This window comes from Labrus mixtus, chromosome 4 (assembly GCF_963584025.1).
Source record: "Labrus mixtus chromosome 4, fLabMix1.1, whole genome shotgun sequence".
Taxonomy (NCBI): domain Eukaryota; kingdom Metazoa; phylum Chordata; class Actinopteri; order Labriformes; family Labridae; genus Labrus; species Labrus mixtus.
Genome location: NC_083615.1, coordinates 11442361 through 11514449, shown reverse-complemented (window position 1 = coordinate 11514449; position 72089 = coordinate 11442361). Strand labels below are relative to the sequence as shown.

The window sequence follows — 72089 nt, the reverse complement described above, 5'->3', positions numbered from 1 at the left end:
GTCATTACAATGATTGGGGTCATTTTTTTTTTTTTTACCTCTAAGGATGGGGCCAGTCGGGGAGTGGGGGGGGGGGGCAACAGGCTCAGCTCATTCTGCCTAATCCAGCCGGCTTCACCTGGCATGTTTATGGTTCTGCAGGGGGATGAATGGGGGTTGGGGGGGGGGTCAGTGGGGCCTGTTCATCTCATAGGCAGACAGGCAGAAGCACATTTTATGCACGTAGGCGATAGTACATACACACTCCATCATGCATGAATCATTTTGTACACATACACAAATGTATACAGTATGCATGCACTACCTGTGGCGCCGCATGCTTTGGCCCATATAGGTATATTCTGTACTTACATTCAAACACTCTTCTGCACGAGGTCTGCGAGCTCGGTATCTGCCTCCTGCAGAGGTGACGGCGAGGTCAGCCTGTCTGACTTTGAGCAGAATCCCCCAGCGGCTTGCCCCAGCCGTCCCCCCTGGCATGTGTAACAGGACCTGCCCATGCTGCACCCCCCCCCCCCACCTCCCCCCATCCCTCTGCTCCTGTACACTCCCCCCCTTTTCTCTCGCCGCCGCCTCTCCCCTGGCCCTGGTATAAATAGATGGGTCATGCCTGCTGTGTTGCTGTCAGGGGGGCACAGAAGCCATGCTTCTCTTTATAAATGCTTCACCATGTCTATCTGGATTCCTTCTGTCTGCACCCAGACAACACTGTACTTATAGCAGGCAGATATGTAGAGGTATATAGACGAGGGAGGATAACACAGAACTGTCTATTTCTATAACTAAAGTCATAATATAAGTGAATCCACACATGGGATCCAACAGGAGGACAAATGAGAAGATACTGTGCATACAACTAAGCATGAATACTGATGTATTTATGTAGATTTATATAGCATCAACAGGTCTCAGCCAACAGAAAGACAAATTCATCAACTCTCCAGGTTAAGTGCTTTTATAAAGTGTGAGCGTAAGTGGGCACATCCTTTGCATTGGTACATACATTTTTCTTTATCAGTGCTGATTTTAAAACAGGGGGTTGGTACCAGTACCTTCCAGTCCATTCGGGAATATCAATGTGCGGTTCCATCAAGTGAACAAGAAACTTCACAAAACCTTTTGTAATATAGTCAAAAATGAACGGCCAATTTGGCAAAATTAGGAAACATATCAGAAACTGAATAAGTGAACCAACGTAAACATCTAAGTGGGCATTTGATGCAAACGTCCTGTTCTTGAAATTTTAAAATAGCCTGACCTGTGTTACAGCCACATGTCTGATTACAAAGGTTTGCACTGTAAATATAAAACCTTACATATTGGTTGGGTCATTAATTCGACCAGACAGTCAGTGGATGTGCTTAATTACTTTAGTTGTGAATAATGAGCTTTGTTTCATTTTCTGATGTTCTCATCCAGCCTTTTTTTAAAACATATTCATTGATATAGATATTAAATCTGTTCAACTCAAAACACCAAATATAAAAGTGTGATAGAAGTGTACTTCCGTTTTACAAGTTTATACTTCCTTCCGCTTCTATTTTGGCATGTAAATTGAGTTAACTAAAAGTTTCTTTTGCATTAGGTTTGTCACTATGCTTGCTTGTAGTTCTTTTTTCTTTTTTTTTTTCTTTCCTGCGTTCAAAGTACAAATCAAAAGACATTGGGGATGCATACTCTTTGAACAGTGCCTGCTTCTTTTTTCTCTGATATTTTCCGCTGCTCTGAGTGACCACAGACAACCACAATCCTAAAGATCCTGTTACAAGGTTACAGCACTCCACTCCATCTTACTATCAGTGAAAGTCAGCTTCAGTATTGATTGATGCCTCTGTAGCACTTAGGCTGAAGTGTGATTGAATTAAAGTGGCTCTTTAAGCAGTGTGTGCCTTCAAGCGTGAACGCTGTGTGAAAAAGTGATGTGGCAAATGAATTTCATGTTTTGCCTTCTCCCCCCCCCTCCCCCCCCATGAAGAGTATTTCTTCCATGTTTGTGTGTGAATGTGTGTGCATGTGGGCATGCCATTGAAACATATTCTTGTGTGTGTGCTTTTGTGTGTTGTGTATACATGTGTTTGTTTGTGCATGTCCTACTGTGTGAGTGTGACATTATGAGATGATGAGGTGCAGAAAGAAGGACTTTGCACCTCGAGACCTTCTGAACAGCTAATGGAGGTGCAAGGCTGAGCAGTGTATCAGTTACAGACGCTGTGCTTTCAAGTGTGTGCTGAGTCTGCACAATTGTAAGAAGGCTGAATTCTTTTAGACGGACGATCTGTTAGTAAATGAGGGTTTAAAATGGCATTGCATAACTGTCTAAAGAGGCCTTAACGTGCACAAGAGTTCATGTCTGTGTGGATGTGTTCGCTTGCGATGCATACAGTACTGCTTCTCTGCTGTACGTGTGTGTGGGCGTGTGTGTGTGGGCGTGTGTGTGTGTGTGGGTGTGTGTGTGTGTGTGGGTGTGAGTGTGAATACTTCCCTGTCACTGGATGATAGCAGTTGGCTTCACTTGAAAGCAATATCTGTCCTGGCCATGCAGTCTGCTGGTCAGGACCCCAGAGCCATCTACTATATTAGATTGAAGTATGTCCAGTCAGCAGCATGAGAGGACACTGCGCCTGACCTTACCTTATGAAGTCTGGAACCCACATTGCTGAGCTCTTGTGCAGGGCCGCTCAGCGGGAATAGAGACTGTGATGTGAACTGTGCAGAGCAGAAAGTCGTGTCCATGTAGTTACTGTACCTTATGAGCTAGTTATGAGCTCTTTTTCAGACATACACTGCTGAGAATTTCTGGACAGCCTGTCCCTGAAATGTTCCATGTTGTTATTCACACTTGTCCCTTACAGCGTGAAGAGGGGGCTGTTTTTAAGGTGTCAAAGATGGCGGAAAAAAAAGCGAAGTCCGACTACTATCGACTAAAGAGTGTAAAATAACACACGGGCTGACAAAACATAGTATGAAGCCGCTTTCATTATGTGCACAACAATCACACCAGTCGCTCCCCTGGTGACGTGAAATAAATGTCAACAACCCCACATGCTCACTCGCGGGGAAGTCTCCTGAATATTTCCTGCTGAGTTCACACATCAGCTCACCCAGGCGTCGCATGGACATTTTACTAGAGGGCTGGCGGGAGAAAGGTCCGGGTATAAAGTCGGGATGTAAAAAAACAGTTATCCAAAGCATTTTTCTCATTTGAAAATGCCATTAGTACGTTTGTTCTTGGCACTGATGAGCGTTAAATGAAAGCTATTAGAAAGTCATGGAGTCCCTGTACAGTTTGCACACCATGTGGTGCTTAGTGTTTCTTTCTCTACCTACAGTATGTGTATGCACGGGTATGTGGTTGCCTTACACCTTCTGTCCGTGTGTCTCTGTCTGCAGTGCCTGTATTTCTCCCTGTGTGTCTATTTACCAGTAAGGGTGTGTGTGTGCTTGGGCATACTTACAATCCACTCATCCACTGCTGTGGTGTAAGTACGGCAGTGTTGAATAATGCAAAGAGCCTCAGACTCACCGCTGAGTAGACACAATGGGGCCTCTCTGCTCAAGGCATACCATTCTGTACATGTGCTGTGCTGTGCTCTGCTGTACATTTGTGTCCTCACAGATGGAATAATATTACTGTAGAGCTACGTACGTGCGTGCTGCCAAAGATCACCCTGATATGACTTTGTGCTGAAGATTGTGAAACAGTTTAACATGCAGGATGGTGTGACACGAGTATGAGCTGAACAGAACTACTTCAAAGTGTAGTTAATACACATAACCACATGCATTGATTGTAAGCCAACCTGGGTTACATGTTTTCATCCAAGAATTAAAAAAAAAAAAATCTTACATGTATTTGTTTGTTTTTTGCAGACGTGACAGATTTTCCTTCTTGGAGATTTCCAGGCAAGGCCACCTGACGGGCATCTGAGACCCTAATGGAGGAAGGAAGGAAAATGATGTGTGTGCCCCCCCCTCCTCCTCCTTTGCTGTGTGTTTCAGAGCAGGTGAGAAACATTAACATCAGCAGCGGCTGCAGCACCTCTGCTCCACACATGGGGACCAGGATATGAGCTAGCTTTAGCTCGCTCTCCGTCAACACTCGGTCACTTACGTTAACACTCTCCTCTCCAACCCACGCAAACTGGACAGAAAAAGAAAGGAGAGCAGAGGGGAAGCTTGGGGGCGGGGGTATTTTCAATCTTTTTTTTTATTGTCAAAGTAATGCTTAGATGTAAGAAACAAAGTTGTATTCCACAAGCAGCTCCTCCACAGTGTACCACTGAAGAAATATTTATTTGATCCAATATTGTAATATTCATAACATTTTGAGAGGTCAAAAGAGTCAAAGTTACAAGCAAATATTGTACGTAATGGGGAAATAAATAAGTAATCATAATGAACTGGAAAACAGAATGAAGAGCAGAAAAAAAGTGATCCTTTTAATTCATGTTTGTCTGCTTTTGACAACCAATGCTGAATTGTAACAGCTTCATTTGCCATCGTCATATTGAGCCTATTTTAAACGGTATATAGCATACAAAACATTGCATTTTAATAGTTCTCAGAATTTGATTAGGATGTCACAGTACCCTTCATGTTATGTACAGCTCAGATTTGAATATGAAAATAGAATGGCTGTGACATTTGTTTGGGGCATATGCACCTTGGAATCAAGCAATCATTTGAAACCTCCCTCCTCAGCCTGAGCCATGAACCGGCTGACCTGGCTGTGTCATTGTGTTCAGAACACAAAATGTCCTGTCACACCGGTGTCCCAGAGGAGAGATTGGCATGTGTGTGTGTTTGTGTTTCTGAGAATCATAACCGCTGTTTTGTGTTCACTGAGGTGTGTCAAAGCGGATTACCTGCCAGAACGGGGACCAGAGACGACTTTGTTATTCAAACTGACTGTCCTTTGGGGTGAGGTAGTAGGTTGTATAGTTTTAGGGTCACACCCTTCCTGTCAGATAACTATACAACTTACTGTCTTTCCTGAAGTGGCTGTAATGTCTTCAGACGCCATTGTCAAAGCGTTTAGATCTGGATCAACTCTGGAATCTGTTTGTTTGTCTACAGACAGCTAAGAACTAGTCTGCAACATTTGACTGACGTAAGTATTTGCAATAAAAGACGACAGGCTCAATAGGTTCATCTTTTTTTTTCATGTTTTTTTTACGTTTTGATGATCTATTTCAAAGACAGGTACGTCTAAGAGAAATTAGTTCATCAGAAAGTTGCATGCAAACTCCTGCACATGGTCTAACCTGCCAAAATAAATGTATTGTACGGTTGTGGAAATGTTCGACTTTGATTCTGTTTGCCACCAAGTGTTGTTAAACGATACAATCTCTGTTGTTTTTATTGTCATTAGTATAAAAAGGGACCAAAGCTTTAAAAAAAAAAAAAAAGTAAAGATCTTCAGTCACAGAGCACCGTCTAAATACTTCTGCAATTTCTGTACCGAAGCGTTGCCAAAGTGTTTGCTCAATTTAGACTGTGCAGGAGTTTGCTTGCAGTTTTGTGTATTTGAAAAAAAAGACATTACCCAGTATTGAGTGTCGAGGGCTTCTATTTTTGTTGCCATGGTAACGAAAGAGGTATCTAAATAGTTTTTTTTTTTCTAGTATTATGTCTAAGGTTAAAATTCAGGTATTTTAACAACCCTTATTTATTGGCAAAGTTCCGATTCCAGTCACCTGTTTACCGTCATCAGGTAAACAGCTTGTCCTTTAACAGGAAGTGGCTACAAGCCTTCAACCAATCATCATCATCATATCAGGTCTAAGAAATAATAATGAAACAACAAACATGAGCTTCTTGACATATATGTAAGAGGTATTTTTAATCTGTCAGGAAGCGGATGCATGCCAATAAATGTAATTTACAGTTCTGACTGTAATGTCATCTGTCATTGGAAGTAAGAGATATTAAGAGTATTGATCTTTTGAAAGTGTAAAATGTATGACGACATGTTTATTTAGAATAAGAAAAATGAGAATGTGTTGGTATGTAACTACCAGAATTGGTGGACCAAAGTGCGTTGACCTATGGGTCCTTTCTGATGTTCGAACGGGGTGAGGTAGTAGGTTGTGTGGTTTCAGGGTAGTGATTTTGCCCAATCAGGAGATAACTATACAACCTACTGCCTTCCCTGAAGGGCAGCAATACATCAACAAACGGACAACAGGAAGCAGCATCATTCATAGAAAAGAAATCAACAAACCACGTCAACTTTCAGGACCAGGCTGCTTTTTGCTGCTTGAAATGTATTAAGATTTGTGGGGCTTCTATGCCTTTATGTGGATAGGACAGTGGAGAGAGATCATGTTGGAAAGCAGCTGAGGGTCAGAGTTGAACCTGAGCGACCTGCTTCGAGGACAACAACCTCTGTATGTGGTGTGCAATCTAACCGCTAGGCCAACAGGCACCCCACCAACTGAAGTGTAAAGAGCAGAGGATGAGCAGGTAAAGTCTTTTCAGTATCGTACTGATTGATTTGACTCTTTTGCTTTGAAATTAATAAAAATAAAAAAAATACAATGATGCATCAGTTTGTCTCTGGTGTTTTTTTTCATGCTCTTGAATGAATGTTCCTGTCAATTTAAATGTTTCAGTTTTTGCAACTGAGTGACTGCATGTACACAAAATACCACAAACATCCAAATTCCAGTAAATCTTCAGCTGGTATTGAACAGTTTATCCAGTCTACTAACCTAAAACAAACATCTCCTTGTCTGTTGAATGTTGGAGAAATTTGTGGTGAAACATGACTGAGAAACCCCCTGACGTGACTTCCTTCATCCTCTGCTTTGATCAGTCCTGCAGCACTGACACGATCAGAACCCCAGATGAAAAGATGGCACGGTCTCACCTCCTGAGCTACGGCAATGATTTATACTGTATGGCAGCACATGGTGGTTCAAGTGTGAGAGTTTCTCTCTCTCTCTCTCTCTCTCTCTCTCGCTCTCTCTGGGCAACAGTGCATATAAATACACACACACACACACACACATATGTAGCTACATGCAGAGATGAGTGCCAACCGATATCAGGCCAGCTTGGGCGTCAGAAATGCTTCACTGTCTGAGACCGCAGGACCTGTATCTCATATCAAGGTCAGAGTTGGGGGCTGTCAATCACAGTGAGAGGCCTCGATTACACCCGCTAAGCAGCCACAGGACCAAAATTCAACTTGAAACCTTAAGTTCACTTTTTATTAGTTTTATAGATGTTCCAATTCCAGTATCTGTGTCTGACTCAGACACTGCCTTAACAGTGTTTTGGGTGTCTGCCAGTCAATTCACCTATCTAATATCTTGATTTTTTTTAGCACCCCAAAAACTCAAATGGTTTAAGGTAGATTAGTGTGAGTCCACAATGTGCTGTTAGCAGTTAAGCTAGCAACATTTCAATAAAAATTGCTTTTCAACCAGTAATGGAAATGTCAAAGGGCTTCTTGGTATAAACCAGTTCTTAAGTATTGTTATGGAGAAGGACAGAGTCCGTTCTGTCCAAACATCTGTAATGAAAAATAAATTTACCAAAAATGAGCACGTACAAACGTATTTAAACTCTGCTGTTCAGATGTAAACCACCTTAGTTTGCACACATCTTGTACTTCCCTTTGCAGGTCATGGTTTCACATATCCGTCATACCGACTTGTTAAACATTAACCAAATGTTTTCCCCACAATAACGAGGAGTATGTGACAGTCCAACAAAATTGAAGCGTGGGAAAAAAAAAAATCACTACCTCTCTACTGTATCCCGGTGTCCGGCGGCCCAGTGGTGGATGTGTTTGTATCGTGCTGCACCCACTGCATAGCCGTCCCCCTCCAGCCACCATATTGAATTGATTTGAGCCTTGGCCCTTGTGATAGAGCAAACTGAGCTGAATACTAAGCCTGATGAGACAATGGCTCAGTGTGCATCATGTCTCTGGGGCTGCATCTCTAAAGGCCATCCTTCATCTTCTCCTGCCTCAACCAAAATCGTTGCAAAAAGCTTCGACATGCACCCTGGGATATTCTGTTCCCGTGCAATAACGAACTAATGAAAAGCTTCTGAGACTCACTCAGCAACATATGAGTCAGAATTCAATAATATGCTGTTGTGTTATACAAAGTTGCCAGGAATTTGACAAGAATAACCCTCGCAGCGTTGCTTTTCTAAGCTTTCGTGTGATGTCATGGTTGCATAAATGGAATAGTGTTATTGATTGGATGTAAGTGGATAGGATTGAGGGCTCTGTGTGGGCAGGCCCCTCAAATAAACCACTGAGTAGAGTGCATTTGCTGAAATGAAGCAAAGCTAAGCCTGTGTCTAAATAGATTCAGCTGCATTAATATTTGCCACGCTGATTATGAAATATTATATGCAGCCTTATATGTAGGGCACGGAATTGAAATGAGTCGCTCCTGCAGCAAGTGTATTCTCTCCATCTTCATGTTAAGATGTTGTGCATACAGAAAGAAATGGTTTTCATCTTAATTCATCAGTGATATAACTTCGACTGCAGCAGCAGGGCCCATCATCTCTATTCATTTAACATAAGCGCCACCTAGTGGATGCTCACTCAAAATCATTCATACAGCCTGAGCCTTACTTTAACCGCACTGTTAAAAAAAACACAAACACTTGTTTCTGCCCATTCTAAGGTCATCAGCTAACAATAGTTTTTATAGTCAATCAGTTGTGTGTTTTTAAGTCATCGTTTTATTTGTGTTGTCTATAAAACACCAGAAAAACAGTTGGATAAAGTTCCTTCACAATTACCTAAAAACTAAGGGGATCAAAAGTCTTTGTAAATAAAGACTCAACCATCAAAATGAACCATTTATTTATAGATTTATAGATTCAATTTATAGACAAGGAGAGTTGGAAAATTCTTACTTTTGCAGATTTGATTAAAAAAATGAAATTGCAAAATACAAAACACATTGCTGGAGATTAATTTCCTGCTGAAACTGACTTAACTGAATAAACATATTAATCTATCTCTGCAAAATTAATTGCTTTTTATTATTCCCCTTCTTTCCTACAGAGAGCGGGTGTTAGAGACCATCTGGGGCTCATTTGTTATTCCGTACATTTACATGACACGGTAGAAGAACTTCAATTTGAATGACTTGATCAAGCATCAATTCTCCCTGTAGGAGTTTGACAGCATTGATAGTCTGCTCCCTGAATGATGAAATCAGATAGTAACATGCTGAAGTCCTAGACTGCAGGTGAAGGAGACTTCATCTTCAGTATCTGAACACCAGGGGGCAGCAGAGCTCTGGCTGCCGGAAGGTGTCACTATTGACCCACATATTGAGCCTCAGTGGGTCATCGTATTAACCCTCCACTAACCAAGTATACACGTGTTCCAGGTTCTTGAAGCATAATGTATCAAATGGAACACATGTATTAGTGAATGGAAAGATTAAGAACAATTTTCCTGAAACCATTGTAAGGCACACAGATTCAAGCATACAATAAACTCTGACAACCATATTTGAAATGTTTTTTGTAATGACTCAGTGAAAGGAGTGAAAAAAAACAAACAGATAATGCATAAGCAGTAAAGCTGAAAGTCTTGTCCTAAACTGTGATTCTAAACATGGATTATTTTTTCCAAACTATGATTTACTTCATCAGCTTTTTCTTGGTGGTATGTTTTTTTTTTTTATCACAGTTTGGTTCCGTTCAGGGACAGACATGCTGTAAGCAAATGGGTCATTTGTCATGAAATTATCTGGATGTGGAAAGCTGTCTAGTCTCCTCTTGATTGGGAAAGCAGCTGTCGTCCAGACAGAAAGTCTTGACCGAAGCCCATTACTGTTCGACTGTCGTGTTGCAACGAGCCGTATAGCTCCTCGGTCTAAAGTCTCTCCATGTCTCTAACCCAATCACCACAGGCTGTGAGAAGCTCTGCAGCTGACATTTGTGTGCATGTATGTTTGAAAGTCATCTGTTTGATCTAGACTTTGCATTGATGGGTTCTGGATAGGATTGGACTTCTCTCTCTCTGATCCTCTGGTGGCATTTACTGCTTTTTCTTAGAGGTGTAGTGGTGGCCGAAGAAGATACTCTTAATTCCCCCCCAAAATGTCTTGTAGGTGACCTGTCCAGCAGAGGAAAAACGGCCTTTGTTGTAAACAGTGACTTGTGAGACTATTCATGCACATTCAGTTAGTACGTACTAGTTGTTTAGAGGCAGAGTAGGGAGGGTCATCCCTTCACCATTCTAGGAAAAAAAAATTGCAGAATATTGTCAATCAATCACTGGTGTGAAGCAGAGGAGATTTAGAAGTGAGTATACCCTATGGAGACTGAAAAATAAGTGGGTATACTCTGTATACCTGCGTATACCCTGCACTACAACACTACTTTTTCTGCTTCAGTGGTTCTATATAACTCTGATCCTTTGCTCAAATATTAGATTTAAGTCTAGTTTTCTAAGTCTAAAAAATATGATCAGCCAGTTCAAAGTGTAATCAAAGTATATCAGTTTGACAAACCAACCCCAGGAATATACTTGCCAGACTTTTCTTGAGCAATATAAGTCAGCCGTGTGTCTTAAATTGCATTATTTTGTTTTACAACTGTGCAATCAAAAGATTAAAAAAAAACAACTTTGAATTGTGAGGGCCAGAGAAAGCTGAAAAAGCAGTCCTTGACTCAGGAGTGTTTTGTCATACTGCTCCTCTGCTGTGAATTCTAAACGTTTATGTCAGTGCATAGGGTTTCATGACCAGTAGTATCACAACATCACTGTCAGTCTCACTAGTGGCATCAATATTTTTGCTTGTGCATATACTTCCACTACTCTACCGCTAATCTGCATCCTTTTAAATATGTTTGTAACATTGAAAAGTGCTTATAGATCCAACTGCATACTAAAGAGAGGCCCAGAGAACTGAATATCAGACGTATAGTGTTATACAAGGAATGGATAATGACCATGATTTAACATTAAGAAACACGAGTTGAGAGCATACACTTTTCATAGGATGGGGAAATGTCTTTTTTATTTGAATGACTTCTAATTACAGCTACAGAAGATTGCTGCTGAATTAAGTGTGATATTTAAAAGCACTTAAGGTGGGTACACAATAATTAAAATGAGCCTATAGGATGCTGATTTTCAAGTTGCATTCATTACACCACATCCTTTTTATTTGCAATTCTGAGCGGGTCCTTCAATTATTGTTAAACTAGTGCAGATTCCATATACAAACATAAGTTGTGTGTGAGGTCAATATGTAGTTTATACATAAGCAGCCTATTGTGTGCGTTTACTTGTAGGTGAGTACTATTACAGCCGATTTGATATTGAAAACGTAATTAAAAAATATTGCATTTCTACTCAACTATTTTTTTAAAAATATATTTAGGGGTTACTTTGCAAATTCAATTTGTAATTCAAAAACATGCAAAAAGATGCAGAACTTATATAAAAAGGCAAAGCAAAGGTCGCCTGTAGGGTTAGTGGGAAAACCCCATGTACAGAGGCTGTAGTCCTCCAAGCGGGCAGCCCGGGTTTGAATCCGACTTGTGGCTCCTTTCCAATGCAAGTAAGGATAGTTCATATAACACATTCCAGCAACAAGGAAATTCAAAGTGCCTCACACAAGACACCACAAGCACCATGACAAAGGGGGAAAAAGGTTATTAAAAATACATATATTTGGTTATGCACAAGTACTTGGTTTGAAGCACTGCTTACTTTATAAGGCTTAAACAATGCCAAATATAATTTTTTTCAAATTGTGTCTTTTATGCTACTTTTATTGAAGTGAAAACTTCTTCCAGCACTATAAATGTGAGTGCTGAGTGTGCAGTGAGGTCATGAGGGGTCCACTGTGGTCCCAGGGCTCACACAGAACAGCCAGTATCTGCTTCCAGGCCCTGAGCCAAGCAGTGGAGTGACGCCCACAGAGCTCTGCCAGAGACGTGGACAGCATGTGATGTGGAGCAGGGATGAGGAACGGGATGAGGAAACACGAGAGCGGAGAGATGCAATCGCACACTCAGCATCTGGCTGGAGCAGAGCAAACAGAGCTGCTTCATTAATGTGCACTTTATTGCAACAGTCTGGAAACCTTCACATCTTGGCCTGGTGTCAGAGAGGAACAGAATGGTGTCTCATACTGAAAAGTGTTTAAAGGGTTTTTTTTTTTTTGTGCACAACTAGCTGTCCATACATCAGTCAACATCTTGTAAACTATAACATGATGCAAAAGCATCTGCAAATTTGAGGATTTTGGTCATTTTACTGAGATTTGAGTGAATATCTGTGATATATAAAAAAAAGTCCTTTTTATAGACTGCTGCAGCTCTAAAGTTTTCAAACATGTTTCTCTTGTTTCTTTATTTGCATGTTTGGGCCCCACAGTACAATTTGATTTATGTGCCAAGGATGACATAAGAAGGCTCTTTGCATATTCCTCTCCTTAAGGGGAAGTCTCTCAAGGTTCCTGAGATATTTGTTTAAAATGTACTAACATGACGTTGTGATGTCACTACCAATAAGGATAAGCCATTGTTGAGCTTATATGAGAAATGGACATATCAGAGACGTGGGATATATCTTATACTTTTTTTTTTTTAACGATTTATTTTTGGGCTTTTTGTGCCTTTAATGGAGAGACAGGACAGTGGATAGAGCTGGAAATCAGGGAGAGAGAGTAGGGAAGGACATGCTGGAAAGGAGCCACAGGCGGGATTTGAGCCCGGGCCGCCCGCCCCGGAGGACCACGGCCTCCACACATGGGCCTCGCGCACTAACCACTGCACCACCAGCGCCACCAGCGCCCCACTGTTGTACTTTTAAAACAATGTATTCTTTCTTAAAACCTAAAGTGTCAATAGTTGTTCATTTGAGGCAATGGGGCAGCAGTTGCTCAGTCTGTTTGGACGTGGGGTCACTGGAGGGTCACCGCCAGTTCAAGTCCAGGTCCAACTCCGACCAAAGTATAGAATCGGGTTTGGCTGCTGAAGAGGTGCCAGCTCACTTCTTGACCACTTCCGACGTGCCCTTGAGCAAGTCCCAGTATCCCAAAGCTTCTCAGACACTCATTCTATGCAGCCCTTTACTCTGTCACCTCACCATCAGTACATGTCCCTATTGTTTCCTCTGTGTGTGTGTGTGTGTGTGTGTGTGTGTGTGTGTGTGTGTGTGTGTGTGTGTGTGTGTTATCCGCACCTATGTGTGTGAAGCATTTTTGAAACTGAATTTCCCCTCTGGGATTAATGAAGTAGGCTATGTCTTCCTTTTCTTTTTCTTCATTCTGTTATGCACAAGATATTGGTTTCTAGAAAAACATTAACTACAAATTAATTTTTTACCCAAATAATAAACATGTCCTTCCTTCTGAAGACAAAGGCTCACTGATTCACTGCTGGGTTACATACTGCATGTGGAAGACAATTAAAGACACACGAACATGTGAATGAAAGTTACTGAAGTCTGGAGTCATACTCCTTAAATGCCACTCTCATAAAATTATTTTAAAAAAAATTCACAGAATTGTCCTTTATTTTCTGATTTGCATGCTTATCTCATTTAGAAGAAGCTAACCTGTTTTTTTTTTTCCTGCCCATCTCTCCTTTAATTTTTTCTCTTTGCTTTTTTGCATTGGGAAACTGTCGTACTTTGTTCTCTCAAAGCTTCGCTGGATGGAATAAGACTGCATTGAATTGAGAGAAAGGGTGGGAAACAACTTGGATGACCGGAGGAGGGGGTCATGTGAGGACAGAGACAGCGGGGTATGCACATTTTACCAGCTTATATTCCTTCAGTTCTGCATCCTAGTAGTTGATCATCACAACGAAATCGAATATAATTTCTACAGTGTGGCGCTCTGTTTGTACAGTCAATCTGAACCTCTGTGTTTCTTATTCCTCTGTGTGTTTGCACTGCCGGGAAAAGCGCGTGGAGCTCGCTTCCCCCTTCGCTGTCACCATGGTTAGGGGGCGTCCTCCTCAAGGAAACGACGGCTGCACTCTTTCTATTCGCTGAAACCATAGGTGTGTCAGGGGGGGGGGTGTGCGCTTTCCCTCCGTCAGCTGTCCGTCATGACGTCACTTCCCGCGGGTGTGCGCTCCACGGCTCTGCTTTGTATGGACATGGTGGGGGATTTTTGACAGCGGCAGCGCTGTTAGGAAACAAACAGGGACGTGGTCGGGGGGTCGGGGACTGTTTTTCTTTTTTGCCCCCTCCTCGTTCATATCTCGGTCTTTCCCTGGGCTTCTCTCAACTCAGCGTGATTTCCGAGGATATGGCGGCATCGCACTGGGCTGTCTTTTCTAAGGTAGATATCTTCATTTTTGCCTTTTTTTTTTTTTTTTATCAAAGAAAGAAACCCTTCTGCTGCAGCTTAGAGATCCTCTGTGAGGGAATGTTGTTTGGTGCATGGAGACGGTTGCAGCCTGTGTTAGAGTGTTAGAAATGGTATTTTTTTGTTTTTGTTTAACATGCAACTTGTTCAATTTATCATCAATTAATTATCATGATAGTTTCTACTTATACAACCATTGTTATTGTAGCCAGGCAGGGGACTCTGTTTTCACTTTGCACGCCTGCGCAGCTGAAGTGGCGATTTCTCATCAATCGACAACATCTCCATTCACAATAAACCATGCATATAACTCAAAGGCTATTTGTAGGCTAGTGTGTACGATCAAACACTCGAATAGATCTTAATAATAAGGTGTGGTTTGTTATGACGGTCTGTGCCATGCATCGATGACTGACAATAATACAGCCAAAGCTGTGTGATGAACTGAGGACAACAAACGTCAAGATTCGATACAAACACTGTTTTCAGTCAGGTTTTAAGTGCTAAACAATGCTTCTATTGCTAGAAACACCTGCCTAACACCTGCATTTGGCATCTTGAGTGTGTATGGCGTTCACAAAGGAGCTCTAATTTAAAGCAATTAGTTCAAGTTCCTTTCCGGTGCAGTTTTGAACATTGTTTACCAATATTTTGCATATGACTTTAGGGGACACAAATGCATGGGGATGATATTCTACAATGGTCTGGACTTGAATCTGTGAAGATGAAGTTGCCCCCCCCGACGGTCTCCAAATCTTGCCTGGAGATCCTGGCTGTATTTGAATGATTTCTTATCATGTCTTTCCTGCAGCGGACATGCTTTGTGTGAAGTGTTTGATGGACTACGTGAATATTTCAAGCTGTGGTTAATGTGCAGCTGCAGGTGCTGTGAAGTAACTGCTTAAATAACCCCTCACCCCTGAAGCACTCACTCTGTGTGTGTCTCAGTGACTCCTTCTTTCCTTGTGTGTTCATAGCTGTTCATTAGCCTAGTCACTAGTGTGTCAGAACAGCTCTGTTCATCTATTGTAATATCAACTTTTAAACTGTTTAGTTGTCTGTAATATGATGATCTATGACTGAGGCTCAGATAGGACCTGAGTACTTGTATCCGGTTGCTTGGAGGTTGAGTTCATCAAGTCAGACACATGTGGTTACTTAAATATGACATTCTGCAGCTTAACCACAGATTCAGTCTCTCTCAGTCTATAAGCCATCTCATTTCTTGCTCTGTCAAAGTGAAATTTGACCCAAATCCTGCTGTACCAGTTCCATTAGCCTAAACAGTATAGAATAGGAATGCAGCCTTTCTCTTTCCCGAAGTTGTTTACTCATACAACTGTCGCTTGCTTATTTGTTTTAAAAACTAAAAGGCCAATGGTCAGCACCCTGGGGCTCAAAGAGTTGCTTAAATTGTACTTCTTGATGGTGACTTTTTAGATGTCATTTTTTTATTGCAATATAAACAAAATACATTTATTTAGTTTTCTTAAATCAAAATTGCGTTCATTTTTCATGCCATTAGTTGAATTTTCATACCCGTATCAGTATCTGCCTCTACCTGAAAGACGGTATCAGTTTGCCAATACATCGATCTGTTACCGTAACCAGTTAGCTCCAAAAATCTGCTGGATCCAGGTGAATTGTAGCGTGCGAAAGCAAGAACAGTGTGGTGCTAGCACAGAGTGTAGTGTTAGGCAAAGTTCCAGAAATGTCAGCACACAGTGTTTTTCACTGATATTATCTTTATTAAGGGGTGGGCCACTGGGCTCTGCCAATTAGAAGTCTAGTTATGACAGTGAGTGTGGAAAGGATATCAGAGGTGACAAGACAGCTCAATGACTTCTGTCTGTTATGTGGTGATTGAGGCTTTCTTTATATATTTAATAAGGCCAAACCCATATGAGATTTTTGGGGCCAATATACTGATATTAGGAAGAGTGAAAATCCGACACTGATAAATCAGTCGATATCTTTCTTATGGTCTATGTTCAATCTTAAGAGATAGATAGATACAGATTTACACACATTTATTATGTTAATCCTTCAAATGCAGTTATCAAATATAATATTTAAATTTAGTTATTTAATACAATAAAACTCAATTGAAATGCTAAAATTGATTGGTGAATAAATCTAGAAATATCGGCGCATATCTGCGATAGAATTAGCTGATACCGATAGTCTGCCTCTAATATTTCTAGGAACATGTTAAGGAGAGGATTATTTGCAGCCGGGGGTTTTACTCTTTGTTGATATTTTCTCCTCCAAAGCGACATTTTGAAGGTGATCCGACTACAGATGTTCTATTCTGCGGCCATGTGTAAACACGCCGAAGGCACAACTCAGCCCTCTGTTTAACCAGGCTTCTACACCAGTTCCCCCCTTTCTGTTTGCCAACCCCTTAAAGCCAGTCTCGTCATGGACGTGGCATTTACCCAGGGATCAAAGGTCTTCACTTTTACACACCTGATCAGTCTGGTGAGTGTGGTTAAACAATCTGTGAATAATCGTGTGGTGTTTGATGCAGTCTCAGAGTGACAGTGTCTTTTCTTATTCGTGAAGCTAACGCTCTCGTAAGACTGAAAAATAAATCGCTGCATAAGCTCATATTGTTACAAGAGTTGATATCACAGCCTGCATAACAAACCCTGATCAAATAATCATCACAAATCACTTCCTTTAGCTTAGTGTTGAATTCCAAGTGGGTGTGGTTCATCGTCACAGTTACTTAAAGATGGAAAGAAGCACATTTAAAACTTCACTTGTGGATTTGCAAGTAGTGTTTTTCACCATTACACTTGTGTTTTTTTTTTATTCCACGCATACAGTGACTCCATGCACCTTTTGCAGAAGTTAAAACAGAAGTTGTTATGTCATATAAAGGTGTGGTTTGTCTGTCTGTGCTTTTAGACTTCACTATTGTAATCACAGGGACACACTCCATTTAAGATAACATTATCTGTCATGCACCAAGAATGAAAAATGTCTCCGGACAAACCGTCTGAACCTAAATGTTTGTGCTTCTTTGAATTCACCCTAAAGGAACTGGCACAGCCGTTTTTTCCCCCCCCCTCTTAGCTAGTTTCTGTCCAGCTGTGCTGCTGCACTCCTGTCAGTTTTGGGTTTTTTTTGTTTTCTGCAGGAACCTGAGACCAGTAATCAGCTAGTGGCAGGCTGCATTCAGAGCCAGAGTCTTCCCCTCTCTGCTTCTCAAACAGGACTTTCAGGTTCTGCTGAGTCTCGAGATGTGATCATTTGTCGGCGTCTGGAACAGTTAGGGGGTGAATCGTAGCTGCGCTCAGCAACAAGAGCTTAGATCCCTCTGACCTATGTTCTCAGGTTGCTGCGTCATTGATGGCGGTTCATGAAGAAAATGTGCAGTTTGGAGTGCATGTGCAAGGCAGATCAAAAACCCAATAACAAAAAATTGTCTCTGGGAAATGGATTCCAGAAGACTCACGGGCTAGCTTTAGTGGTAACACCTTGTTATCGACTCTTCAGGGTCAAGGGCACCTCTGGAATTTCTCATCTGTCAGGTCAACCCCAAAAGAAACACAAAGTGGATCTCGTGCTAGAGCATCTAAGCTGACGTGCTTGAAACAAACTAATGCACACCAAGTGGATCCTAACTCTTGAAGGTAAATGTGTTTATAGACGTTTCAGATGGCTTTTTTTTACAACTCAGCAAGGAAAGCTATGAGAGACTTTAATTGAGAATAAGTGGGTTGTCTCTCCTTGAAGAAACTCACAATGTTGTACTTATTAATACCAGGAAAGTGACCCAAAAAAAATCCAGTCATCAGAAATGTGTGGTTACAGGGTTTGAGGCTTGATTTTACTGCCTTAAGAAGCAACTCATTGGAAGCTTTTAGGCAGCATTCATACCAGAACAGTGTTCACATAACACCAGCACCTCCTCATTCACAACGTTGAGGCCTTTGAATTGGCACAACGGGGGTTCCTTGGATGGCTCCAGCGGAAGAGTTCAACTTGGCTTCACTTATGCTGCATTGACACCAGGCAGAGTTGTAAAAGAAAAGAAGCGTTCTCTACTGGAAATACTTAATTCTGTTTTTACCTCAAGTCAACAAGAAGTAAGATAAAATAATGTAACTTTCTAGAGTTTTAAAATCCGTCATACACAGCTGCCCTGTGTTTTGATATATTTTTTTAAAGATTCATTTTTTGCCTTTATTTTAGAGATGGGACAGTGTATGGAGTCTGTAATCAGGGAAAGAGAAAGTGTGGGATGACATGCAGGCAAGAAGCCACTGGTCTGATTTGAACCCGGTCCACTCGTCAGCCTAAGTACACCGGGCGTGGGCACCAACCGCGCCCCGTGTGTTTTCATATTTTGATAAGCTCTCTGCATATTAGATATGTTCTCTAAAACAGTCTTCCCAGATCAAATTTCACAGCCTTGTTGCTCACCTGCAGTGACGCACCAACACCAACCCATTTCTTTTGTTTTTGCACACAGTGCTGTTTTCATTGCAAAGCGTGGTCTTTCTCGCTCACTTCTGTTGTCTGTGTGTTGTGCAACGTGTGTCCTTGGTTGCCCAGGTTTGTCCTTGAGTTGGAGTCAGTTCCCTTCAGAGCCTTTCTTACGGTAAAGTCCTTCTGGGTTGAATAGGATTGAGGTCCTCCAGCCAGACTTACCGTAAGCAGCTCTGGAGAGGAGATTGTCTGTGCTAATGATCGAGGAGGGATGCAGTATGTAAGCGGAGCTTGTGTGTGTTTTAAACCATGAGGCGACTTGACAGGACGACTTGACTCATCGCTTCGTGGGGAAAAATGTAATTCCTCCTTCTCAAACCTCTTCATCTCTCCTAATGTTATTTATCTGCTCTTCTTAAATAAGAAAAGAAACATCCCTTAAATCCCTGTTTGTTTATGATGCAATAGGTCTGATGTACATCCACATGAGCCAATGCCTGTAGAAATCCTCATCAATGACCTAGTCCTGGTCTTATACTATCACACTGTAATTCCATTAGTGACGAGGCCCACTCTCTTTCAGCTCCGCTCACCAGCTCAGACAGAAAATCGTCACCAGATTAACCTCATTATACTATATTATGAAGTAGCACAAGAATCAAGCGCTTAAGATTTCATCTGGAGAGAGTTTTGCTTGTTATGGTAACAGTGCAATTTGATAGTATTGGAAACTGATGATGAATATTAACAAAACAAATGACATGGCTGGACCCAGCTCATAATTATGTCCTCCTATTCCAATTTGGCAGCTCCATAAGAAGCTGTTCTTGCAATTCATTACTGTTTAACTCCTATTTCAGCACTCGTGCGCCTCATGTTTTACCCATAAGATACGCCTTTTGAACTGAATAATTTAATTCACCTAGTAGCGCTGTAGCTCCACTGAAGAGCATCACACGGTCGCAGGTTTTGAAGGGGCATCTGCCTCAATCATAACTTTACTGGTTTTTGGTCCGTTTTGTTTTGGAGAGGACACCTTAGAAAAAACCTTAGAAAGGATGCATCACTGAAGGTTGTCCTGACCCAAAAAGTGCAGATGAGGATGTCGGCGGCAGCTCATCTTGCAAGGTCTACTTTTTGTAGTGTTCTTTACCTGTTTAGATCAAAGGGTCGGTTTGGTTTGGGGGAGGATCAGAGCTCTGGGGAGAATTTCTGCACCCAAATGCATTTTGAGACATTTTGTAAAACTTCACAGCCCACCGTGCTGTATCATTGATATTTCTCTGTGTACAATGGTGCATTAAAGGAAGATTAATCAAGACACTTGAAAAATGTGAATGAGTCAGCTGGGGGTCTTCTCCTAATGATTCAGATCTTGTGTGTGCCAGCCATGTAGCTGGGTGTTTTACTTAGATATTGGATATAGATATAAGATGATGGTCGAGAGTGTGTGTATATAAAATGAAGTAGACTTCGGAAAGCAATCCAATTATTTTAAGACTGACTGCAGCTCCTGCTTGCTTAGTGCTTATATGGAAACCGAAAGTACATCTCTTTTTTTTTTTTCTGTCGTACTCAGCGATCCCTCTATAGTAGCAAATTAGCTTTGCTCTGTCTGCAGGCCTGTGTGCTGTGTGCCTCCCCACAAACACGTAGGCTGGTTTGGCAGCCAGAAAGGGGGAACTCAGGATAGTGTCATGTTGGAAAATGAAACAAGATATACACAGCTGTCTGAGCAGAGAGAAACGCTCCCAGCTTCATGTTGTCCTCATCCCAGAGTTTTTTTTTGGGGGGGGGGGGTGATTTCTGTACTCTGGCACAGCTCACTCTATTGTGTTTTAATAATAGAGAATAACAGACAACAGCTATTAGAAATTTCTTGAGCAAAGATAGTTTGGGCCAAAGAGAGCGGTAACCTTCAGCAGTTTTGTGAATACTTCCCCTCCTGATGTCTCATTATACTGTATATGTGAAGCAACTAAGAGTTCTTTTTTATCACTGATTTTCAGTTCAGATGTTTTACTCTTTAGAATAACAGAAATGAGAGAAAAAAACAGATCTGTCGTTGCCAGAGTTAAACATTACTTCCTCATAAAATAGCTTCTTTTTTCAAAACCCAAAGATATTAAGTTTAAAATGCATGAGCCAGAAAAAAGTCTTTCATCCTTGATAATTGACGATCATTAATTAAACATTATCATTTCAGCCTGTAATATTCGCTTTCTTCCAGATTGCTTCCTGCATAACCTGGCACAAGACTAATAGCATGATCATCCTTGTTGGAGCGCATGTACTGTCCTCCTAAATCAAGCCACAGGGTCTAGATTTCTTGGCAGCACTGCGCTCAAGGTGGTTCGTCAAAGTTCACTGGGGGAGAGGCAAAAAGTAGTCTGCTGTCCTGGTGTCCCCGTGGTGACAGGGGGTGAAGGTACAGTGTCTTGGCAGACGCTCAGGGGACAGAACAACTGGTGGAGCAGCACAGAGTCACTTGTACATTCCCTTCTCTTTGGCACCTGCGTTGATGTCTACATTATGCTCACATTGCATTATATTTCATTTGTGGAGGGGAATGTGCACAGTGGCTGCTTCCTAAATATGAATGTATATTGATGTGTCGAGCACATATGGACACAATGTTCAAACTTAGATCTGCTCCATGGAGCAAAGTCATATCCATGTCAAAGCACAGATGCTGCACATCAGTACATGATTATGCAAATTGAGGGAAATTATCAGAGTGAGTTAACATTATTAACCCAGTACAATGATAGAATAGGTCATAAAAAAGTCTGTTATTGGACTCCTAATTGCAATACAAGTACCGGTTTCAAATGACTATTAAATGAAACGTCATCACAATGTGTTCAAATGTATCGTCAAGAAAAAGAACATTTGATGAAGACTCAGCTGGGTCGATACGCGTAGGCAGATCCCTGTTTAATAAAGGGTTTTTATATTGCATCAGAGTGCCTCGGATGTTCAGTTAAGACTGCCTTTCTTCATAATAAACTTTGTTTGTAATCAGGACTGACATTTTTTTATAAGCTGTTGGACTTTTGTCCCCTGTTCCTGAAGAGCACCTGACTCCTCTACATTTTTTTTGACCCAGTGCAGCGTTGAAGAAAAGAAAATGTAGGATTTGACAAGAAATACATTAGATCGGTGGAGCAATTAAGATATCATACGCAATACGACCTGTTTAATTTCCTTACACAAGCTCTGATTAGCTTCTAATACATCATTAACACTACTGATGCCAAAATGTTTCCAATCCAACACTTAAACTAAGTATAATTAATTTTCTGATCAGTACATGTTTTCATCTCAGCTCTCCACCAAATCAGAGAAAAGGAGCAGCTGTGGCTCAGTTGGTAGAGTTGGTCGTCTCTCAACTGGAAGGTTGGGGGTTTGATCCCCAGCTCCTGCAGCCACATGTCCGGCGTGTCCTTGGGAAAGACACTTCACCCCAAGTTGCTCCCGCTGCTTCGTCAGCCGCATATGAACGTGTCTAAATGGGATTAGTTATTTCTGATGGTCACTTTACACAGCATCCTCTGCCATCAGTGTGTGAATGGGTTGGTGTGACATGTAGTGTAAAAGCACTTTGAGTAGTCAGAAGACTAGAAAAGCACTATACAAGCTCAAGTCCATTTACCATTTCCCAAAAGTATCCATTGATGGTTTGACTGGAATCTGGATAACGGTATCAGTATCAATGAAGATTAACGGTCTTCATTGCTAGTAGCTAAGATGTTGTTGAACTGCAGGGCAAGGTTACACAGCAGCTGTTTGGTTTCTCATGATGTGATGCTCTCCAGCTCATGCTGAAATATAGACTCTAGTGTTATCTGTAACTACGAGAAGGATGGATTAATCATCTTCCCTTGCTCAGTTGCAGGGTCTCTCTTTTTCCTTTTTATTCATTCCTCTGAGCCAGAAAAGATACCCCATGCAACCAGATGTAATTACTCAATAGTTATGGAATCATTTTACCCCACTTAGTGATTGTCAGGTTAATAGAATCTAAATTGTATCCACTACTTATGCTAAAAGATGCTTTATGCATGAGCCTAGTAAAGCTGAGAAAAAAAGCCTTATCATTTGCAGCTGTATAGGAGAAAGAAGACATTTGGAGATATTTGCAGCTGGTTGCACTAAACAGACTAAAGGTATATTTGTTAAAAAAAAAAGAATGCCAGTATTTAAGAATCTTTATCAATATCAACAAACTAAAAGTAAACAGGGAAGTTATAACTTCATTAGAGTTCATGCCAACAATGAGTCAGTGTAGCATGACATCAAAACTCTCTAGTCCATGTGCCTAAATTTAGATCTGTAATGAAGCTTTAGGATGTCATCGTAACTTTCACATGCTTGTATTGGCTCCAAACTACACACACAAACACACACACATGAATTACACACACTTTCCACCGTGTAACAATGTGTTGTAGATGGGCAGAGTAAATGGCCAGGTCACCACAGACCTCTGAGGTAACGTGATACTCTGTCACATTGCACCTTTGCTCTGTTTTATGGTCAGATTGCATTGGCTCTGTCTTGTGAGCGTGTTTGAACATTTAATTATTATTTTGACAGTGAACACGCTATCACTGCCGAGGTCGGAGTCCACTGGGATTTATGTAAGTTAATGTTTTATTTCTCAACTCAGTACAGCAGTGGTTGGATTTATATGCCGACAGCCAAAAGCAAGAACTCATCTTTAGTCAAAGTGCCTTTTTGCACATTTTGAAATAGAATAATTGAGAAACCAGAAAGTTGCTTTCATGCTTGGACAAGATGAAGTGAAAAACATGATGTGTTGCGAAAGGGGCTGACTTGAGGAAAAAAAGTGGTGGCTCAAAATAACTTTTTCTTTCCTGGTAATGAGCTGTTTTTTCATTAAAGAATTAACTGACCAAATGAGTCAGCACCAGAGTAACTATTTCTTTTAATTTAGTCCTGCAATGCCGGTCAAATGTTTTGTGTAAGCTATAACGCAGCTGTCTGCTACTAGCTGGGGATTTGCTTCTGGTTAATGGCAACTGCTTAACTGCCATAAAGCTCTACTACCTGGATGTAAATGAGCAGAGAGGACAGATGGCATCTTGTTGAGTTTTTGTCTACAAAATAGCGATAAGAGTTGAATGAATGAATGATTATAGTCTGTGTCAGGTTAAATGAAGAATGTGTGAATTTTTGATCCAGCAGATGTCGCCCTTGAGTTCCAGCATTAAACAAAAACAAACTGCTGTTTGGCGACACCTCCATTTTCCTCCAGCGGCACACGTCCAACCCCTCCCCACTCATCACTCAAGCATCGGCGGACAAAATTGTTCTTGGCTCGAGCTGCAATTCCCTGTGGTCTGCATTGTTGTGTTAGCATGCTAATGTTAGCACACTTTGGTTAACTCATAGCTTCATATTGCACATAAATTGACACAGAATTACAGTGACTAAAGACACTTAGGTGACATTCAAATAAGCAGTGAGCAGACTATTCTTCTTTTCTCTAGTCCTTGACTAAAACAGCTTAATACGCAAGGCCGTCTCGTCCATGTAAACATGATGTAAACACGGCCCGACAACAACACAGCTCGCGGCATTCATGCTTCTCACTCACTGTAGACAGTCATGACTCAGAGAGACATTTTCAGAGGATATACATGATTTCTGCTGTATTTATGTGTAAAATGTTGCTCATTCTTCAACCAGGGCATTGCATAACCAGCGCCTTGGAAAAGGAGAACCAGCTAAATTTGATGATGCAATTGTAAAAATTTGCAGCAAAAATATGTGAAACGCGGAAACAAATCCAATTTGAGGTCTCACCTAGCAAATAGTATCGGGCCTGCAAGATTCTTTTGAATGTGGCTTTTTATTTATTGTATTATTTCCTTAACAACAAAGCCTTGACAATCAGTGACAGACACAAACATTCTCAAGCAGCGCTGAAGACACTGCACAGCGCCTGGTGCTGAAACAAAGCACCATCACGGCAGCAAGAAATTAAGCCGGTAAGGATGAATAAAAAAGTTCTTAAATATCCCTAGAATAGAAATACCTCAATGGACCATCCATTGTCCACAGTACAATGAGCAAACTTTTTTTTGTTGTCTGCTTGATCTTCTGCTGATAAAGATCATGTGATATGTACTTGATGGAGCTAGTTCTCTAACCTGCTGTTTCCAAGGCCAAGACTGACCCTCAACCCTCAAATCAATAAACGTCACATTAAAGGGGAACATTTTGCAAACCCTTGTGCTGTGTTGCAGAACCTCAAATCTATTTTCTCATTGGTCTAAGCAGTCATTTTCCCAACTTTTACATCAAATCTTAATTGTCTTGGTTAGTACCAAATGAGGGATTATGAGGTAATATACTGTAGTGCATTGTGTGTAAATTGGAAAAACTCTAATGAGGACCTAAATATTTGCGGTGATGGATTAAGTTAATCAATAAATTTGAAACTAACAGATCTTAAATTAAGATCAATAAATTCAAAACCCTTACAGCATGGATTTTAAATCTCATGAAGTTTAAAGGATACATGATTAATAGAGATCACATTTTGCAGTAGGTTGGGAAGTGAGAATTTTCCAGACAAAATGCATTGTGTGCTGTACATTGAGGTGTCATTGACCTTGAAATTACAAGAAATTTGAGAACAGAATGATTGAACTGTTGGCTGTCGTATGGCTCGTCTGTCTAAGACTGCAGCTAAAGTCCAACGTCAATCACTTCCCGGCCTGAACTTTGGTCAATCTCCATAACGATAAGAGGGCGCCGGCCACCGTATCAGCCCTGTGTGATAAGGGTTCACTCAAGTGTTTACACTGCGGGCACGGTCCAGCCAAAGCTTATAGAGTGAACTCTTCAAACAAATGGACAGGCAGAGCTGGCGGGACAGCCCCATCATCCCATATTATAAGACCACCGTTATGCCCCCGGGCCCCTTCCTCTTACAGGCCTGTCAGCACTCAGACCACAGGTTGAGTGGATTAAACATTAACCTGTAGTCTGTCTTTTACACTCTCTCACACACACACACACACACACACACACACACACACACACACACACACACACACTGAATGTCCATGCAATCTCTTGGAGAGAGCTGTATGTCAAGTTAGCATGGACCAAAGTTGCTTGGAAGCCTTCAAGTCATTGGACGAGGAAGGTAGGGGCTTTGTTTTGCTTTTAAGGAAGTTCTAAAAAAAAAAATCTTAATCAATAACTCATATGTTCAAGCAGTCTTTGAGTATTAGTGCTTGTTTTATTCTTACAGAACACCTAAAAGGATGTGAACAGGTTATTGTCTTCTGTTTCATTTTATGGTCATGAATTTTCCTTTACTCTGAATAACTGCAGTCTTTTGTTTCCACACCTTGGCGAGACAAGCCCATACACACCACTAATGTCTTGGTCTGATGCCAGCTTTATCTGGGTTTCCTTGTCAACACACTCTTTGCTGTTTGTTGATTTCAATTATGTATTGAAAAGCTTTTTGGATTAGTTGTAGACTGTGGTTAGGCAGTTATAGAGATGTTTGATTTTTTGGGGGGTATTTTTTGGTATTTTCCAATACCAATATCAATCTCATTCAAGTGTTTTAACAGAATATACATATTTTATTTCACTCATAGGACTACACCAACAACTTTGTATGTCAACACCAGTGCTACCCATCTGAATCCTTGCATCCGTACATGTTTATTGTGATGGGATTATCCATTGTAAAATATTGCCAATTTGCTGCCAATTTCCTAAATTTCACTACAAGCAACTTGTTGCTGCTATAGGCCATTGTTTCAACAGGAGGAACATTTGATTTTCAGTGTAAAAGTTAATATTTTTCATTTATTTAGCCCACAAAAATGGACTGGCTTATGCGTGGATGTAGAGATACCACAAGATCAGGTAACGAGCCCCTTTGTGTTCACTACTTCCTGAGTGATAGATTTCCCCTCCGAGACTGTCTGCTCAACAGTGCAGGTGATTTGTGGGTAATATTCCTGAGGGTCTCAGACGGCTGAGTAAACTAACTTCACGCTGGTCTGTATGCTTTCCTGCTGGGAGAATATGAGGCCGTCTTCACGCCTGGGTCACGTTCAGAGTGTGTTTATCTGCCTTGGTTGGGGCTTACGAGCTGCTTCATGGCCTGTCTGTTTAATGTGGGTCTTGACTGAGATGGATGAGCATTACATGGGGGGCTGGGTGAGCTTGCTGAGCGACTGTGCAGAAATCCATTGGACTTTATGGATTATTTATGCTTCTGCATCCGGCCCTGTGGTCATTGAATCAGACTTGGTAATACTCTAACCTATAATGGGATTCATTGATTTTGATAAAAGTCTGAATTCCAGTGGAAGTTTGTTCTTCTCATGCCTTCCCTCTTATGCGGATTTCAAAGTGTGATCCTTGTGTCGGCATTGCTATGGCATCGTCATGGGGACCTCCGTGGGCTCGAAGTTAACAAGCTTTTGAAACATCACCCCTTCTCTCCCTCCTCCCCGTTTAGACCCCAACCCTCACCCACACAAACACATATGACCTTGCTCATCATCCCTCTCGGTGTGTGTGCGGTGCCCTCAGTAGGCTTGGTTGAGTGAGCACATGAGGGGTCTTGACCTACGGGACAAAAGCTTGCTGTTGCCGTAGGAACCCCTGTTTTCTTTCTCTCTCTTTGCCTCACTCGCTAACTCTGTCTCACACTCCGCTGATAAAGAGTGTGTAATGTAGCTTTGCTGACAATCCTCTCCACCCCCTCGTGTCTCTCTTTTTTCTCTGTTTCAATCCACAACACGTCTGCAGCTAAGCGGCTCTGTGTGTTTATTTTCTCATGCTGTATGTTGGTGGCAACAGAGGTTAGCTTGGGCCATCACTCCATGCTGTTGGGGTAGTTGGGGGTCATGAGTTCAGAAGAGGACTTGTGTCGTGTATGTTTTTTAAAATAGAAAGCCATGCATGCAGGGGGAGTTTGTTGACACAACCCTGGTATATTTAGTCCACTTTACATAGTCAGTTATCTGAATTGTGTAATTGAGTATTTACAAGCTAGGAAGTGTAACAGATCTCATAGAAAATGTATTTTTATCATCTGCAAGCTCACTTTTTTTTCACATCTTACCACTAGATAATAACTTTCCCAGGTCAAGGGGTTTTATTTGAATAGACAGCATATATGTTAGTTAAGCTGTAGCCCAGAGTCTTCTTTATTTCCCCCCCTGAAGCAGTGTTATAATGAGACAGTGCTGAGTGAAGTGAGTGTATGAAACAGGATGTCCTCTAAAGGAAGACCTGAGGGTCAGGAGCTAGCTGCTGAATGCTAAAGAGGTTTGTTTTATCCTAGTAGATCTAACACTGCCTCCATTCAGAATCACAAGTATATCGTAGAGTAAGTAGCTCAGTAAAGCAGCCCGCTCACATGGCAGGGTTCTTTTCATGTGGAGCAGAGTGTTTAATGGGTGGGAATCCATTTACTTTTAGATTCAGTTAAGTTTTGATAATTAATTAGTGAATTGAATTGTATTTAACCAGAATACTGGTGTAGACAATTCACTAAATTAAGTGTTTCAGCCAAAAGTTCTGTGCTTTCTTACCCATTGGCTTCAAACCTAAAACATTTGTATTCATGTCGGTTTCCAATATATTATGACGATATATTTTCCCCAACAGATATTAGGATGTCCTATTTCAACTGTCCTATTTCTAACCTACATGTACCACGATGTGCAAATAAAGTAATGGATTTGCAAAGCTTAGGTGTGCTAAAATGTGTTTGATGATGTAGGCACGGATATTATAGCACCAAACAGAGAGAAAAAAGGTAGATGTAAACATATGCATGATTTTGCCTACAGATGAGAGCTACAGATTTTCTGATGCCATTTTCCATACCCAATACAAAATCTTCAACTCAAACTTGTGTTCTGCCAAAAACCGACTATCATCCCATAAAAATAATGGAAAATCATACAAATCTTTATTTAATAGTTCAACTAGCCCTGTACAACTAACTATGTATGTTAAACTGCCGCTGCCCCTGGAAAATAACCATAACAGCCTGCACACATTTCAGTTTCAGTTCATTACACTGTTTGGATTTTCCAGTATGAAATACTTCAGAAGACTCTGATATTGTTCTTGCTCTGAATCATTTTACATTCTTTGTAGGCACCATACTGTTGTTGTTGTTGTTGTTGTCGTTGTTGTTGTTGTTGTTGGGAAATAGCTGCAACAAGGTCATTGTTGCTGACATGAAACAGTTGTTTGTTTGTTTGGATCCCCATTAACTTCCTAAGTTATTCTTCCTAGGGTCCGCAGTTTACAATGTGACAGTACAATTTGCACATTCACATAGTTTATCACAATACACAAACATTACACAACATAAAGCACATCTACAATAGCTTTAAAAAAGTAATATCAATTGCCATTAAAATGTCAAAAGGTCACAGAAAACAGCCATAATAAATCCATGTTGGTAGAAAAGTGATAATCGCTGGGCAGGCCTCTGTTTTGGACCAGTAAAGAAGAGTTGGTTTCTGTTGTTTGAGCATGCAGCCAGTGTGTCTTACCACACAGCCCACAGTACATCACACGGTTTGGGGCTAGTTAAGGTTAAACTACAGGCAGCAGTATGACAATGAGTGGAATGGTTGTGAAACAAGGGGCAGCTGCTGTCCTGTTGTCCAACAGGCCCCCTTCACCCACCTCCCACTGCCCCCAATGACCTCCCCCTCGTTAGATGTTCTTAGTGGGGCCTGATGGGAAAGGGCTTACTGGAGATTGACCTAGTTTACATACGTATGCATGATGTTCTAATATGTAATGTAAGGTACAAGCCATACAAGACAAGCCTACTTCTTAGTGTACTCTCATGGGTACCTCATGGCTCCCAGTCCCCCCTGTGCAATTCAGCAAAATCTCTACTCTACAGGACAAACCCTCTGTCATGTCTCTTCCATTCATAACCTAAACCAGTCTGGTGACCTACATTCATCCATCCACATGTCTATGGGCCTCGCTCTCCTTCTTCTTGTCCTCAGTCCTTCTCTTTCGGGACCACTGTGAGGTTTTGTGAGGATAGGGTTGCTGTATTTGAAGAGAATAGTACAGAGGAGCAGAGGGGCTTCTGTTGTGTCATAAGATACTTCCATCTTGCTGCCTGCTAATCCACCATAGCAACATGCAGCACCTGTTGGCTAATGACATGTTTCATCAGCACTACTCAGTAGGCCTAAATGTTCTGGCAGTAGCTTTGTTGAATCATGTGCACTGAAATTGACTTATTACCCGGTAGTGTTGATGTTATGATGTCATCTTTGCCATGCTAGTAACAGGGCTTTATTGATGTGAATGTTGTTTTAATGTTTGGAGTGTAAATTTGATCCATTATTAAATATCTCGAAACATATTGGTTGGATTGGCACTCAGAGATGGAACTCTGGGATTGCCATACTTTATACCCAAGTGATTCCCAACCAACTTTCTTATCATGTAAAAAATATCAACATCTACTTCATGATTTTGACAAAAAGTTGATTCAATTATTAAATACATTGGTTTATGATGCCAATGTTTGGTTATTGTTTGGAATACAGTTTTGGCCCATACTGAAATGTCCTAATTGGTTGGATTGCCCAAAAGTGAGTCATCATACATGGTATCCAGAGGATGGAACTTTTAGATTACCATTTATTTTGAGCTGCCTGACAAATTTTCTTGTCTTTTAGAATATCTCAACATCTACTCAATGATTAGGCCAAAAAAATGGATTAAACCAAATGTTCTTGGTTCCAAGAAAAGTAGATAAACAACAACTTTTAGATGGATTACAATTTTGCAGAAATATAATAAAATACAATATAATTGTAAACACTTGAACCCCTGACTTTACTTTGTGCCACCATTAAGTCAAGGTTTTCATTGGGCAAGTGCTTTACACGTAATAAAGACTGAGCTCCTCCAATCTTAATGGCATACATATCTTCTTTGTCTCTTACTAGCAAATGTTAAAAGGATAAATTGCCAAACTAGGATGAGGAACAGAGTTAGCATTCAGCCATACTAGCAAGCTTCCTTAAGCATTTAGCATACGTCAGTCAGTGTTTCCCCTGGGTTTAGAGCTCCGGGGGGGGGGGGCAGGGGGGGGGGGGGGGGGGGGGCGGGGTCGGGGGGGCCTGCGAGTTGTTCCTGCAGCTCCCGTTTCTGAGCGCACCTGAATGCATCTCTCATTGTCTGAGCACCTCTGAATGTGTGTGTGTGTGTGTGTGTGTGTGTGTGTGCATCGTGAGCGAAACTCCGCCGTGCGCGTTACAGAGAGCAGAGGAGAATTGTAAACGCGTGTTAGTATGAATTTTCATGAAATAAATGAATCTTGGTAACATTGTGAAATGTACTTTTTAAGTCTGTCTACCACCTGTTAGCACTCCTACTTTGGGTGTCTGAAGCTGTAACCTTAAATGGGTGAAACACCTAAATAGTAGCAGATCTTTATTTGTGTAGGGGCAAACCATATGTTGTCAACTACTGTTTGCTAGACAAAGAGTCTACATCTGTTATGTATACAAATCAGTGTCATGTCATCTTTATTGTTTTATAGTGATGTACCCAAATAGAAAGGAATTTGTGGGTTGCACCTTTTAACAGAATATAAGCAGCACTGTGAACACTGTTACCTTGTCAGCGATTTGTAAGCATGCGTGTTTGGTAAAGTTGTCTGACCTCGGCCGATTAAATGGCGTTATAATCTACAGTCTGTTTCACGATTTCTTCATTGGATTTATACAGCAGAAGCAACCCCCACCTGACAACACGCAACCATGTAGAGACAGAAATGACATGCCGTCGTGTAAATAAGATAAATAACATCAGGCTATTAAGTTTGTTTAATAAAAGGAGGAGGTATAGACCTTGTTCTATAGGAAAGGTATCCTTATGACTTCTGTTGTGATCTGGCGCTGTATAGAAAATAAAATGAACTTGACCATGAAGGGGGGCTGGGGGGTGCCGTTGGGGGGGGGGCGGCCAAGGGAAACACTGCCAGTGCGCTATCTAAAAATCACAGCGCTGTAAGCATGAATGCTGTCTCTTAACTTCTAGCCATTAAGACAGAGGTGACCTAAGAATTGAATTATCCTGTTTTCTTCTCTCCGTCAGTGTGTATTTCCATATCACCTCTCTGACCTCATTGTATTTTTTCCCCCTCTACCTTCCCCCGTGTCCTCTGTCTCCAGTCTGATGTGTGAGAGTGCCGGCAGCCCGCTCCTCTGCCATCGCAATGGTCGACATGGAGAGCCACTACCATCCCCCCTCGCCCCTGGAGGACTCGGTGCTGGACAGCCCCCTGTGCGTCGATGACGAATTCATGGGTGGCATTGAGGAGCTCCAGGACATCTCGCAGTCCATAGACAACGACGGCCTCAGTTCCTTCGATGTCCCCGAATACCAGTCGTCCAGCAATGGTTCTGAAGGTTCCACTGTACTAGGTGAACGCTCATCATCACTTGATTCAAAAGGATTTATTTTTAGAATTTATAATGTATATGTTGGGAATCGGTCATTTTCTGATTCAGAGTGTCCCTGGAAAATTTGTGTTATCTCCTTGCCATTGTTGTTGTAGTCCCTCAGTTTAACCCCTTAATCTGTAATTTGTTACATTTTACTGTTTAGAGAAGACACACACTTTGGATAATTTACTTATAGATCTAGAACTTTTTTTACCAATATTGTCCCACTTTTTTTTTTATCCCTTGTTCCTCAAACGTATTCTGGTTTACCTTGTCACCGATTTTCTTCCATAATCCCCCCCTATTCATTCATCTCTTTCAATTTACCCTCCTCTTATTTTCTGCACTCCCTCGTTTCACCTCTTTGTACAGCCCTTCTCCTCGCCCCATAACCATTGAGGAATTCACACATTCCTCAGCCACCATGCACCACCGCTCAGGAAACATCCATTTTGCTTCTGTGTTTCCTCCTGAATCAAAGTCACATGGGCATATTGGAAAATGTATGCTTACTTCCAAATTATGCAACAAGTGAAGAGGCTGTTAAAAGTGTGGAAAGATAAATATATAATGAAAGAAGAGGAAGGAAACAGGAAAAGAGCAGGAAGTATGGGTAAAAAGGCATCGCAGAAACATTTGTTGATGTCATGGAAAATGCAGTAAGGGGGGTTTAGGATTGATGTTGTTTGGGGGTGTTAACAGTGACACACAGGCGCAGAAGAACTACAGACTTGTTTTTCCTGATACATGTGTACTAACACCAGGCAGGCACACAGCTCCAGGTCGGCTGCCAAATGCTGCTTATCCCTTTTCTGGTATGTCTCCACCAACTCATGTGGCTTGACTTAGTGCCGAGGTTTTCTACCATTTCATCTTTGCTATTTGTGTACCAAGCCTCTTCTATAAACCATGTTCCCCTAAGGTGAAATTGAAACTTTTTTGGCAACCTATGTCCAGTCCTATGACCGGTTGTCCATGAGGAAGAGCAGTAATACCACTCCAACGCTGTTATGATAGTGGCTCGAAGCACACCACAGGTGGCATGTTGATACCTCTGAATTAAGAGTTGTTGTGTTGAAACCGTCTTTGTTGGAGCGAAGAGGGAAACATTCCTCTAGTTCTTTGCTAGAGGGAGATGAAACCACACAGAAGGGATGCATTAATGAAGGCAGAAGATTTCCTAATATATATTTATTCAAAATGTATTAGTAATACTAGCGTTGAAGTCCTTCTGGATCTTAAGGGACAGAAACATTAGTAAGACCAATAAATAGTGATTCTGAGCTACAATAGGGTGTTTTGTGCAAATACTGTCAGATCATTTTTGTATGAGAAAAAAAATAGAAGTTCAAGTTCCTGTATACCTTCTTACCTCAACACGCTATGTTGAACTATGAAAATGAATTTCCCAAAGTTTAACTTTGGAAAGGTGTGTTGATAGAGGAAGTGTTGTTTGACATTCTGACAACCATGTCTTTAAAGGTCCCATATCATGCTTTTTCTGGTTTTATATGCCCTTTAGTGTGTTTTCCAAGTGTCCTGTCCATGTTTAGGCACATCTATGTGCAAAAATTCAAAGTCTGCGGAAACGCCTCCTGTTAGCTGTAGCATTAGCTGCATGTAACGCTCGGTTCTAGCCCCCCTCGATAAAAATTTGTCAGTCCAACGTCATTGTCAGTGTGAGATCACTGATCTAAGCCCATTGGCTCGTTGTGACAAGCCCTGCAGCTCATGTTGAAATGTCCGAGACGCGTGCTGAGCAACTGACCAATAACGCCAGAGCGGATCGGCAGACCAATCAGAGCAGACTTGGCCCACGTGGGGTCTAACAGTGTGGGCTCAACAGAGTGCAGCTGACGGACTCAGAGCGTAGAGGGAGCAAGGAGGAGCAGTACATGAAAAACAGACACTTTTTTCGGACTTTAGCTATTTTGAACGTATAAAAGTAGGTACATAGATTAAATATACAAACCCCAAAAAGGGCATAATATGGGCTCTTTAAGCATCCCAGTGCCATTTATACACAGCTTCCAGTCATCTATGCGCCGTACAGTCATAAAGAAAGTGTGTATTGGGCTTTTGATGCGTGATCCACACCAAGCATCAAGTATCACTTTACAAAATATTCAAGTTTGGAAGAATTTTACGGCTATAATTCCAATGCAAAGACTAGTAAGACAACCTTCCTCCTGTTCTACTGAGGGATAAATGTTGATTTATAAATACCATTTTTGTTTATAACGTACATTATTTATTTATTTAATTATTTGTTACAAACTAGCTTGCAAACGTGCATGCAACTGCTTTTGCTCCTTGCACAATTTGACAATTACCTATTTGAGGATAAACTGTTTAACAGTCAATCTTGAAATTGAGCTATAGGTTTCTGATTTAAGCTTGCACATTATCCACATGGTTATGAGGAACACTGTAGCTATACAGCAACAATGGAAATAATACATACTGTACCTAGAAACTGTGTGTTTGCCCACTTCCAAATCAGTTGTGATAAAACTGCACGTGCAGGGCAATAAAAGCCACTGTGTCGTATGAATGATAAGATCGGTCAAACAGAGAAGGCTCTTTTTGAAAGTCAGTGCACAAAAGCAAGTAGATAGATAAAAGTTTTTTTTTAACTTTTTATCAATTGTGTGCTGTTTACGGTCTTTTTAGACATTTTTTTGACAACTGCAAAAGACAAAACATGTTCAAACATGTCTTTTAGTTAGCTATCAGTGTTGACTTTGCCTCAGGATGTTTGTGTAGTCAGTAGTTTAATCGCCCGTGTTCCTCTGTTTTGTAGATGCCCTGACCCCAGCATCCAGCCCGTCGTCGGTTGTTTACGGGCTGGCAGCGGGCCAGGAGGACTTCTCATCTTCTTCCTCGCTCAATCTGGAATGTCGAGTTTGTGCTGACCGCGCCTCGGGGTACCACTATGGAGTCCACGCCTGCGAGGGCTGCAAGGTGAGCCCAAGATTACACACACAGTAATTATGCAGCCACACAACTGACATCCAGTTGAACGTGTGGAAGACTTATCACGCAGATAACGGGGTGCTTTTACGACACTCACCTTACACAGTTGTTTTTTTTTACTGCTGCTACTTCTGCTCTCTCTTACCCTGTCAATACTGTTGTCAATAATTCATCCACGTGTCACCAACACAAGTACGAACAAGCCAGGATTCACAATCAGTCTTCTGTCCTCATGTGACCAATTCCAAGACTGTAAATCTTATATTTGATATCCACTTTTTCAAGAGCTACCCTAAAGAAAGTGGTACAGGAATCCAGAGGCCTTATTTTTTGTGACCAAATCTGAATGCATCATGACTGCATCATGAATGCATCATGAATATCATGCGTCGTCGTCATGCGCTTAGTTAATTGTTTACCGTGTTGAAGAACAACCCAGGGCTGTTTTTCAGGATTCACTGAAGGGGAAAGAAAGTCTAACCTGCGGTGTGTGTTAAATGTGTTTTTGAACCAGTGTTGCTATATTTTGAATTGTTTTCTTCATTATCACTGAAGTAAAACACTGATGTAGCTTCAGAAGCTAAAGCCTTTTCTACGCCTCCTCACTGTGAATCCAGCGGGACAACAGTGGGAGTTTCAAAGTCAGGAAGTCAAACATGTCAACATGCTGTTACATATACATTCACATACTAACTGCAGAAGCAGCTCGCAGACGTGTAAATCTATGCAGCAGTGTATTATTTATTAGTGTTAGTGCTATAGTTTATGAACCGTATGTGTGTGGCTGTGAATGCATCAGTACAGAAGAAAAAAAAGTATCTACTCTGGACAAAGTCCTCATTGGGTCCACAGGGTAGAGCCAAAGCTTTGTGACCTTTTGCAGGGTGAAGTCGTAACGCTGTAAAACTGAAAAACAACCGATTATCACAGAGGTCAAGGTGAATTTGTTTGGCCTTTAGGAGAGGGTCATTATAAGTCCATCTATCAGAAGTGAGCGATGAAGTGCCAAAGGGGAGATAATGGGGAAGTCCATCGTAGTTACAACATGAGCTGGATCAGCTGAAGCTTTGTGAGCATTTCTTTGAATTTATTTATTTAATAGGGACAATGCAATTTAACATAATTTCAATACAAAGCATGAAACTGATGTGCTGCATAAAGAGTATATAGCTATTGCTAATTTCCAACTCGTGTCCCCAGTTGGGCCTTTATGTAAACAAACAGATTAAAATGTACAACATTCAGTTACATAAAACCCCATAACACGATATGAGGATACATTAAAATACATGTACAACAATACAAATGCTATAAACCAGTTTAAAATGAAGTTTGAAGATATTAATTAAAAGTGGGTACATCTCTGGCTTGCTTTGAGCATTTCACCTGTTTTGTAAAAGATTTTAAGTCGGACATTAATTTTATTTCAGGTGGTAAGGTGTTCCAGAGTTTACAGCCTTTGATGGAGAAGGCTGATTGACCAAACGTAGATCTACGATGTTGTACGCTACAGTCTCCATTCACAGTGCTTCTCGTTACCCTGTTTCCGTCCTGTTTTTGAACATATCTGGAGAGAGGTTCAGGGGCCAGATTGTTGACACATTTAAAAACAAGTTTGAGGAAACATAAGTGCATGAAGCTCTCAAAACTGAGTAGATTGTGTTTTTTCAGTATGTGACAGTGATGCCACCGGACAGGTTTTTTGTCCATTATTTTCAGGGCCTGGTTGTATAGTGATGAGAGGTTTCTGATTGTAGAGGGTGAAGCTTGTGACCAAACTGTCATACAGTATGAGAAATGAGAGAAAATCATTGAATGCATGAACACCTGTGCTGCTTGAGTTGGTATGTAGTGTCTTATTAATTTAAAGCAGTTCAGGTTGTTCTTGATTGTTTTTGTGATTTTATTTACGTGTTTATCAAACTTGAGTTGTGGATCTAAAATGATTCCTAAGAACTTCTCCATCAAGTTTTTCATAACGTTACAAAAATACACTCTGCTCTGAATTTAGACCTGATTTGGAGCCATCCTTTATTTCAAGATTGGCAATAAAGGGTTGAGAGGAGGGGGTAATAAGTGGGACAGAGAAAAATACAACAAAGGCTGCAGGTAATGGTATACATGTTATACATACACAAAGCAGCATTGTTCACCAAGACACCCGGGTTGGGTTGTGCCCTATCCACCTTTTAGTAATCCATATTCTACTGTGTGCCGGTAAATGTACTTAATGTATACACGGGGTATGTTGGCTGAGACTCCTGTAGTTAAAATATACAACTGACAATTTCTAATAATCATGTGATAACCACCTGTACAAACAGGTGTTTGTGTTAGTGTGTGTAGAGTGAGTGTGAGAATAATGCAATATTCACAAAAACGTTCCCCTTTAAAGCATGACGAAGTTGCTTCTCACTACAGAAAGTTAATGTTCATGACCAAATAAGCAACTCTTTCATTATAGTATACAGAGTAACGTATAGGTTGATATCATTGTATAACAGACTTCAAACACTCAAGATTCTCAAAGTGCTTCAAACCAATTAAATATACAAATCTCTGACGTCAAGTGTCCAACATAACTCTACTATATGCAACAAACATTTCAATGTATTATTTATAAGACATACATTCGAGGTCTTGAACACAAATATCCCCTCTCATTGGTATCATATTCATCCTGTTATCATTTCATGGATCTGAAATACAAGAGGTCTGACCTCTGTAATGACCATGAACTGATCCTTTTACGACAGTGGACACTATCAGAGTCAGCATGTTCTGGCACGGCGTAAGTTCCCCTTCTATAATGGGTGTATTTATGTATTATTTATGTACGTGTTAGTGTCATGTCAGTTAGCAAGCTGCGAGTCAGATTGTTAGTTAACATTTGCTCACGTGGTTGCTGCACGCCTGTGTTCTCCTGTACTGTGTGTCGTTTTGCGTGTCTGTGATATTGTTTTATGTATTTTGGCACATTGAGTGACAGCTTTTGGATGAAACTGCAAGCAAGTATGGCTTAATGTTGTATCAGGCAAGCCCGCTGGCAAATTTCTACACTCTATCCAAACACAAATATGCCACTTTGTCTGTCTCTGCAAAAAGTTAAAAGTGTCTCTTTGTCAAGGTTGTGCAAGTGCAAGACTAATGGTGAAATAATGTTTCTGAATGAATAACTGCATTTCTGATGGATTCTTTCTTCATGAGGAGTGAGAGTCAATAATGTTTTATAATAAAACCATGATTTTGGTTTCATAATAGCAGTACTGAACTATTCTCCGTTGTATTTGAAGTTTTATAGGCCTGTAGATTTTCCCCTAGCGTATTGTCTGAATAAACTGCTCTACACTGTTCATGTCTCCTTCATATGTTTGAGAATACTTTCCATACAACAAGCAGATAAGTCTTTTTTATGTGCGTTATATTCACATTTTAACTAGTTTCCCCCCCCTTCCTGCAGGGCTTTTTCAGGCGAACGATCCGTCTCAAGTTGGAGTACGACAAGTGTGAGCGCCGCTGCAAGATCCAAAAGAAGAACCGCAACAAGTGCCAATACTGCCGCTTCCAGAAGTGCCTGTCAGTGGGCATGTCACACAACGGTGAGAGTCCTGACGGGCGGGGCAAGTCTAGGCACTGTTACAAGCCCAGCACACACATGCACACAGACACAGACACACACACGCATGGTTCTTGTTACTACTACTAGCACACTTTTGCAGATGCCAAGAAAGATTGAGCAGGCACGTACACACAGAATTAGCACACATAATAAGTAATTGAGTACCACAGTTGGGTGTTGTTGTTGGGAGTTGCATGTTAAGGCAAGTCCCTAACTGAAGACTAACGCAGGCTATCAGACAGATTCCTCAAAGTTTAAGCATTTTGTCGATCTGCGTTTGCGAAAAAAAAGAGAACAAAAAGTTTGCACTCATGCACAGAATACACTCCATCTGTGTTTGCATGCTGCAGCTTTCGCAGTGCAAGAAAACACATGTCCAATGTTTCAAATATAAAGTATAATTATTGTGATTCACTTCATGCACTGTGTTTAACAACAGTCATTGCCTTGTTTCTCTAGTCCACAGTATATATTTGTGAAGAAAGAACAAAAGATAGTCGTCAAATCTAAAACTATTGAAAAGTAAATTGTGAGGAAAAGTCTGAATTTAGGGATGCATTTATTATTTTAATTATTATGTTGTAAAAATGTCTTTAGTCGTCATAAGGACATTTTTTGGTTTTGTGATTATCAATCCAGCCGCCTTATCTGCTGCCCAAGTACAAACACAAACACCTGCACATGCAGTATCTTTGAACTCCCTAAAAATAATCTTGTCTGTCTTGTTGACTGACTTCAGTTTTTTCTCCTCATTGTATCTTTGTGAAGGAATATTGATCTTAAAGTACAAGATTCTGTTGGACATTGTTTACCCTGTGTAAACATACATCATGGCATTCTGACATCTGGTCAAGGTCAATGTACTGATTGTGGTAAAAAACAAACACAAAAAAAAGCCCTGTTTGTGAGGGTGAGCTGGGTCCATCAGTGTATTTAAAGTAGAAAGGTCAAACAGGTCAATGCAATCTGAGACTCAGCACACTTTGCAGATATTGCATACTTGTGGCAGTAGCTCAGTCTGTAGGAACTTGGGGAGGGAACCGGAGGGTCGTGGTTCAAGTCCTGGCGTGGACCAAAAATCTGGAAATTGATCTGGTAGCTGGAGAGGTGCCACTTCCTTAGCTCTGCGGACGTTCCCTTGAGCAAGGCATATAACTAACCCCACCATGTGCATGTGTGTGTAGCATGTTCAACAACAGAGTGTAAAGGTGAATTTCCTCTTCCTCTTCTTCTTCTTCTTCTGATGCAGATGCAGATGCTGGAAAGGGCAGCTTAATTTTGTCCCATGAGGTTACTCACTGGAGATGTTACCTTAAGAAACGGGCAAGATCTTTCTTGATGATGCAGTACTTCCTTAAAGCTCAGGAGTAGTATCCCTGTCAGCTGTACTTCCTCTTACGGTATATTTGTATTGAGTTTCATCGGCCTAAATGTAACCTTAGAGGGGGAGGAAGGAGAGTTGAGACCCCTGAAACCAGATCGTTTGAGGCCTACAGGAGAGGAGAACTGCTAAGTTTAGAGCTTTGTCCCTATCTTTGTATCGATTGACGATTGATTTGACAGCGTAATCTGAAGATACTGGACGTTCATAATGAAGTTCAGCTTTTTATTAAATGAGATGTATCATCACATACAGGACGACCTTCTGACTACGCATAGATGAAATTTACACTTGGAAATAACATTATTCACCAAAAATCACACTGACTTTTATCCTCTTTCAAAACATTTTTTTTGTTATAACAGATTGTTCTGATTTATTAATTTAACGAAAAATCCATATTATCCATCCACAATTCTGATGATCAGGGACAATTAGACTAAAATGTAAATCTTAAGAAAACAATTGGATGAATCACTCTATGGGGTAAAATAAGAAACATGACGGCAACATTTAAGTTAGAATAAAGGTAAAAAATATTGTGAAAAAGATTTGAAGTTAATAACAATTAAATAAATAAATTAACAACCTGATGTGTAAAAATTATACAGTATATGTATGAGTTTCTGTGTAAGAGAGTTCGGGGTGTTCACTACTGTTTGAGAAATGTTTGGGGCGGCAGTGGCTCAGTCCGCAGGGACTTGTGTTGGGAACCGGAGGGTCACCGGTTGAAGCCCCGGTGCGGACTATAATATGGAAGTTGTTCTGGTAGCTGCAGGTTCAAGGTCACTTCTCGAGTACTGCTGAGGTGCCCTTGAGCGAGGCACTGAACCCCCAACAGCTCTGGCGGGCTCCCTGCGTAGCAGCCCCACTCTGACATCTCTCGACTGATGCATGTCAACAAATCCTGTTTGTGCACGTTTGTATTTCAGGACTGTGTGTGTGAGAAGCATGTCTCTCAATAACAGAGTGTAAACCAGAATTTCCCTTAGCGATGAATTAAGTGTGAAAAATAAAATAGAACAACTTTTTTTCCCTATGATCTAAAGGGACAAACATTCATGGCTATTCATGTCTCAGTTGTAGAATGCAAGTTATTTGATTAAATGTACTTTTATTACCATGCGACACAAGTTAATCCAGCACCTTAACAAAACAACCTAATGGTACCTCATCTCATCTATTGACCTGATACAGTGTGAAAAACACACCATGTAAAAGGCTTCATGCAACATAAGGTGTAGTAAAGGAAGGCTTGAATAATCTTCCACCTATTAGCCGTTGAAACAGATGACTTCACGGATTGACAGACTGTCCCCCTCCCACCTTTAGCCCCTTCCCCCCCTTCACTCACAGATTCATCCCCTCACGACGCTTCTTAGGACTTATGCTCAGCTTAAGATCACTCACTTCCTCTCATCTTAATTAGACTTGGCTCCTGCCCAGGAGTCCACTGTGGGAGCTTTGGCGGCTTCAGATGCTCCATCCACTTTGTGAGCAGTTATCTAATGGGCCCTCATCTCTCTGCATCCCCTGCTCATTCCTGCTCAGCTAGCCTGGATGAGTTTCAGCGATGTGTGGCTTGCTGGAAAACAGGGAAATCAGATCTCCTTTTATGCGTTTATAGTCTCGTAAAATGCAGGCGGTAGATGCAGCTGGATGTCGGCTTCTCAGGGAGCAGTGTGTGAGTGTGTTTGTGTGTGTGTGTTTACGAGAGTGTGCATAAGCTTATGCCCATTTAAATTGGAGAGGAGGGGTTAAAAACAGTTCACCTCTAATCTTGTTAGTCGAATTGGATCAGGCCGTCTGAGAGATGCCAGCATCCTCTAGGAGAAAAACAACTAATGTTGTCTTTAAGCTCACTTCGAATGCACCTCTCATAATCATTTCTTTAAATGTAATGTATAGAAACAAAATGATTTGTACCTCTTTCTAATTAAAAAGAAAATAATTTGTGCTTCATTGGTATTTTTTACAGATTAAAATGCATTTAGAACAACATGTATATATTGAGAATACGTGTCTGTGCACAGGCAGGTAATAAGAGGGAAAATACAATTTTAACACGATTATACATCTTTTAGATTAGTTACAGTAGTAGCAGCTGCATTGCATTGTTTTGTAGCATGTAACTGCTAAATGTATTCTGTTATATGGAGTAGGGTCCCTTTGATCATTTTTCATCTAACAGTTTGTAGCTCCGCCGTTTACACACCTCTCCATTTAACACTAAAGAACGCTTCATGACATCTCACCTCTCACCCACAGAAGTGGTAAAGTTGTGTCAGGGCTGGACTGACAGCCAGTTTTCTTCTTCCATGGATACAGCACATTGGACTCAACAACAACATGTAAACACCAGTGTTCATGCATCCAAAGCTGATTATGATTGACAGCTACCTAGCTACTACACTGTGATAATCAAAGTGCTCTTCAGGACATTGTGACATGGGCCGTATCCGAATTGCCAAGTACATACTCAGTCTTGCAGTAGGCAGTAGGCAGTACGTACTATCCGTGCTGCATACTGTTAGTACCTACTATTCAGTATGCACACACAGTAGGCAGATATTTGTGCCTACTTCGTCTGATTCATTCAGTATGGAAGTGACGTCATTTACGTTTCCAGAACCGGCCGCATCCACCCGTTTTTTTTTGTTTTTTTGTTTTTTTAGCTTTATTCAAGAAGAGTAATGCGCATATACAGTCAGGTAAACAAAACACAATATCACAATGTAAATTAAGTAAAAGGCAGATTAAATAACTAAATAACATACAGTACATAAAGGAAAGTACAAATGAAAGACAGTAAGATACGGAATATAAAGTAAAATAAACAAATAAAGACGCATTTGAATAGTGAAATCATTATTTAAATAGAGGGGGAAAGGTTTTATAATAATGCAGATATTTGTTATATTTTCTGTTGTTAATTTAAAGTAGTGATTGCAGTCGGGACTTTAACTCTAGATTAAAAATTGATTCAATTAATCCATGCTCGTTTGTTTTGATTTGGAGGCGCACGTGACGTGCCGATTTACGTTTAATTTCGCACAGCATTGTGGGTGGTAAAATACAATTCATTTCCTGAAAGCACGCATCCGATCCATACTGCATGAAACCCGGAAGTTAGTATCCATACTGAAATGTTCAGTATACTGAGGTGGACCCAAAAAATGCATACAGAATGACCACGAAAGTTCAGTATACTGAAACTCCCTACTGAAAAGTACGTACTGCCTACTGAACTGTGGCTATTTGGAAAGGGCCATGGCCATCGCTCAAGACCACCCTGCTCCTGTTATCACTCAAGGAACATGTCCTTCTTGGAACAAATGTAAGACATTCACTGTCTGAGACAGCCTGAATTACAAAACTTAAATAGGGATCAGGTTTTTTCCTTCTATGGCGAACTGGTCCGTGATTTCCTGACCTCCTGGCCTCTCTGTGGAAGAATATTTTCATTAGATTTAGAATGTGATTTGAGTAATGGCACATGGCTGTTTTATGCAGAGACTGTTCCCACTGCATGTTTTTCTAAAAAGACAGAAAAATATAAATAAAATGTAACTGCTTTGCCTTTGACTGAATTGAGGCCTTGGGCTGCACTTCAGCGATATGAGAGATTTATTTATAAAGACATCAGAAATGCAAGGAGTATTTGATCAAGCCCTGTTAGATTCGTACTGATTTCATACTGATTCCATGAAATACACTATGTAAGATTTTCTTGTTTTGAATACAACAGAACGAATACTGCCTGTAGATCCATATGTTGGGGGGAAATAAGGCTTTGGCACCAGATGTCAGGAAAACAGAAGGTACAGAAAAATGGACGGCCTGAGCTCTGCTTACCTAACATGACTGGTGCTTTGTATATCATTGCTACTGTTCCCAAAGTTTAAGTTTTAAAGATTGTAATATTTTTTGGATGCATTAAATGTTTTGTTTTCTGCTTGTGTGTCTACTTGGATTCATTGTACTCTGTGAGGTGTCTGTGTAGTCATTTTGAAAAATAATTCCTCTTGAATATGAAGCTTTTGATGTTCAGTGGCGCATCAATCATTTAGTTCACTCTTCTTTGTCCAACATTCTGTTTGTTTTTCTCTCTACAGCCATCCGTTTTGGCCGGATGCCCCAGTCAGAAAAGCTAAAGCTGAAAGCGGAGATGGTGACGGGGGACAGGGAGATGGAAGACCCTCAGCTAGCCGACCAGAAGACGCTGGCCCGGCAGATTTACGAGGCCTACCTCAAGAACTTCAACATGAACAAGGCCAAGGCCCGAACCATCCTCACCGGCAAGACCAGCACTCCTGTAGGTTCATTAAGAGCAGGGGGTCCGTGAGTGAGATATTGCATGTGTTTATGGATAGTGTGTTTGAGGTTGTGCTTATAACCAGCATTTCCTCACAGGTCAAGGTCATGATGTCTTGCAACTTTTTAATTTATGCTTTCCCCTTTGGAGTCATTTCAACTTATTCTGAGCACATTCAAAATTTGCAATCAAGCTAATGTCTCAATACGACCTGGCAGCCAGTACCTCAGAGAGCATGTGCTGCCAGCCAATGACAGAAATAACTTTCTCAATCAGTAGTGCGAGCCAACTCACAAGTTCGACAAGGAGACATCTGTTTCCAGCTAAATGCTATAAAGAGCCAGTGTTTGAGCACATCACCTCTCTCTTTGCTGCCTTTTTTCTTCAATGCCTGAGCTCTTTAATCCCTAAATTCACCAAAAGAAAAAATCCCTCGCAGCCTTTTATTTCTTTAATTTTCCCTTCACCAGAAAAGAAGTGAACAAGTGAAGAGTTGTTGTGAATTCCATGGATGGATTTGTGTATGTGTGAAATAGGTCAAGAGGGACAGGTCAGTCTGGGTGCATCATGTTCAAACACAGACATTCCCCCCACTGCTTCTGGACTTCAAAGCCTCAGATTGATAAGTGAGCTTTTATAGTACACAGGGAGTATGTGGGCTATGTAGCCATTGACAAGAAGGCAGTAAGAAATTCACATTCACTTTTCATGGTGTCACAGGACTTTTATGCAATACAGAAGTTGACGATGAAGCCCAAACTTTAATGTGTTTGAATGCTCACATGTTGCTTACCTTTGATCTGAGAACGTTGGTTATTAAAGATCATTTTTCTTATGTTAAATACAAGATATCTAATATATTTGAGTAACAAAATAGATCAAACTAATAAAAAGGTGATCTAGGTCATCAACTGATATGGATCCAGTAAATGTCTGTTAGTAAGATCCTCGTCAGATTTGACTCATCAGTCTGAATGTCTGGGTAGATACTGAGCCATAACAATGTCCCTGTTGGCCCTGATCTGTGTACAGTAATTAATGCCAGTTTTATAATCTGACTTGACTGGTTGTGTTGTGCTGTGTTGTGATTAATCTGAATGCACGTCAAGTCTTGACTGGATGTTTAAGTCTTTGAGAAAACAAGCAGCTTAAGAAATGCCAAGTTGTTGCTATTGCTCTGAGCTCCAGTGTGCACAGGATTTTGGAACAAAAGTGTTGGATTGATTTCTAGAAATGATAACTACTTAAACCTATGCTAGTAGTAATAGTAATTACTAGTAATAATTGAGTTTATATTCATTATTCTGTCAGTTATTACTCCTGCTGAGTTCTGTGAGAAAGTTCATTTATGAGGAGGGCTAGCAGTGTTCTAATTTTGAGGCATGCTAGCAGGGTGGCTGTCTTGGTTGCATGATTGATCTCTTTGCCAGTTTGCTGGCCCACTGCTTTTATCAAACTGAAACGTATATCACCAACATTTTGTTGGATTGCCACAAAATGTTGTAGCCTACTGGTAGGCCTACCTGTAAAAGTAGACGTCAGCTTAAATGTTAGCATGCTAAATTTCAACAGAGAGCGAACACTGTAAACATTATTCTTGCTATGTACAGACATGAGCACTTAGCTGAAAGTATTAGTGGAGCAGTGGAGAACAGCTTCACAGAGCAGCTAGCAAGGCTACCTGTAGCCTCCTTCGCCAACCAATGTTTTTTTAGTCCTTTGATTACCTTGCAATGTTTCAATGGGCTTTGTAACTCTATCTACCCCATGGAAGTCTGCCTAACTCCTCTGTGGTTTGCTGACGTTAGCATTTGGCAGTGTTTTACTTTAAAATCAAAAGGTAGACCTATCTTCTGTATACATCAAATGTGAGTGTGCAATATGTCTCCAACGTTGTTTGGAACCAACTGAAACTGGGTTAAATTTTATTTTCAAAATGTAGTACTTATATTTCACATCACATTATTTGCACCTAACATCTTTTTTGACTTTTTGTCTGTTTTTTGACAGAGTTAAATTCATAATTGTGTAGCCATAGGCTCAGTATGTCATTGTGGAAATATGAAAGTGTCAATAAGGGCTCCGGGCCTAGCCTCCCGTTCAGGTAAAGATTATGGGTAAACATCAGTCACTACAGTGTTTCATGTAGGGACAATGGCTGATTGATCTTTTTCCTTATTTATGTAGTCAAGTCTGTCAAAAATAAGGAACACACTGTATTGACTGTGTTGTATTCCAACAAACTTTCACCTATAGGTCGTTCTTATTTATAACAACAAATAACAATTAAAGTTACCACATGTCAATTTAGATGTAGAACAGGCCTCAACTTTACTCTGAAATTAGTACAGCTGAGTGGGCAACAGCAAGGAAAAACTTCACTTTAACAGGCAGAAACTTTGAGCATGACCTGACTCGTAATTGGTGATCAAACATGTGTTACTAAGAGTGTTAAAATAATTGTAGTAGTTGGAGTCAAGCAGGTCCAAGGCATATGATTCTAGCAACAGCAATCCACAAGAGAGCACAAATACTCCATGGAAGACACAGGTTTACTGTAGTACTTTAATGGGCGGTGATTGCATACAGATACAGATAGAGAGGCAGAAGACACAGGAGCTAGATGTATTTCTTCCTACTTTAGACTAAGCCTATAGCAGCCCTAACTACAGGCCAACAAGTCAAGCTTGAGCAGGCCATGAATATAAACTAGAAATGTTTGAGCCCACTTTTAAAAGCCAGAGTGACGGAGCGGCCCACAGCGGGCGCTCCTGAGCTGATGGTGGGGAGGGGGTTCGGTGCCTTGCTCAGGGGCGCCTCGGCAGTGCTCAGGAGGTGATCTGGCGTGTCTCCAGCTACCAGACCAACTTCCATATTTGGTCCGCACCGGGACTTGAGCTGGCGACCCTCCGGTTCCCAACCCAAGTCCCTACAGACTGAGCTACTGCCGCCCCTCAATTGAGACAGTATCTGCCTCCCTGCCCCAAAATTGTAGATGATTCCACAAGCTCTGCCTCCCATACTACTTTTGGAGACTTAAAAGTACAACAAGAACGCCTGCATTTTGTTCCACAGCTAAAACGAGGCTCTAAGAGCCGTTAAAAGGTGTGATGCTGTTGGACCATTCAGGCTTTTTAGGTGAGAATGGCGATCTTTGGGCGGCAGTAGCTCAGTCTGTAGTTGGTTGGGAACCGGAAGGTCCCCGGTTCAAGTCCTGGTGCATGTGTGTGTATTTCAGCCTATTTGTGTTTAACATGTTCAATAACAGAGTGTAAAATTTAATTTCACTCGCAGCATTAATTCAGAATATATACGTCTTCTTCCTCTTCCTCTTAAATCCTGCTCTAGAAGTTAATGGGGTTGAGTTAAAGATTAGAAATAAAGAAATATAAAGCTAATAACAATTTGTCTTTACTGTCCACAGCCTTTTGTCATCCATGACATGGACACCCTCCAGCTGGCTGAGCAGACCTTAGTGGCAAAGATGGTGGGCTCAGCGGGAGCACTGAAGGACAGGGAGGCAGAAGTTCGGATTTTCCACTGCTGCCAGTGCACATCGGTGGAAACCGTCACCGAGCTCACAGAGTTTGCAAAGTCCGTCCCCGGGTTCTCGAGCCTGGACCTCAATGATCAGGTGACTCTTTTGAAATATGGCGTGTACGAGGCCCTCTTCGCCATGCTCGCCTCAAGTATGAACAAAGATGGGCTACTTGTGGCGTACGGCTCAGGCTTCATCACCCGGGAATTCCTCAAGAGCCTGCGGCGGCCATTCAGTGACATGATGGAGCCCAAGTTCCAGTTTGCGATGAAGTTTAACGGGCTGGAGCTAGACGATAGTGACCTGGCCTTGTTTGTGGCTGCTATCATCTGTTGTGGAGGTAGGAATGCAGGGAAAATATCATATTTATTCATATTTGAATCTGATAGTTTGCCTTCTGGGATAAAATATCTTATTATTGGGTCTTTATAAATAGTATAACAAAGAGTAAGGTCCATTTACCTGCTCTCTTGTAAAGAGTCTCGAGATAACTTTTGTTATGAATAGGCACTTTACAAGTAAAGATTGATTAAGCTCTTGCTCTCTGTCACAAAATTTAATCTCACATTTGACAAAAATAGAAATAAATTGTGGAGCTCTGCTGCTACTGCCTTTCTGTTAAATATTTTAATTCCAAGAGAACATCATTGTCATGGTTTTTAATTCAGGCCCCTTTTCTTCTTCTTCTTCTTCTTCCATTTCTGTCTCTGTCATTAGACCGACCAGGCCTGGTGAATGTGGCACACATCGAGCGCATGCAGGAGAGCATCGTGCAGGTGCTACAGCTCCACCTGTTGGCCAACCACCCGGACGACACTTTCCTCTTTCCCAAGCTGCTGCAGAAACTTGCCGACCTCCGGCAGCTGGTCACTGAGCATGCACAGCTGGTGCAGGAGTTCAAAAAGACAGAGGACACCTCACTGCACCCGCTCCTCCAGGAGATCTACAGAGACATGTACTGAGGGGTTTTGGATGAATAACCAGGAAGGGAACCCTATAAATCAACTTCTTTTTTTCAGGGACAGAATAAAAGAGTCCATAAGTCATAAGCTAGGTTGAACCACTAACCCCCCCCCCCCCCACAATGCAGCAAGAGTTAGCTTCGTCTCCACTCCATTGTGGGGACAACATGTATGCAAAGATGCTATGTACAGTTAATTAGGACCCTATCTAGATACCAGTATGTACAATCTCTGACCAAACTCTTGGATGAAACCACAAAATGTTAATTGAAATTTTAAAGGTGACCTCTGAGGTTATCCCCCTCCTGACTTCTTAACTACTCCTAAAATTCAGAAAGAAAGTGAACGTGATAGTCGCCACTCCAGCCGTTTATTTGAAAGATTTTTAAACTGATGTCAAAGAGACAAGAGCCATATATCCTCACAGCTATCAACACCCAAATAACTTCAGTGGCAGCAGTACAACAGTAATAATGCAGTTTTCAAGCAAGGCAGCTCCTGTGGGATTGGCTGTCGATAAGGGTTGGTGACGGGTGCTCATGCACCAGCCCTCCAGCGTGTGCCGTCACCTTTTTATACCCACATAAGAAACCCTGAACATGATCACTTCTTTGTACTGTACTGTGAGTTTTCTAAGGCATGCCTAGTTTGTGATAATACTGGAAATAACCGTTCAAATTCAAGCCTTGATATAGGTTATTATCAGCACGTAATACCACAGACTCTGTGGGGAAAAGTATTTTTTACACTTCAGAAAAAGGTAGCAAAATCTAAACTTTGGGAAGTTTTCTAAGACTGAAATGATCACAGCCACAGGTTCACACGCACCACAATGCAATTTCTGAAGCACAAACACACCTGTGACATTATTAAATGTCACTAATTTTATACTGGACCTCTGTTAAATGCCTTTGTCACAAAATACGCACTCAGATGTTTGGCACTCCGTCCTGGTTTGCATTTGCTTTTCTAGGGCTAACCCACAGATAATGCGCATTCCCACCTTCCTACAGGCAGACTTGGAGCTAGAAATGAATTCATCTGTTTCCTAATTTCTTACTCAGTCGAACCTTTTTCCTACAAATTACATCTCAGTGTTGTTTTTTCCCCCTCAGTTTTATCGTTCTGCCTTCCATTCTGTGCTCTGTGCAGGAGATGGATTCAGGGGTCTTACATGCACATTTGAATATGATGGCAAAAGAAAAGCAAAAGTACTTTTCCTTCATAGAGGAAAATCATAATGTCATGGTTCTTTTTGATTAAGAAAAATACTTTGATAGTGAGAGGAACGTCTTCACCGGAAACTTGTCCATTTGTGTGAAAAGTGTTCTGTTTGTCTCTTTTATTCTCTTTCCCCTGAAATTCCATGTTAAGTTTGGGGACAATTTTAAAATGAAAAAAGGCAAAAAGCAGTTACGAGCCTGTCGCCACCTGCACTTTTCTTCATTTGAGGAAGTGAGTCAGACATGATCTGAGACTTTCTGACAAGTTTCTAGTGACAGAGAACCAAATGGTTTTGGTTATTTTGTCCTCCTTTTATGATGAGCATGCATGAGAAGAGGTCACTCCTGTACTTTGTGGTGGTACTGCCTTCTGCAGAACAAACGGACAGGCTACACAGAAGACCTACAGTAAAGGAACGACAATGAGTAAACAATGAGGGCATGCAATGCTGATAGTTTGGGAAAAAAATGTATGTAAATCTTTTCCTTTAATCTGCTAATGCAACCAAAATCCAAAATAATCAAGAAGTTATTTTATCCAATCACAGGACATGGACCTTGTGACATCACATTGTAGAAAGAGAGTGCACTGTACATAGCTGGAATGATTGCTTGCTCCGACTTTTAATTCGTGAGGTATACAAGGTACTAATGATGATCAACTTTTGTATTCCTCTGTTCAGTTAATACTTTGAAATGTTTGAGATTTTACACTTAATGTAGTTATATATATACTGTATGTTCTTTATGCTTAAAAGCCACATGTGTTTAAATTGAATTGGATCATATTTTTATACTAAAAATATATACGTAAGACTAAATCAGAGAAGTGTTTATTTGAAATGGCACTATGAAGAGTGCAGTGTAAATAGACTTAAAGGGTAACAAGGCAACTGGTTATCTGGATATCCATCAAATCTGAATCCCGCCGGGGACATTCCTTTTATTAAATGTTATATTTTCGATAGAAATCCTCCGTCTGCATCCGTAGTGTGCATTCAGTTAATTTCATCTGCTTTTTTATCTGTCAGATTAAGCTCTCACCATATTAACTGAAAGCACTTGTGAGCTGTGCATAGCTGGACTCGCTCACAACTTTGGGAAGTTGATTTTTTTTTTTTTTTTTTTTTAACTTGACCTTTTTGACCTTTGAACACAGTCAAAACAACTTTTATCATTTCGAAGGTCAATCAACAGCTCGGCACTGATCATGTAATACTCTGTTCTCAGGTTGCACAGTTAAAAAACAAAAACAAATAGGTAATATATGCACAGAATTCATATATTATAAAAAGTCCTCCGTGGTTGCCTCTTTAACAAACCAACCTCTTTTTCTTTCTCATTTTTCACACCACATCTCTGTTGCTGATTATATAGAGAAACCGAATGCAGTCATAATTTGCAATGACATGCTACACTTTTTACAGTCAAAATGATGCAGTAATGAATATGCAGTATGTGCCGTTTTATAATTCTGTTGTTTTTTTTTTGGTTTTTTTGTCATGCTTTTTGTCTTGACTTTTCTCTCCTCACTCGCTGCTATGTTGTACTGACTCACCAAACATTTCTTATGCCATGAGTAGATTACTGACCTTCAAGCTGCCTCTCTTTACATATTATATCTTCTTACAGAATGTCAGTCCCACATGAAGAACTGATTCAGCGCAGCTCGGTTTTTTTTCCCCTTGCAGAGATGAACTGCAAAACAATCTGTGCCTTAGCGTGTGCCCATGCCATAAAACTCTAGAGATTCAGATAAAAAATAAATACTTGACTTGTGCACACACACACTTCTAGAATGGTTAAACGGATGGTGTCGTCAGACAGAACTGGGCCATGCAGACAGGAAATGATGTCACAGAAGATTTTGGAAACTATACAGCAAGACATTGGCTTGTTATTGAAGCCTTAGCTTGCTGTACATAACAGAAGCTATGAAGGATTTTTTCTTTTAAATAAAGGACTTGACTTTTTAAAACTAAACCCGTAAAGGATGAAACACAATTAGTGCCAGGCCCTTGAGGAGAAACCTTGTAAATTTGTGATGTCTGCTTTCCCCTAGGAATGTCTGTTTTGTGTTGAATTGACAAGGGACTTTTGAACTTGTATCAGGGAAATGTAGTCTTCCTTTGTTGAACTAGCTCAGGACGTAGAAATATTTTGTTCCTCCTTCTCGCTCTCTAATTTTTTCTCTCTCTCTTGAATGAGTTTATATAGTGCCCTGCCTTACTGCACACACACACCAACAAACAATACTCATTAATTCATTTGTAATTTTTTTATTTCCCAAAACTGGCCGAAAAATGTTAACCAGAGGGCAGCAGTCATAGAATTTAGATATTTTAATTATTTTTTTTCCTTCCTGGATGTAATGGAGTTTTTTTTTTTGTGGCTGTAGTGACGTGTGAAAAGACATCAGAGCGTGTCTTCGGATGTGTTGTCAATGTGTACTGTGGCGTGGTAACAATACTGTAAATGTTTGATGAATGTATATCTAGACATTTAAACAATGGAACCAGTTGACATTGAATGGATTTGAAATAAAACTATTTTGAAATCCTCCACATTTCTCAGTTGTTTGTTTGAATAAAAAAAGACAATGTTAGAGTTCACGTTGCTCAATTGTACCTACGTCAGGTTTGTTTGCCATAGAATTAAAGTCTGCAAACAAAAATACAACCAGACATATTCAAATGTTTCTTATCTGAAGAGTGTAGCTCTCTGTAGCTTTCTTGGCAGCTGGAAGTTTGACATCTTTTGTTCTAAAGTCAGGCCTGTGAAAAAAAAGTGTATTGCTTAGGTGCAATTGTAGAAACTAATGAGTGCACTCTGGATTTGACTCCATTTTCTATGAACATTTGAAGATTTGTATGGCACACACATCAGCTTTACATATAATGAAGGCAGGAGTATTAATTTACAGGGGGCAGAATTTACCTAATCTGTAAACATATATTACATTATTCTATTATTATTTAATTTTTGATTTTACCAGGTAATTACCTTTGAGATCAAGATCTCTTTCATAATGATGACTTGGTCAAGAGGGCAGCAGCACACATTATAATAAACATTACATGATTAAGAAACAATACTAACTACAATGAAACTACAATTAAAATGGGCAAATTGGTTAGTTGATAAGTATTATGAGTTTTTATAACTCACACATTTTGGTAGGAATAACTAAATAGCCATAATAAAATATATTTGCAGGTGGTCGAGGGTGATTCTCTTCAGCATGGGCTCTACATTTTTTCCCAAAGTGTAGTAAGACCTGACACATTCTCTGAAGTAGACCCTACTCAGTTTAACAGAACATATGTGATAATTTCTATGTTTTATTTTGTTCTCACTCGATTAAAAAAAAAAATTGTTTTTAGGTTTAGAGTAAAAAGTCAATGTTTATTAAATAAATGCAACTGCAACAATTATACTTAATACAGAAGGCATGGAGTTGTTTGAGTTTTTTATATTAGTATTTGAATGCCTTAGTACTGCATGGCTTTAGATTTTATTTGTGGTAACAAACAAACATTAATTCAGCAAATATTTTCAGTTTTCATACTAGATGTTCACACATAAATCCATCCTAACATCACAGTCCCTAGAGACAATGTATTTTATTAAGAGCCCTAAACCTTGACCATATATTGCGCTGCAATACATTGCCTAACAAACTGTGAAGAAAAGGAAACTGCCTTAGGGCCCACTGGCCTTTAGGATCCCCAAAAACTCCAGATTTATACATTTAGGAAGTTTTAATGTAATCACACGTGTTTAGCTGTATTCACTATTTTTTTTTAAAAGTACTACTTAAAAAAAAACATGTTAGGTAGTGTGTTGGCTTCTTTAATCATGATGTCATTTTGTATTTGTTTATGTTTTTTGTTTGTTTTTGTATGCAAGAATCAAAAGCCCACCAAGCTGAAGTTAGTGGAACCAGTCCACCAGAGGGCGCTGTAGTCACTCTCTAACACACTCTGTATGAAACTCGACTCCGCCTCCTTGTTCTTGTCACATTGTCCAACATGGCGGCCTCCATGGCGCGGACCTGCCGCTATGTTTCGAGGCATGGACCTTGTATTCTGCCTCGGCTAACGCGTATTTGCCTCACGCTCAGGTCTAAGTTTCACTGCTCTTCTTCTGCATATAACGGACTACTCGTGTCTCTAAATAAACGCGGTATTCTGAAGGAGTCCTTCCCAGATGACGCAGCGCAGGACCAGCTCCCCCGCTTGCTCCGAGCTGCTGCTCAGACTGTGTACTGCGGCTTTGACCCCACGGCCGACAGCCTCCATGTGGGCAACTTGCTCGCTGTAATCGGCCTCCTGCACTTCCGTGACGCCGGGCACCATGTCCTCGCTGTGCTCGGAGGGGCCACGGCACAGATCGGAGACCCGAGCGGGAAGACGAACGAGAGGGAGCCGCTGTCCCTCGACGCCGTGGAGGCGAACACCCGCGGCGTCCGGGAGAGCCTCCAGAGGATTTTCGCCAACCACGAACTGCACTTCCACGACAGCTCCAAGCAGCTCGGAACTCTGACTGTTGTGAATAACCTGAGCTGGCACAAGGACTGCAGCTTGGTGGGCTTTCTGTCGGAGAACGGGAGGCACTTCAGGATGGGCACCATGCTGAGCCGCCACAGCGTGCAGTCCAGGCTGAAGAGCGCGGACGGTATGAGCCTGACGGAGTTCACCTACCAGGTGTTCCAGGCTTATGACTTTCACCACCTGAACCAAGTCTACGGCTGCAGGATCCAGCTTGGGGGCACCGACCAGCTGGGCAATCTGATGTCCGGCCATGACTTCATTCACAAGTAAATGTACATCCTACTTCAGAAAACAAAACAAAGGCCTCACAGGTGACAGTAGCTGCAGTTGTTTTATATGACAAATGAGCAATGGTCCAATTTTCTGTTGATTTAATACCCGTTTGATCTTTGATACAAAATTTAAAAGTGCATCCAAGGACTTTTCATGACATACTAGAGGCCAACCCCTTTTTTTTCTGCATACTTCGAAGTGCCAGGCAGGATTCAGTTCAGTGAAACACATTTTAATCATTTCAACCTATTGCACTTCATATTGATTCCTGTTTTGTGACATCTGACAAATTCAAGCGACCTTCGGGCCCTGGTGGAAAACAATTGTGACGCCCCCAAACAGCGGTGAAGCTCTCGACTCATTTTGTATTTCGCTGTAGTCGCCAAACAGGTTAGCACATCTGTGGTAAAGCTTACAACCTTAACCATCAAAAACAGATCGAGATCTGCAAGAGTCTGATTGCATGCAGCGACTGGCCGGGCAAGTTGGTGTCTAGCTATGAGTTAAAAGCTCAAGAAAATGCCCTCACTAGGAATGAAGAATTCACTACTTAATATTCATACTGGTGTTTGAAGCAGTGATTTGTGTTCTGTCTGCGTTTGTTTGCAGAGTGAGCGGTGAGGAGGTGTATGGCCTGACCATCCCGCTGGTGACCAGCTCTGCAGGGGACAAGTTGGGCAAGACGGCGGGAAACGCAGTGTGGCTGAACAGAGACAAGACGTCGCCTTTTGAGCTTTACCAGTTCTTCCTGCGGCAGCCTGATGTCGGCGTGGAAAGGTGGGTGAAGACGGAGCCTCATGTTTTTTTAGAGAGAGATAACTGTGGGTACTCTCTTGTTACCTGCAAAAGTAAGCCGGGGGAAACAATTGTTTGGTCTTTTTGCAGGTACCTGAAGCTGTTCACCTTCCTGCCCCTGGCGGAGATCGAGAGGTTGATGGAGCAGCAGCGAGCGGATCCGGGGAAACGCCTCGCCCATAAACGCCTGGCTGCAGAGGTGACCAAACTGGTGCATGGAAAGGAAGGCCTTGAGAGCGCAAAGAGGTCAGAAAATGCTGTGCTTTTGATGTCTGTTATGTTAAACAACATTTTCAACATGATTTCTCACAGACAGTTTTTAGAAAATGTTATTGGGATCAACTTAATTAAGACAGCAGAGATTCATATTGTCGGGGAATAGATTAGTGGAGAAGACAATAAATCCTTAACTCCACTTGGTTTCTCTTTTTTTTTTTTTTTTTATAACTTTTCAGGTGTACCAAAGCCCTGTACAACAGCAGTGTGGAGGCTCTGGAGGAAATGAGTGATGAGGAGCTGCAGGAGCTCTTCAGAGAAGCTCCCTTCCATGAGCTGCTGTTGGAGCCAGGCACCACGGTGATAGACGCCTGCCGCAGAGTCAACGCCATCCCAGACGGACCCAGAGGGTGAGTACCCAAATCTGCTCTGCTCCTTTCTCGTCCTCGCTCGTCACGTTACATATTTTTTAAATACAACGCCAAAGTTTCTTAAACTAAATCCATAATGTCTTGAAGCCGTCGCGATCAATGCATTGTTCAGAAATCCCGTGTTCCCATTTTAAGCAATGCAGAGAACATCGTGAAAGAAAGTATTGAAATAGGAGTGCATAATAAATACACGTCAACGCCTTTATGAATATTTAAGGGTCAGTGAGTCAACAGCATGTTTTCTCCTTCACCTCTAAACAGTACACATAGTGGAAGTGCAAGTTAACTTAGAGCGATGTTTCAAAGAAGTTGACTACATTTTATCTGCATTATTCAGTGGAAATTTGTAAATATATTTTTAAAATATGGCTCATACACTTTCTTTAAATGTTAAAATTCTGATTAATCATATTTATTCAAACTGTTATAATAAGTAACCATTCAAAACGTCTGTAAGTGCAGTTAAATGGCTGAGGTATTTTGCTTGTCCTCCAGCAAAGGGCACCCTAAGTCTCACGTTATACATGCCTCATCGATCTATCCTCAAACTTTTAGTGTTTGTGATTAAAATGGAAAACACATGTTGACCAAGTCATTCTGAGCTGAAAGTTTTTACAAACTTACAACAATCAAATGTATTTAAAATCTGACTTTCTGTTTCCAATGTGTCCTGGCTTGAATACCGTTCCATCGAAGTGGTTAAGAGGGGCCACACAAATGTTAAAAAACGCTTTATATGAAATACACTACAACAACAAATGTGATTTTTATGTTCATATGGGGTTTCAAATTACTGGTTAATAGACCCTAAAAACCAAATCTAGTCTTTTTTTTGTTCATCTCATATTTTGGTATTTCTACAACTAATGAGTGGCTTCAACAGTCGTATTAGTGGGCTTTATCTATTATAAGATAAGAAGTCCATTAAAATGTTCAAAGTGCATTTAATGATTTTTTAAACATCTCTCTTTTTTGTCCCAGATACATTATAAAATGTTATTTATTATAGTAGAGGAACTTGGGCCCCTTAAAGTGGAGATACCAAAGCAAAGCACAACCATATTTTTTTTATAACTTTAACATGTCTAGTTTATGAAACGGATGGTTGTATAAAAATATTTTACTGCAAAATAACTTTTTTTGGTGTTTGTTTGGATCTTACCAAAAAACGAAAATAGTGAAAATTGGGGCTTCTGCGAAAGGAACAGCTCCTGCCTTATCACATGTATCTCTGGAAATCAGAATCAGAATGCCACCAAATTAGGACTGGATATTCACAGACAGCTATTCATAACAATAAAGCATATTGGTATATCCATACCATTGTCGGTTTTTGAAATTCAAACATTCAGTACACATGTAGTTTAGGTGAAAATTGAAAAATGAAACAGAAATTCAAAAGGTATGTATGTCAAACTCTGTCATTTTTAAAGTAAGGACACCAATCATTTAAATGTGTCATTTTTATCTACAAGAGACTGTTATCTTATCATAAAAATCTGTTATTTGAATATTGACTTCACCCTCTGCTGTCACCAGCCCCTAACAGGACACTAGTGGAGCCAGCACTTGAGAGCCACCTGTGCAGTGAGGCCCTATTGTGTGTATAGTATATATGTGAAGAGAAGGACTCAAATATTTAAAAAAAAAAAAAAAAAAAGTTATGATAAAACTTTGAAATAAATAGTTATAAGAACAAGATTTTTTTTTTAATTCTAAATACAGTCTGTGTTTTTTTATTTTACGTTTGAATAAAACAGGATTGAGGATACAATGAGAGGTAACACAATGTAACTCAGTTTCAAGAGTTTTTTGTTAACTTATTAATTTATGAAAAAACTGAGTGCATGGCACGATCAAATGTCAATTATAAATTAAATCACAAGTCTTTATACTGTCTTTGGTAGTATTATATTTATGTAGAGATTTTTGGGGGGAGGGGGGCAATGACCCATTCTAATGTGAACACACTGCATTAGCCTGTAGGCTGATGAGAGTGTGATTAGAGTGTGTTTGCTTTGACACAGTAGTGTTAATATGAAATGTAAGGAGTCATCAAATAATTATTTTTTTATTTTTTTTACTACTCACCCTTCAAAACATGGGGTGTTGTTTTGTTTAATGCAATGCAAGATTAGTTTAGTCATTGGAGAGGAAATCTGTGTTTACTGTTGAGCTCAGCAGCCAGTCTAATCTGTCAGACGTTTGATGCTCTGCAGATTTGCAGCAGTGCAAGCTAATACCCTGACCTTTTTTTTTTGTTTTTTTGTTAAAGATGTGTTATCAAGTGGAAACTCTGACCTTGCTGCCTGTTCAAATGTTTGTGCGCAGGTATCGAATGGTTTCAGAAGGAGCAGTATGGATTAACCAACAACGGACAGACCAACCAGAGCAGATACTGATCCCAAAACTCCACATCCTGTCAAATGGACTTACTTTACTCCGAGTGGGCAAGAAGAACTTCTACATCATCAAGTGGCTCAGTCTCTGAGGCTGTCTACCTTTTTTGTTATGGACCAATTTAACCTTTGATGGACTAACGGGGAAGGTAGGGGACTACACCTTTGCAGGGTCAGTAAGGAGACATTGATGGACTGGTACTTTGGAAGCTGCTGGGTTTTTGCCATATCCCTCGCCCTCTATGATTTCCTGTAGTTGTCAAATAAATATTTATATGTACAGATGTGAAATTTATCCAAAGTTATTTTATTGAAAATAATTTGATTTAAAGATCGTTGCCTGCTGTCTGTTATTGATATTACTCCTGTGATATGAACACTAGGGGGCAGTATTATTCAACACATTACAGCGTTGCGGCAGGCTTCCACAGCTGCACCGTATACCCTGCTGTGACCCCATAGGTAAATAATTACTCACATTCTCAAACTAAATTGCGTCATTTCTCACAAACAGGTTATGGTTCTATTTTAAGAACGTAGTGTTTTATTCAATTTGATTCGAACATGAGGCCAACACATGTCCTAATGTTGCTGCTTTTTTTTTCGGTCTGAGAGGTGGAAGGTGGAATCTGGTTCAGACAGAACGAAAAAAGGTTTAAGGTACAATTTATAATAAAGATATGATTCTTGTTGATCATTTATAGATTCCATGAATTTAATACTTTAACTTGTTGTTGTTTTTTTCGCGATTGGCATTCTTTTGACCTTTCAATGCAGATTTTTCACTGTGGTGTAAATAGTCACATCATTTTCTAACCAGTGTGCGGCCTTTAGATTCCATTCCTTGTTTTTTTTTGCTTGGATTTTATTTACATGTATCTACAGACTTCTGACTGAAGACATGTGTGGCTTTCAACCCCTTGTCCATTTGCTCTTTTCTTTTTCTCCTGGGGGCCAGTGGACATGAGGACAGGGTCTCATGTGCTGACCTTGACTTACCCCTCTCAGCTCCAGGGAATCGGTGGATATAGCCTTTCATACAGATACACATTTGCCCAATTATCCGATTTATTTATTTTATTTTTATTTTTGGAAGTTAGTTCATCATTTTGATACTGTAAGGGATATGCAGAGGGTCGACACCTTGAAGCTTTTAGCTTATGTAGTTTCAGAAATGTCATCCCTTTTAAGGTGGAATTTTACTATGCAATACATTTTCAGTAGAAAGTTTTGAAAACACTTCTTCGACTTCTTATTTTTGCTAATCTTGCTGGTTTTGCAGCTGTTTAACTTTTATAGTTTACAAATATGTATGGTTTGAGTGCATGGCTTTCTAGCAGGATTATCACACATTGAACAGCCCACAGATTAAATAAAGGAAATTGGATCATATGAATTTTAAACTTTAATATATCACTCAAAATATATATATATATATAATGACATTTGTATGTGAATATTTACAATGACATCAGACATTCTCATCAGATAAAATAAAAAATGTCAGTAGCTTTGACTACCTTAATAATCTTGTTTTCATATTGGTAGCTAAAATTAGATAAATAAAATACTCATGGAATTAGTTTTTTTTACAAATAAATGACAAAATATGAATGTATTTTAAATTTAAAGGAGGCTTTGTCGATCAATATTTTTCTGTTTAAACGTATGTTTTTGTGCTAACGTATAGTTTTAACAATTGTATTTTTAATTAAAAGTGTTGTTTTTGTTGCCAAGGGCGCTTTAAGTTTGAAGAAACTCTTTAATTTGTATGAGACGTACAATCAACCGTGCTGGATGTTTCGAGACTGCTGGAACTACGTGGTCCACCTTAAGAGGCGGGCTTTAAAAGCTCTCAGCCAATCGCGGGCCGTTTCGCATTTAAATAGCTCTGTGTTTCAGTATTTTTTTTTTTTTTTTTTTTTTTTTTACCTCCCCCCCCTCCCCAGTCAAGCTCCGCTCTCAATCCCTAGTACATCTCTCAATCGCCATATTGGGTACTGAGAAGGTTTGTCTGCAGTTTCTCTCACTACGGACGTATTGACAGAGCGGCTCCTGGTCCTGTGCACTTTGTTTTGATGGTCTACGGAGAGGACTTCAGTCTTCAAAACAACGCGGCTGTTACTGTTCGCCGCTCGACGTATGCATGGCATAAGTGGGTTTACGCTTGTTTTTGGACACCGCTCAGCGACAAGGAGATACCCGTTGTTTTTCACTTGTGTTTTCTTGTTGAAACTGGACGCTCCCGGCTGTTTGAAAGAAAAAAAATCGCCTTCTCTTCGGGGTGAAAATGTCAGATGTTCGACTATCTAACGGGAGCCCGACGCTGGAGCGGACGGAGCCCCGGGTGTCTGATCCCCCGCAAGCGTCGCTGTGCAGAAGCCTCTTCGGCCCGGTGGATCACCAAGAGTTAAAGAGGGATTTAAAGAGACATTTGCGGGAGATGGAAGAGGGTGACTCCGCCAGGTGGGGCTTCGACTTCGCCAATCACACTCCGCTGTCCAACACGGGCAGGTTCGAGTGGGAATTAGTGGATTGTAAAGACGTCCCGAGTTTTTACAACAGGCAGCCGCGGAGGGAGAAGGGCGTCTGCTCTGCTGGGAATAACAATATGGATCTAAACGGGAATCATAGCTGTGTTGTGGGGGCTCCGAGTGAAGACAGCGACAGGTCTGAAGCGCCGATGGAGTGCACGGAGCAGTGCACCGGGCGGAGGAAAAGACCTGCATGTCAAGGTACTACGTTTGCAACATAATTACCTCTTTTTGATAGAGAGCCAGGCAAGGGCTTATTGCATCATGTCACACTGGTGCTATATCGTGGAAAATACTTTTTTTTTTTTTAAACACTCTAAAGTTGGAACATTACTAAAATGCACCTTTTTTTTTTAGAGGGGTCAGACATGCAGTACTACAGTGTAAATTGATACAAAGTGTCACACATTTTCTTTTTAGTTGTTTTTTTTTTTGACTGACGATAAACTTGGCCTTTGCAGACCCCTCGGTGTCCGACGAGGTTAGCTTTCAAAGCTTGAGCCATCCTGCAGAACACACACCCAGAAAGATCAGTCCCAAGAGGCAAACGTGAGGACCAAGACGGTAAGGAGAATCTGGCTTTTTTTTTTTTTCTTCAAATGGGCTTCTTCGTCTACACAAAGTTAATGCAGCAAATGTCGTTCCCATTATCAGCTGTTGAAAAAAAAATCTAAATTTAAACAAAATACTATTAAAAAAAATAAATAAAATAAAAAACAAGTTGACGTACTTAAAATCCCCTCTGCAGTTCTGGTAAAGTAATGATTTTAATTAAAAAAAAATATGTGAAGCTTTGACAATCACTATTGTCTCAGTGGTCATTCATATAAAAGATGTAGTAGTCGTGGTAGTAGTAGGAGTAAAAGTTGTGAGTTTACATAACGTTTCAGTCGTGTTTTTGCTCTCAAACCGGTTTCTGTGCACTCTGAGGAGTTACGAGTCAGAACAGAAATGAGTGCACCTTTTTTACTCTACGCCACGCAGAGCTAGAGTTTCCGACTGAACTGTAAACATCAAGTGCAGAACAACAGTGTAGTAGTAACACGTCAGCAGCCACTGCCCTCAGCTCAGCACGGCAGAGCAGGGACGGGAAGGGGCTGGTCTGTGTGTGTGTGTGTGTGTGTGTGTGTGTGTGTGTCTGTGTGTGTGTGTGTGTGTGTGTTGTAACATTCGTGTGCAAAGTGTGTGTGTGTGTGTGTGCGTGTGTGTGTGTGTGTGCTGCACACACACACACACGCACACACACACACACACACACACACACTTTGCACACGAATGTTACAACACACACACATCTGTCTGTGTCGGGGCAGAGTGTGCAGAAGAGTCGCGCAAGTCTGAGATCAAGTGTGCTTGTGGGCCACGGTGGAGGGGAACAGGCATGAAATGTGCTTTGTGCTTGCAGGTTGGGAGCTGTCAGTGAGAGATAAATACAGAAAGTCTTCTTTTTTTATGGTAAAAGGGAGAAACGTCTTTTTAAATAGGGCTAATCATATTTTGCAAACTGAAAGATATAAAAACATGGGTGAATAGGGGGAAAAAATGGTTATAGGAAAATTTATAAGAGTTTTGTTTACATGCATGCAATTCTGTTTTTCCCTAATGATAGTAACCTTTGGGGGGGGGGGGCATACTTGGATTATATGCATCATTGTCACAGCAGTGCAATATCTGGTGTAAAAAACACAGCTTCTGCAAAAAAAAAAAAAAAAAAATCTGCATATCTAATAGTTTGCACAGTCACATTTGAGAGCAAACAATTCCTGCATCTAGTTCCCAGGCTGACACTGTAAAGAAACAACACTTGCTGCACAATTCACATGTCCTCATCATATTTTCCAGCACTTGCAAAGTAAACCCTTCTCCTCTTTTGTCAAAGTGTAAGGGGGCATGTAGCAAAACAAATCCTTTGCTTGAAGTTTCAAATATTTGCATCAGTGTTGTACAAGTTGCAGGAAGTCCAGTATCTATAACTTCACATTAACCTCACTCACACAGGCTTTTATTAAATGTTTCTCTCCTCTCGTTTTTCCAACAGAGCCGAAGATTCCTCCTTTCAACGTGAGGAAACCTCAGTGTTGGCCTTTTTTTTTTTTTTTTTTTTGCTTGGAAGAAGAACTACACAGCATCAGAAACATATCAACTCTCCTGAAGACGGGGGAGGACGCTGTTGAAGCACTGAATAGAAACACTAAAGTTGTGGCACTCAATTAAAAAAAAGTTACTGCCTCTAAAAGCAGTCTATGTAGCAGTGTGCAATTAGGTTGGATTTCCCTTTTTGCTCCTTTTTTTTTTTTTACTACCTGTGTGTAAATAAATATACATATTATAATATTATATTTCTCTCCAAACGAGCACATAAAAAAGAATTATGATTTGAACACAAATCTTTTATGTAAAAAGGTGTGAATTTTTTTTTTATTATTTGACTTGAAGAATTGCAGTGTAGTTTGATACATGTTTCCAAAATGCTGTTTTTTTTGTTTTTGTTTTTTTTCTTCCCTGAAAGGCAGTGTGACTCTAATTCAGTCCCTAATTGTTACATTCAAAACTAAATCATGGCTTCTTACAGTTTCTTAACAGTGTATCTTCACTACGTCATCTTCCAAACTGTGCAGTGAAGAACGGTACAAATGTAGCTCATCTGTTGTTGTTGTTGTTTTCTTCTTTTTGTTTCCCCTTCCTCTGTGTCACAAAGTGAAGGTTCTCCTAAAGGATCAATTTCTCTGAGAAATCAACAAGGAAGAAAAAGTTTAGACTTCTGTTGGGACTACCTTTAAATTTCCCGATATTTATTTTGTGATAGGTGCTTTTTGCATCATTTGAATCCTGGAATATGACCTGTTTTTTTCAGTTCTCCTGCACACCTCAGCCACATTGTAATGGTGTGTTTGCTTTCCTCTGGCGTTTTGAGGTACTTAGTTATTGAAGGACAAAGACCATACAAACTGCACAGGCTGTGTTGTAAACTCTCTATGCCTATATTCCCTTTGTTTTGTTTCTCTATAGTGAGAGAGAGAGAGGGGGGGGGGGGGTTCTCTGAAAAGGGTTGAATGTCCTACAATACCAAATACATGGTTGCTTCAGTGCCAGCAGCACCGCCTGTGCTCCTTTAATTGACTTCACATTGTGTTACTTTGTGATGACCTCGACCTAATTTTTTTCCACGTATACCTTTTTTTTCTTGTCACCTATGTTGTGAGCCTGCTGAGGATGCAAATGTGAGCGTCCAAAAGCGTCCCTTTATTTGCCTAGAGTGTGGGGTTATATTCAGAGAGACCAGAGTACACCTGGACAGAAAGAGAAAACAGCTTGTCTCAGATAATGCAGTCACCATGCCTGTGTATTTGTGTATATCTTTGCAATGTACCTATGTACATAATTTTGTAAAAACACTGAGAAATTATACTAACTTATTTATGGCGATCTTTTTTTTTTTATGTAGAATAAAAAATGGGTTTTTTTGATTACGGTTATCCAAAGTGGCATTTACTTTATTATAATTGTCTTATTTTGTAAAAGCATTTTTTTTGGTAGTTTTTTTTTCTTACCAATAAGGCTGCAAACTGAGCCTGAAAAAATATTTGATGTGCATTTTGTAATGTGTGGTTATGAAATGTGTTGCAATCAATTAAAAGAGAAAATTGAAAACCGACTGACTTGTGTTGCTTTTTACACTCGGGTGTAAGTTCACACTCACACACTCTTCTGTGCTGTGTTTTTTAAACTTCACATTTTCCAAGTGATCCCTGTGAAAGAAAAATGCAGAGAAAAAAATAGCATTTAATTTTTCCGTTTTTTATTGAACACATTTGTGGACCTGGAGAGAGTTGTGCAGCAGCCGTGTCTGTGGATTTCTCTGCATGAAGGCATCCTGGTACAATATAGTGACACTCCCATTATGAGTCCTCCAGCATTTTGAGCGGGCTGATGATTGACACTTGGGTCATCCAATGAAAAGGAGGATGGGGAAAGCAGACCACTTGTTGCAGCCAGTAACATTCAGTAACTTATCATAGGGAATGGCCTCTCATGCAGGAAAAAATGTCAGAGCTGTGAGCTCAGGATACGATCCACAACTGCAGGATCAAACAAAATCACTGCAACATGAGTAACTCTTTACTCTTTCACTGGCCTCTGCAGCATGCTGTATGCATGTACTTACTGGAGTGTGTGTGTGTGTGTGTGTAAATATGAGTGTGTGTGTGTAAGTGAGTGAGAGCATGAGATACTGTGTTTTACTTGTGAATCTTGTGTGGTGTGTTCAAAAGCATATATTTTTTTTAAATCTTGAAATTATTCCTGCTACAATTTTTTTTTACATTTATTCTAATTTTGGGGGGAACTCTGATTTTGTCTTCTAGTTGCGGTGGTTTTGAATCTGACATGGGATGAATACATTTGTTCTTAGAATTAAAATCTAAAACTGATAATAAATCATTTCAGTATAACTCTATTTATTTATCTCATTATATTAAAAATTAATTCATACATTAATAAATGTTTTTATAACGTGGTGATGAGATTCGGTAAGACTTTTTCTGAAACAGAAAAAAAAACAATCTGAAAAATTCATTAAACTGCTAAAAACAGATACAAGCCTATGTTTGCTCTTATTGAACTTGTAAAATAATATCATTTTAGTTTATGTTACATAAAAACGTCTTGTCATTGTGAGTGATGTGCGCCAGCAGCAACACCATAATCGGAGGCCAGACGCCCTTTTGACCTGTGGTAACTTTACTACACATGTGTCTCAGTCTCTGTCATGGCACATCTTCAGCTGTAAAACACACATTGAAGCTTCCGCTGCAGCATCTCTCTGTTTCCATCTAGGGCCACAGACACAGGAAGACACCTGCGACAGCTCTTTACAGCTGGATGTAGTGTGTGTGTGTGTGTGTGTGTGTGTGTGTGTGTGTGAGAGAGACAGACAGATTAGGGAGGGGGGTTTGGTCCTGAAGTGTGCAGGTGGGTAACCTCAGCTCAGCCGTACACCCCCACTCTGAGCTCGGCCCATTGTCCCAGTGTGTGGGCCTTTGTGCAGAGGGCCATTGTGAGGGGCCAGGGCCGGTCACTGTTGTGTCTGGGGCTTCTCTGCACAGACAAAGAGCTCGTCTACGAGCCTCCACCCAGCCCAAACAAAACACTGACTGACTGACTGACTGACTGACTGACTTGGTGGCTCGCTGTCTCACCGACTTAATGGCTGACTGGGTGACTTGACTTATTAATTGGATGGAGAGAAACAAAAAGTGTGTGTTTCAGCTAATCAGCTAAACTCAATGTCGATTTTTTTTTGTAAAAAAAAAAAAGTCTTCACCACTCCTTAATTTGATAATTTTTAAAGAAACTTGCACTTGCACTTTCTTTTACATCTGGTATTTTTTTTTGCATAATTATATCTATTGCATTTATATTTTCTAACAATTAATTAAATATGCGTCAAGGATTTCCTAAGAAATAAAAAACTGAAATGTATTCACAGTGTATAAACTAAATCATATCATTTTAACTCATCACAAAGTTGCAAGAAGTTATCATAATTCCAGCTGCAAATGTTGATGTCAATATGTGTGTGTGTGTGTGTGTGTGTGTTTGGTGAAATCACTGCAGTATCCTCTCATGTTTTCAGGTTAAGCCTTCAAAACAAATCATTATTTCTCTTCATAAATAAGAACACAACTGTAGAGTGTAGCCTGTTATTACCAGTTGCATCGTGGGCATTTTTCATTTCTCTCCAGGCAGTGGGAGTTTTAATCGCACCACACTGATGGAATAATTACACACAGTGACAAAACATGGAGAGTAAAAGGCACACACATTTCTCTATGAATCCCATTGTATTATTTTTAGCTTTAACAGGCTCGTCTCTTGTGCATTTTTTTTTCTCATTTTTTCTCTTTGTATGTTATGAGAATAACCTGTTTATTGCATGTTAATCTTTTATAATATAAAGTATTTATAAAGTTTCTCGTCAGCTCTGAATAACTGATGAAAATCTCTTAACACAGTTGTTTCAGGATGTCATGCCTGAACTGAATTGTTAATTTGAAAAACAAAAATGACCACAGCTACAAGTCCAGATTTTCAAGAGGTCACTCATGAGACAACCCTGTGTTGGCCACTGTGATGCAACAGTATCTCTACTTGTGTGACAAACACCTTTTCTGTTGCAGCAGGAATGTCCCTGAGAGCATTCCTGCAACACTCCATCACAGCCACCCAAACAAAACCACGGAGAGAACTCGAGGAAATTCCAGTGAGCCGCTCAATCAGAGACGTGGAAGGCCTCGTCTGCCTGCGACATCTCGCATGTGCCAAGAATTCACACTTCCTCGCTATATCAACAGAAACAGGTTATCTTTTCCTGTTAACCGCCCGCCACTTAATATAAAGTCACAAGTTCCTCCCCGTGTTTCCTGCCCAGACCACAACCCACGTCATCGAGCTATTCCCCTGGCACCTCGGGCTCTGAATGAGGGGAAAGCAAGTGCCCACAAACAAACACCTAACCCCTCTCTCTGTCTCTCTCCAGCATCCCTCTAACAGGCTGAGAACGGAACAAAATTCATCTGAATTACTCGATTTTTTCCTCTTTCTACTAATGCTTTAGTCTGCCTCAGGGGTTTGGATGTTTTTTTTTTTTTTTTTTTTAATTCAAATGAATCCAGTGTGCCAGTAAAGCTGTATCAATACAGGAAAAAGTATTTCATTGAAAAGCTCTGACGTCACTTTGGTTCCTCAAACACTATGTGAGAAGTGTGAGAGTCTGGGTGTGAGTGACAGACAGACAGGAGGGGGGAGGGGGATGTGAGGGAGATGCTGCAGAGCATCGAATGACAGATGTGCAGATGTGCGTATGTGGTGCGTTTTTGCAGGGAAGAAAAGGGAGAAGGAGGGGGGGGGGGTTGGTGGTGGTAATGCTCATTAAAGGAGCGCACCTGCAGCCTATCAAAGAGCCTTTATCTTTTATCAAGCAAATCTGCTCAAGCACGCAGTGCGAGACGTGAAAACAGGCAGGCTGATCTGCACGCTCACTCTGACTCTGACTCTCTCTCTCTCTCTCTTCTAACCAGTGGATGGTACCTGGCCCAGTAATCCCATCAGGAATGTCCAAGGATGCTTTCAGATGCATTTGGCTGAGAAAACAGGGCAGTACTTTCAACTGGAACATCTGTGCAGACAAGATACACAAATTCCTTTTTTTCCCTTGTAGAGGACTTTCTTATTGTTAATCTCAACGTGACTTTAAAAGTAAATAATCACATTTAGTCTCGTTTCCCTGTACACTATTATCTATAAAGCTATCCTGCAAGAAACTGCCCAGACATCTCTCAACACAGTAAATGTTGGGTTAGGCCACAGGACATTTTAACTTGATATAAACACGACTTTAAATACTTGTGCAAAGTGAAAGGACTTACAAAACGTTTTGTGACTTTTGATGATATAAAAAATTCTCAGATCTATTGAATGCTACTTGTTATTGTTTTTCTGCTAAGATTGTGTGTCTGTTGTTGCAGATATCTGTGTTGTGTCATCACTTTCATCGTGAATTAAAACATTCTCAATACACATTTTAATTTAAAAAAGTATTTAGGGTCATACAAGATCAGAAAATCTTGAAAAATGTCCATCGCAGGTTTCCATAGGCTGAGGTCTCGTCTTCTTCTGTTTCTTTAGTCAGACCAGTCTCATGTATTAACAAGGATGTAAAATGAATGAGTGTTCTCGATAAAACTACATTTTGAAATATTTTTTTCTCAGTTAATAATACATGCTATGCTCCTTTTCCAGCTTTTTTTTGTTAACTGCCTACATAAAAAAAATCTGCATACAAATAATTCATAATTACAGCCTGACTAATTGGACCTATTTGGGCCGAGCTCCAACAGAAAATAGTAGGAGAAGTGGAAGCAAATCCTTTCTGTGGCAGGCAGGAGTGTGTGTGTGTGTGTGTGTGTGTGTGTGTGTGTGTGTGTGTATCCCCAGACTTTCATATAAATGTATTAGCAGAAAGAAGTCATGTTATGTAATTAGCACAAGATCTTTACAACACACAACATGATGACAGTCTGGGTGTGTGAGGATGTGACGTGAATTTTGATATGATGTAAATGATGCAACTTTCTGAACCTTTGCAGAAGTGAATGTTGCAATAATTCCAGTCAGTCAAAATACATCTTACAACTCTGACCGCAGTATATACAACATCCCATCCAGTGAGCCGGCCTGCCCTCTATGTCCAAACCATGTCAGGGGGGAACACTGCCACTTAAAAATGACACCAGATGGAAAAATTGTCTTCAGGGTTTGTCTTGAATCAGTACCAGAAATGCATCAACTTTCCACTTTTCATGAGCAATAAAGCAACCCACATTTCATATGAATATACCTCTTTCTAACTTTTAAAAAACATTTTTTTTTTTTTTTTTTACATCTTTTCTTTTCTTTTTTTCAGTCCTGCGTCTGCTGCCCTCATCAGGAGACTCGTGGGGCCTCTGCTCTGTGCACGGTCCTCGATTCTGGTGTTGAAAAGATTCCTGCCATAAGAATGAGTGAACATGTTCTCCAACACAGGGTTTGATGAGAAAAGCAGACTCTCCGAGCACATGAAACCTACCTCTGCTTTTTGGAAAGCCCTGAGTGCGGTTCATTGGCTTTCCTAATATTCAATTTTTCACTTGGTTTTCAATTGGCGCTCTCTGCAGAATATGGAGTTGATGTTTTGGGGATTTGGAGCCACTTTGCTGTGGAAATGTAACAGAGAGGAGGCAGGTAACACGTATATAGATATGTTTTTCCATAGCACCTATAAGTCCAGTTGTCTACTGTAATTAGAAGACTGGGTTGAGGTGTATTTACACTTTGACAGTGTTCATGCAAGAATAGTAATTGTGCGGCTGCAATATCACCATCCTCCTAAATTAATTCTTAACATATCATTTCCAAGAATTTATGTTCTTTGTGTAAGTGTGTAATAATGAAACCAAGTTTTTTTTCTTCCAAGTAACTCGCAGGCTTTCTATTCTCGCTCTTTTCTTACTTCCCTTTTCTGATTAAAAATATTTTTTACAGATGTAAACATAACAGTGACGTTCAAAGCTTGCCCAACATATCACTTCTGTGTTGTTTAACATTACAGCCCCCCCCCCCCCCCCCCCCCCCCCCTTCCTCTCTTACAGTAGCTCCTTGCTGCAGCTGTCCACCATGCCTGACATTCTGCCTCGGCGGGCCAAACCCCAGCGCACCACTGAAGTCCTTCCAGTTTCTGGCCTGGAATTCTCTCTCTGTCTGGGGGGAAAAGTCCCCAATAATATGACCTATATAGCCGGCTTTCCCTTTTTGCCCCTCCTGAACTGGACCCACCTCAAAGTATGCACAGTATACCCCGATCAAATCCACAGCAGCCGTAACAACACATTAGCAGCAGTCACACTTAACGTAGCCTGCTCTGGTCTGGACCCAGGATGTGAAACTGAGTGGCTCAGACAGATCCGTGGATCTGAACAGTCCTGGTTTGGGCTGTTGTTTTTGGCCGGAGAGCTTTCCTCCTCTAGTCCCGGGGTGGGAGGGCGGAGGGAGGCATGGTGAGCCACAGACATATGGCTGAGGGGAATCTCGTAAAGGGCAAATGTCACAGGGGGTCAGTCTAACCTCCTGGCCTTTGGTTGCTTTATAATCCCATGGGGTGATGTTGCCCTGCTCAGACTAAGCAGAGAAGGAGTCAAAGGGCATACTGTATCTGTTGCAATTGTAAAGGCTGCATTAAAAAAAAAAAGAAACGTCTTTCTGAGATGAGGCGATGCAAGCACTGAAGAGTCATTTGAGGTGGGGAACTTTAACACTGCTGCTTTTCCTACATGGAAACCAAGTCAATATTTAAGTAATAAGAGGGCTTAACAGCGATTTGGACATCTTAGTGCTGCTAGGTGTAACCTGAATAGCTATGTCTCAGATTAACCTTGGTAGACCTGCTTTCATACCAAACTGTCTACTCACCATAACTGTAAAAAAATGACTTAAATCCTCTTTTCAAAAGCCAATAATAATTCTATTACACAAACTCAATGTTTTTATTCCAAGAAACTCCCTTAAAGTTCCTTTTCTAGCCGTATTTCTGCTTTTTGAAGCACGTTATTGCTCAACTCTAATGGGATCACAGGTGTGTGTTTATTGAGTGTTTTATGATGGGTTTGAGCCAGAGTAAGCCAATCAGAATAAACTGGGGCAACGTATTTTATTCTGGAAGACCAAAAATGGGAATGTCAAATATTCTGATGGTAAAGAGGTGCATTCTGGGAGAAGGGCAAGGAGCAGAAACAACTGTCCTTCAGGCAACTGCTGGCCTCGGCTATTTAGGGATGACTCCTGACAGAGAGGCTGGCATCAGCTGCTGCTCACATTGTTTGTCACAACCTTGCTTGACACAGTACAAACACACACATATGCACACACACCTGTTGACTCATATCTGCTTTCATATAGCACTGCTGGGCCTCTGCGTGCTGGGGCCCCTGCAGACAGGTGGCCTCCAGGCTACACTATGGTGGGCAGGCACAACCGCACAGCCGGACCACCACCCGC

At 40.7% G+C, this 72089-nt stretch overlaps 3 protein-coding genes and 1 long non-coding RNA gene across 4 annotated transcripts in view; all 4 read left to right on the top strand.

Moving 5' to 3' along the window:
* The window catches only part of LOC132972803 (uncharacterized), a 19854-nt gene extending 13283 nt beyond the window's left edge, over positions 1-6571 (top strand). Inside the window, exon 3 of the long non-coding RNA XR_009672943.1 lies at positions 3871-6571. This is a non-coding gene — a long non-coding RNA (uncharacterized LOC132972803). The remainder of the gene's footprint in view (positions 1-3870) is intronic.
* A 7523-nt stretch (positions 6572-14094) lies between these two features.
* pparab (peroxisome proliferator-activated receptor alpha b) lies at positions 14095-52860 on the top strand. Its single transcript, XM_061035890.1, has 7 exons — positions 14095-14300; positions 32012-32263; positions 35088-35248; positions 38721-38859; positions 44376-44575; positions 48000-48453; positions 48831-52860. Exons 2-7 carry the CDS (start codon positions 32056-32058, stop codon positions 49073-49075), a joined length of 1407 nt encoding a protein of 468 aa, XP_060891873.1. The 5' UTR covers positions 14095-14300; positions 32012-32055; the 3' UTR covers positions 49076-52860.
* A 1441-nt stretch (positions 52861-54301) lies between these two features.
* yars2 (tyrosyl-tRNA synthetase 2, mitochondrial) lies at positions 54302-59258 on the top strand. Its single transcript, XM_061035850.1, has 5 exons — positions 54302-55117; positions 55734-55901; positions 56010-56165; positions 56375-56545; positions 58898-59258. The coding sequence occupies exons 1-5, from the start codon at positions 54330-54332 to the stop codon at positions 59055-59057; spliced, it is 1443 nt and encodes a 480-aa protein (XP_060891833.1). The 5' UTR covers positions 54302-54329; the 3' UTR covers positions 59058-59258.
* Positions 59259-60907: 1649 nt separating this feature from the next.
* cdkn1bb (cyclin dependent kinase inhibitor 1Bb) lies at positions 60908-65154 on the top strand. Its single transcript, XM_061035849.1, has 3 exons — positions 60908-61700; positions 61961-62063; positions 63538-65154. The coding sequence occupies exons 1-2, from the start codon at positions 61256-61258 to the stop codon at positions 62050-62052; spliced, it is 537 nt and encodes a 178-aa protein (XP_060891832.1). The 5' UTR covers positions 60908-61255; the 3' UTR covers positions 62053-62063; positions 63538-65154.
* The last annotated feature ends 6935 nt before the right edge of the window (positions 65155-72089 follow it).

Excerpts from the sequence above, each read along its gene's own strand:
- pparab (XM_061035890.1), top strand. The coding sequence starts at position 32,056 with ATGGTCGACATGGAGAGCCACTACCATCCCCCCTCGCCCCTGGAGGAC. Across the intron at positions 35,249-38,720 it reads ACGCCTGCGAGGGCTGCAAG|GGCTTTTTCAGGCGAACGAT; the intron begins GTGAGCCCAAGA and ends CCCTTCCTGCAG. Across the intron at positions 44,576-47,999 it reads CCGGCAAGACCAGCACTCCT|CCTTTTGTCATCCATGACAT; the intron begins GTAGGTTCATTA and ends TACTGTCCACAG.
- yars2 (XM_061035850.1), top strand. The coding sequence starts at position 54,330 with ATGGCGGCCTCCATGGCGCGGACCTGCCGCTATGTTTCGAGGCATGGA. Across the intron at positions 55,118-55,733 it reads GGCCATGACTTCATTCACAA|AGTGAGCGGTGAGGAGGTGT; the intron begins GTAAATGTACAT and ends GTTTGTTTGCAG. Across the intron at positions 55,902-56,009 it reads CCTGATGTCGGCGTGGAAAG|GTACCTGAAGCTGTTCACCT; the intron begins GTGGGTGAAGAC and ends GTCTTTTTGCAG.
- cdkn1bb (XM_061035849.1), top strand. The coding sequence starts at position 61,256 with ATGTCAGATGTTCGACTATCTAACGGGAGCCCGACGCTGGAGCGGACG. Across the intron at positions 61,701-61,960 it reads GAAAAGACCTGCATGTCAAG|ACCCCTCGGTGTCCGACGAG; the intron begins GTACTACGTTTG and ends TGGCCTTTGCAG.